Below are 60,948 nucleotides of genomic sequence, written 5' to 3' on the forward strand. Positions count from 1 at the left end.
CTTATACCATAAAATCTTCTTTCTGCAGTAGAAACTCTTAGTAATTCTTCACCTAATTTGCCCTGCGTGACTGCTGTCAGGTAGAGGCTTTAAAGGGCTGATTAACTTAGACGTTAAGTGGCTGCAGTGAGTCGTAGAAGTGTCTGCTGCAACGTCTGCACATTGTATTCACAGTCTGAAGCCGTTATCTGTCAAAGATAGTATCACACACAGTGGTGTCAGTGTCAAAGAACCACCGCAGAGGGCCGCAATCATTCGCTCCTTCCTGTTTTGTGTCTTTAGATAGCATCTGCTCTCTGGTGGTACTACATCTCCAAAGGAGTGGAGTTCCTGGACACGGTCTTTTTCATCCTGAGGAAGAAGTTCAACCAGGTCAGCTTCCTCCATGTCTACCACCACTGCACCATGTTCATCCTCTGGTGGATCGGCATCAAATGGGTCCCCGGTGGACAATGTGAGTGGAAGAGTCTTCATTTTTATGAAATCCAGCTTTCGAATTCATCAGATTCATCTCCTCTCTGTGCTTCTCACTTCTGACTCATAAAGCACTGACACGGAGTTGCATGCTAGCTATGCACACATAAGACGCCACTGTCACATCTGATACAAATTAAAGCCTTTTATCTTTCCGCAGCATTTTTTGGTGCAACCATCAACTCTTCCATCCACGTGCTCATGTATGGTTACTACGGTCTGGCAGCCTTGGGACCTCAGATGCAGAAGTACCTCTGGTGGAAGAAATACCTCACCATTATTCAGATGGTGGGTATTACTTGAGGGTTGTATTTCTGTGTGTGTTCTGTGGGTGTTGTAAAAAAAAAAATTGCTGACATGTGCATTGGCTGCCATGCCATACTTTTGGTGAAATGTCCTTAAAATAACACAATTTTATTACCACTGATTAAACTGTTATACTTGTTAAGTCATAACATTGCAGTTGGGTCAGTGTAACAGTTAGAAACGCTCGAAAAAGAGAAATGTGATACACTTATGTCACAGCTAAAATCTGTTGTTTTATTTGGATTTGAGCAAAATGTTTAATGTAGAAGCAGTAAAGACAGTTATCAGGTTTTCTGTCTGTTTCAGCAGTACTCCCTCTATAAAAAAGATATTTTATATAACAGATTCTGTAAGTTTATTGCTGTTTTTACAGTGTCTGTCTTTTTTTGCTTAATTATTCTATTATGTGCACACATTTCCAGATCCAGTTCCACGTGACCATCGGCCACGCCGGCCACTCCCTCTACACAGGCTGCCCATTCCCCGCCTGGATGCAGTGGGCTCTGATTGGCTATGCTGTCACCTTCATCATCCTCTTCGCCAACTTCTACTACCACGCTTACCGACGCAAACCTTCCTCCACGCAGAAGGGAGGCAAGCCCGTCGCCAACGGCACCTCGGCGGTAACTAACGGTCACAGCAAAGCGGAGGAAGTGGAGGAAAACGGGAAGAGGCAAAAGAAAGGAAGAGCGAAAAGGGAGTAAAGGAGGAAGAGGGCTTTCTTGGCGATTAACAGAGAGAGGACAGTTGTTTTAAGGGCCAGAGAAGGAGGGAGGGGAGGGAAGGGATAAAAAGAAAAGTGCAAACAAGACCGGCTTCATTATCCTTGCAAATAATATAGAAGGATGCGATACGTGACCAACTTGGAAAGGTGAAAGAGTAGCAGTGTGTGTTTGTGGATGTTTCTGTAAGAGTTTCTGGATTTGAGAGAACGAGAGGGGTGTTGGTTGTCTCCATAACAGGTTTATTTTGTTTTTGTTTTGTTTTTTTATCAAGAAAAGCAAAATGCTGATCACGTACGCTCTGCGTTCTTCTGTCCAACTGTGTTTTGGACCGTAATAGGACCAAAATATTCAAGGACCTACAAACTGCTCAGCATCCACTAACTTACCAACCAAAATTCACCTCCAACTTTTGTACTCTGGGTTCCAGTATTGTTTTAACTCAAAGCTTAAATAGTCTTTAATATGCTACTTTATTTTCTAGTGCTCTAAAAGAGTTTTAATGAATTTAACTATTACCGACAAAAGAAGTTTATACCAAAGGTTTTTTTTTCTTGGTTTGGGGGGGTGGGGGATTTTTGTTTACGAATACTTAGAGCTGTGCAAAGTTAACAAACAAAAATGACAAAACGACGTTCTCACGACTGCCATTTACTGTATTTAACTACTTTTATCTATACCATCTACCAATCCAACATGTCATGGACTTTACTGCTGTCTCAAACTGATTTAACTGTGCTGCATTTACAGAATGACTTTGTGTTAATTGTGAATTAAAGAACTGGTTTAAAACACATTGGGAGGGGAGTGTAGTTTCTTTTAGTATTTATGCAAATTTGTGGGTATCTTTGTCATAATATTTTTTTGTGGGTCCTCATGATTTATTTCTTTTTGCTGTGTGATGTAGCTGAGGTGCGAGAATAAGAGTGAAGTTCAGCTCAGTTTTGTCTCACTGCCATGTAGGACTGAAGGGAAACTCATCCTGAAAAGAGCTTTTTTTTAAAGAAAACAAATGGTTATTTCATTGTCTTATTGAAAATGAAAGCGACACAGCTTCTGTCTGCACATATAACTGAAATAAAGACAATGTCAGCACCCCTTAGTTCATGTTTGTGTGTTTTTGTGTTAGTTTCAGTGCGAGCGTGTGTGCACAAGTCATGCAAATCAACAGTAAATCAGCTACTTAAAGCATGTTCTACTCAACATGTTGGACCGAGTTGTCGCCCATTAGGAGCTGAATCTGGAGCCGAAGCCTTCCCAGCCTCCTCTCCTCCTTCTTTATCTCCTCCTTCCATTCCAGGATCTGCAGGATGGAAAGAGTTCTTTTAGGAGTGTGAGAGAGCGGAGGAAGGCTGTGTCTTTGGCCTGCCCAGACAGATCTGCCCTAATCTTTGGGGTTAAATTGGCTTTAGCTCCAAAAGAGCTTATTTCCACGTCACTCCATGAGTTACCCAGGAAAGCAGGTCACTGGAAGAGAAGCCTTTACTAATCTGCCATCAGGTCTCCACTGTAACTCTCAAACTGTTCATTAGTTAACATTTGGCTTTGATATACTCGTTTATTGTACAAATGGCTATACAAGATGTGCTCTCATGGGATCAAAAGGCCAAAAAGACCCTGTGTTCTGGCCCTAAATATCAATATCCTGTTTCATTTCAGGACTTCAACCCTCCGTCTCATCTATTCACAACACTCGCCATCCATTTCTTCATTAGCCTGTGACAAACACGCTTCATCCCTTTGCTCTTTCACCACAAGAGAAGGATTCACGAATGGAATCTATTAAATTATTCATCTGCTATCTTTTTTTCTGTTCTCCAAAGTCCTCCAGTCACAACATTCTGCCGTTTCTAACGCTTCGTTTTTCGGCCACTTTTTCCACATCCTCGTCCCACAATCCTGTGCATGCACTACTTTCTGCTCTTCCATCTTATCCTGGTGCACCACCACCTGTTTCCTTGCACCCGTGGTGTCAGGGTGAAGGTGGGAGGATGTAGATGTGAATGATAGACTGGGGCAAATGAGTAAGAGGAGGTGTACTTGTCCTCCATGGGGACACAGAGGGATCTAAGCCAGGGACTAAGAGGATTGCAGAAGGGCCAAGGCTTTTCTATCAAAGGCATTTAGCACAGGTCACTATAACCAGCATCCCTGCTGCTGCAGGAATGTGCATTCATATACCTGTATGCACACACATACTATGGACCCTGGGCAGAGATTTGTGCACCAGATTAACTAATACAGGCCTACTGCAAGTGCACTTTGATGTAGAGGCTGCTACATACCTCTGGAGCTCTCTCATAAAACTTGTATAAAAGTCCAGGTGGCGTTGTAAAGCACCTAGAGATATTGTATATAACAAATAACTGACTCCCAAACACTTACACTTACTCTTTCTTTGATAAAGTGCAAGCCTGTCATTTCATTAGCCGACTGACAGGCGACCCACCCACCCAGTCTCCTTAGAGGGCCAGTCTGTTGGAGGGTGAAGGGTCAGTTTGCAGGGGTTAAATCTCTGCAAACCCGACCTGTCACTCACTCATCTCATTAGCAATTATATGACTAAGGAGCTCATTCGAGGCTAACAGAGTGGAAACAGTCAGCGTTTTACTGGCTCTCCTTCCGTGTGGGCCAGATTGCTTTCAGAGCTTGTGCTGAGCTCCCTCTGCTGGGCCTGATTGTGGTTACATTACATTTGTGGATCAGAGGAGATGAAGGGGGCACATGGTGTGATTCCTGGCAGAAATTATCCATACATGAGATGATTGATTCGATTACTTAATTTTGAGATAGAAATGCACTAAGATGAAGTCCAGATTTAAGGCCAGTATAGCCAATAATATCCACCAATTTAGCATTGCTCTTTCAATCAGAGGCTGATCTATCCCTGACTTTGAATCCGTCCTATGGGTCAAGCTCCAAAAACACTGGATCCTACAATACCCATAATGCATCACACGCATCTTTTGTTAGACCCTCTGCCTGATAAATATCCACATCTTTCAAACTCAGTGTACCTACTTCACAACACAGCTATCTGTTAAAAAATAACTCAGTCTCAAGACCAATCTGAGAAGTGATCAGGGGTAGCTCCTGTATCTAAGCAAGTTTATAATATTCAGCTCATTATTCTAAATGTTTCCACTTAGATACTTAATGCTGCACTTAGTCATGGCCATGCCAATTGAGTTTATTTGAATGTGTGGGAGATAAGGGGGAGGAGGTTTGGGGGTAGGGGGGTGGCTACTCGCTTCCTGGTTTGACGTACACCCTCACGTCATATGGTCAGTGCCCCTGCAGTGCCTGGTGGTTCCCTGTGTCGCCTCTGCACAGTGTTCTGCGGTAAGACTTCCCCCATCCCGTGGGGCACTCTGTGAAGATGCATTAGTTTGGACTGTTTGCAAAAGTTTGTCGCTGAGCTGTCTGTGTGTCCAGGAGGCTGCAGCCCATGTTTGTGTGATCCTGGACAAAACAAGCAGGCCTGCACCTCCTCGGTAAAGTTCGGCTGTGGGTCAGGAGGACGCGGGGAGAGAAGCGGCATCTAGCGGCTCAGCGGAGGCATCTTAAAACTTTCAAGTTGTTTGAATGTTAAAAGTTAGTTATAAGCGATCTGAGCGTTGTAATTAAATACACGTGGGCCTCCTTTAAAGTTTTTCACGCTTACTCGTGATAAATAACTGTAAATTATACCCTGTGTTTGGAGTTTATTATCAGAAAATGAAGCCTGCCGCCAGCGGCGCTGCAGGTCCTCCATCATCATCAACATCAACATCATCAGGAGACAATGGTGCAGGGAGGAGGAAGAGGAGGCAGCATCGGGCTCCCTCACCGGCCAGAGCCCAGGAAGGGGCAACCAAGCGAGCTGCGAGACACCCAGACAGGCCCAGGTCTCCTCCACACGCAGGAAGGAGCAGAAACATCGCAGTGAAGAGTTTGAGGTCCGCTGACGGAAGGGAGAGGGAGCCCGAGAGCCGCGGCGGAGCAGCTGTTCACCCGGATGGTGCTGAAGCTGATCTAGTCAGAGCAAACAGGGCGGATGCTGCCGGGGAAGATCCGACAGATCCATCCGCACCGGCCCGTCGCTCCGCTTTACGCCTGCCCTGCCTCAAAGGTGACGCCTCGCAGCGTGTGTTGCCCGGCGGAGCCTCGTCTTCCTTTCCCGCGGAGGAGAGAGGGAAGAGACCCGCGGAGGAAGGCGGCCGCAGGGAGAGGAGCGGCGCGTCGGTGGGCTGCGGCGCGGGCCTCGGTTTGGGTTTGTGGAGAGGAGGATGCTTGCAGGCTGAACTGATCCAGTTCCATCTGCAGAAGAGACTGAAAAGAAGCGGTGCGAAGATGCAAACCAAGACCGACAACGTGGGCGCAGAGGAGGCCGCTCCGGGGGAGCCGGAGCCGGCTGCAGAAGCGACAGAGGCGGGGTCCGTGACACAGCAGGACCAGGCCTTCGAAGACGAGATGGAGAGACTGCTGGAGGAAAATGAAGATCTGAAGGTTTGATGCATTGTAGTTTTTAATGTCGGCTGGTGTTCTGTCAGCATCATCTATTTGAGATATAAAATACAATGTGTAGTGTAGGCCACATTTGTTTTCCATATTAGGTCTGCAGAAAATTTGTGTTTGTATTTAAACCCTGTGAGCCACGTTGCTCTGGACTGCAACTTGTATTTGCAGTGTCATTTACTGACTGGAAGATAGATAAATAAACATGAATTGATCTGTCTGTTGAACATCCTCCATGTCTTCACATAACATAAGGCTAAGGCCTCAAACTGAAAATATACTGGCCACAGATGAGTAATTGGTTATTGATCACTCTGGTATGGATCTGCTAGGATCAATTATATCTTGCATTAAAGTGAGGGACAACAAGGGGAGTCAGCAGCTGGACATATGTGTATGAACCATGCTGGCAGTTGCAGGAAATATCTACAACACAGAAGACAAAGTGATAAAAAATTAAATCTGCATCCAGTCACTGCACAGAAAATTCATTTGAATTTCTGTGGGGGGTTTTTTTATCATGTGCACTTGTCTGAGGTTGACCATATTTGGCTCAAGTCCAAAACATCCATTACTCCGTCGGTGGACTCAAAAGTCCCATTCTAAAGCCATAAACAGCAGAGATTAGCCACAGCAGCTCTAAATCTTAACCATCTCATAACTGTGACACATAACCTTCGCTGTACACCCTCCAGTGTGAAATTGAGGAGATGAGGACCGAGATGGACGAGATGCGGGACACGTTCTACGAAGAAGACACCTGCCAGCTGCAGGAGATGAGGCGTGAGCTCGAGAGGGCCAATAAGAACTGCCGGATCCTGCAGTATCGCTTGAGGAAGGCGGAGAGGAAGAGGCTGCGCTACGCCCAGACGGGAGAGATCGATGAGGAGCTGCTCAGGAGTCTGGAGCAGGACCTGAAGGTATAGAGGGGAAGGGAGGGGAGGGTGTTCTTTGTGGGTGCACTTTTCTGGACATTTGGGATTGCCTCTGTCTCAAGGATGTGTGTTTTCATGAATGTGTATGCCCACAGGTGAAAACACTGCATTTCCAAAGCGCTGCACGGTTGTAGCTTTGACTCCTGTCCATTTCACTGGGTTTTACCGAGTTTGTATTGAGCTATTTGGCTTTGAAAGGGTACGAAATGTCTAAAGGTAGTAAGACATTGTTAAAAGTCGACATAACTTGTGAAAATCACTATAGTTGGAGGTCAGATATTTAAAAAATTACATCCCCACATGAACTAACAATTCTTTTATAAGTTCAGTTTTAAACAAGGTCATATTACGATCACTGCAGGTAGCGAAGGATGTGTCTGTGAGGCTGCACCATGAGCTGGAAAAGGTGGAGGAGAAACGCACAAAGACAGAGGAGGAGAATGAAAAACTGAGACAGAAACTCATAGAGGTGGAGGTGACCAAACAAGCCCTGCAGAATGAACTAGACAAATCCAAAGAGGTAGGAAGAAATATCCATCTGCATCACACCTGTTGTTTAAGCCATCATATAGCTTATGGTCTTATTGTTAATGAGTAGTAATAATAACATAATATAAACTGTAAATGCTGTGGTTCATATCACAACAGAGAAGCTTGAATGTAATAAAACACAGATGTCTATTAAAAATGTTAAATTACAGCCAAATCCTAACCCAAAAAAGCTGTAAACCATCACAGGTTGGAGTGGAATGGGATAAATACATGTGCACACATACATACTCACACGTATGAGGACAAAAAGAAAAAGTTAGAAATTTTCTAATTTACTGTCCTCCAACAGTCTCAAAAGAGAAGAGGAAGCAAGGACATCCAGAAGACAGACAGGAAATCAGCACAGACTCCTACAGAGGTGAGATGATTTTATAATGGAGAGAATCATCAGGAAGTCTCTCTGCTGTCCTGTGCCACTCTCCACAGCGTGTGATCTCGAATATGTGAGAATTCCAGACATCAATGAGACTTGAGCTCCTGCAGGTTTAGCTCGCATCCTCATCCTCTGAAGTCAAACGTGTTGCTCTTCACCTCGGGCTCCAGCAGGCCAAAGCAGGTGCTCAAACCATTTGAAAGAAATGTAAATTTAAATGAAAGCTAAGAGTTTGCAGAGCTCCAGCAATTGCTTTAGACTTAGCGGATGCCAAACATCCTCTTGGTCCAATGATAGAAAAGCGTTTTGGCTTAGAAAGACTGCCGTACAAAATCTTCTCTTTAGTCTTTCCATCTTTGTGTCTTATTGCAGGGACCGGCCGTGTGAACTTCAGGATTAGGTTTTAACCCCTTCTACTTAAATGCACTGCAGCACTGATTTACTGGAAGTATGGTCTGTATTGTTTCTGTGCTTTAGGAGGACAATGAGGACCTTAAGTGCCAGCTAGCTTTCATCAAAGAGGAAGCAGTGCTCATGAGGAAGAAGACAGCCAAGATTGACAAAGAGAAGGACTGTCTGGAGCAGGAGCTGCAGAAGTACCGCTCCTTCTACGGTGAACTGGACAGCACCCATCCTAAAGGAGAGGCTGGGGGTCCGCCCACCACCCGCGAGTCAGAGCTGAAGCTGCGGCTTCGCCTGGTGGAGGAGGAGGCCAACATCCTGGGGAGGAAAATAGTTGAGTTGGAGGTAAGTGCTGACAATGCTACATGGGTCTATCAAGGGATCAGTACCACAGTTGGATTGAGCTTTTCTGCCCCACAGGTTGAGAACCGCGGCCTGAGGGCCGAGCTTGATGACCTCCGCGGTGAAGGAGAGGGCGCTGGAAGCTCCGGCTGCGGAGCGATGGGCGGGCCAGGCACAGGGCGAGGCCTCGGTGATGATCTGACGGAGCTCCGACAGCAGCTGCAGTTGGTGGAGGACGAGGCAGAGTTGCTGAGGAGGAACTTGGCTGACGCTGAAGACCAAAACAAGAGAGTGACTGGCGAGCTGAACAAGTTACGGTTCAAAGCCGGCACCCACGAGGGAGGCGCCAGGCATGGCGGAGGAGCAGGAGGTGCAGGGATCGATGGAGCAAAGGCAGAAGCCCTGCAGGAGGAGCTGAAGGCAGCAAGGCTACAGATTAATGACCTAAGTGGCAAGGTACTACAAGTTGATTGATAATATTGTCATCAATCTGATAATATGCTTTGGATTATAAACAAGACATAAAATATACTGAAATTCTAATTCTAAAAATATCATGTTAAACCTCATGAAAATCTTTATCTAATTATGACTCAATTTAGACTGCAGTAATGCTAGTCTGCAAGGCTGTAGTTGGGTACAGCAGAGCTTTAAGAAAATGCTAATACTTGCATGGCAGCATGCTAACACTGGCAACGCTAAAATGCTAATTAGCACAAATAAAAAAAATACAGTTGAGGCTGAATCTGTTTACTTAACATTGAGTAGGTTTTAGCTGAAAGAATACAGTAGCCAGTTCTGTGAGGCTGTACTGAGGCACAGCAGAGTTTGAGCTAAATGCTAATGTCAGCATGCTAATATTCTCACAGTGACAATATTAAATGTAAAATGATAACAAAATGTCATCGTGTTACATCTGTCTGTCTTTCTTCAGGTAATGCAGCTGCAGTACGAGAACCGTGTGCTCCTCTCTAACATGCAGCGCTATGACCTGGCCTCCCACCTCTCCCTGCGGCCCAGCCCACGGGACAGCGACGCAGAGAGCGATGCCGGCGGTGCGACAAGTGGTCGTCGTGAGAGCGACGAGGACTCCACCTCCTCCCGCCTCCTCCCACCGCACCGCAAGCGGGAGGGCCCTGTGGGTGGGGAAAGCGACTCAGACGAGGTCAGAAACAATAACGGCAGCAGCCGTTGCCTGACGCCCACGCGGGGCCTCTACACACCCACGGGGCCCGAGGGCGCCGCCTCCTCTGCCTTGGCCCGCTTCCTGCCTGGTGGCCGGTGCAACCTGCGTGACAGGCAGCAAATGATTGACATCCGCGTGGAGGCGGAGAGGCTTGTTCGGACCATCGACCGGCTCATCGCAGACACGGCCACCGTCATCTCAGAGGCGAGGGTCTACGTTTCAAACGGCGACCTGATGTTCGGGAGAGGAGGGGAGGAGGGTGGAGAGGATGACGGGAGCAGGATCAGGGAACACGAGCTGCTGTATCGCATTAACGCTCAGATGAAGGCCTTCCGAAAAGAACTGCAGGCCTTCATAGACAGACTGGAAGTGCCGAGGCTGGAGGACAGGGAGGCAGAGGAGCCGCTGTCGGTGAGACAAAGATTAAAAATGGATTTAAGTTTCATGGCGCCATGTGAAACTTCTCAAAAACGTTAATGCTGATTCTGTTTCCTCCTTTTTCTCACTGAATCCAACCTTTTGTTTCTCATCTGTTATGGTTTGTCACTCCACTCTTCCTCCGCCCAGATGTTCCAGCCTATCATTCTGCTCATCCTCATTCTTGTGTTATTCTCATCCCTCTCCTACGCCACCATCTTTAAACTAGTCTTTCTTTTCACTCTTTTCTTTGTCCTGTGATGTACGCCTCCCCTAATTCACATCATCCCTTTGTTTTTTGCTCTTTTGATTTTTTTTCCTCCCCGCATCCTCTTTTGCCAAGGTAACCAAAAGCACAGGAAAAGCTCAGCACTTACAAAGGCTGCAGTCACATTCAACAAAGTGTGGCTGGATTCACCACTGGAGTCTACACTTTCCATTACACATCGCTGACCACATTGTTCCCCCAAGAAGGTGAGTTACTTTAAGCAATAGAAACAGGCTTGTTAACACTGTAGCTGATATTAGCCCGGTTCTGTAAAAAGCGACTATTATCTTATCAATGTGTCACAGATCTGCAGCAGAGTGAACATGTAAATAATGAATATAAAAAAAGAAACCAATGGAATCTAATGCTTGCATTTCACATTGAACCACATTCACTCTTTGTGGGAGAGGTCACTTTCATCATTTATCTGTGCCCCTTTGACCAGGAAAATATGAAACACAACTCAAGCAGTCACTGTTATGAACAGTTTTCTGTTTGAAATGTAAATAGTATTTGGGTTGTCTACTAAAGTACAACAATCTTGTGTAGTTTCAGGATATATGTCTGTTTGACCCAAGAATAGATAGTTTTGGTTATAGGACTTCGTTCTAAGTGCGGCAGGAAATGTCAACTATAGGGTCCTTGGAGCAAGACCTGTTGGCTTCAGACGGATGAGATGTCTGGAAAGAGTTTTTGCTGCTGAGAGTTACATGGCAGGATTGATGCCACTCTTATATCTGCACGCTAATATGAGCCAGACCTAGCAGCTGATTAGCTTAGTTTAGCATAAAGACTGGAAGCAGTGGAAAACAGCTAGCCTGGCTTTTGTTTTTGCAAACAAGATGAAAAATGTTACTTAGTGAGCTTTAGAGTTGCTGCTAGGTGCATTTTTTTTTTACTTTTGGACATAGCCTGGTTAGCTTTTTCCAGTATTTATGCTAAGCTAACTAGCTAGCTAAACGCTGCTGGCTCTTGCTTCATATTTAGTAAATATGAGAATGGTATTAATCTTCTCGTCTACGTCTTGGCAAGAAAGTGAATAAACTTGTTTTTTGAACTATCAAACTACTTCTTTAAGGCAATAGGAAACCAGCTCCTATCATTGATGGGATGTGGCTGAAAGTCCTAAAAATCTAGTAAGTCGACCTTTGAGTTGAGATTATGTGGTTACATACATAGAAACACTGTAGATAGAATAGGTTTCAGAGATATAGGTCATATTGGGTTTAGCATTGTTTAACATTGAGCTTTAAGGTCACAAGACTGTAAGGTGGGGGTGGGGGGGGCGAATCATCTTTCCATGTTGCTAATGTCCTGGTTTAACCTTGTTACTAAATCCGTATTTTCTCTCGTAACAGGTTATGACAGCAGTCATCTCGTCTTTGTTTTCCACGACCGCACTTGCTGTACAGTCCAGCTGTTGTTGCCCCAAGGTAAAGTGAGGATGAAGTTTGTTTTCATCCCTCTCCTTAACTCCTGAAGGATATGTCATTCATTAGGGAACACAACAGGTGGAGGAATAATGGTGATGATCCTGGGGCTTCAAACTGGAAGGAATTCCGATGATCATGTCGAGTGCCAAATGTCCCCACCCCCGACCCCCAATTCTCAACAAGACCCCTGCTTCGAGGCAGGCATTAATAGTGCGCCAGATGAACAGTAGCAAGTGTGTTCAGACGTCACAGCAGCAGGATGAGTCAAGAACACGGTTACACCAGGACATTGTATGAGATTTCACACACTTTGCATTTTTGCACAACTTGAAACCTACAGTATCTGAAGCCTGTTGTGTTAGTATGGGAAAGCTTTTTACCAAATGTGGCAAATAAGATTAAACATTAAAAATGCTGAGCCCACGTTAAGTTTGATGACATCGAAAGTCTCTGCCAAAATAAAAAAACAAACAAACAAACATGATTTTGCCGAACATGCCAGGCATTCACCTTGCAGTTTCCTTTCCGTGACTACCTTCAATAAAGATATTATTGACGGTGACACATTATTACTCACTGTGTCACCCACGCCCATTTGGCATCCCTTGGAAAAAAATGATTTGTAGTAGCGCATGGTCACAAGGCAAAATCTGCCCGAGCATCCTAAAGCAGAGTAGCAACAGAGAAGCCTATTGGCCGAGACACGGCAGCAGCTGAAATAGCTATGTAAACACTTTCCCTCTCTCCTCGAGCCCCGGTAATTATAGCCAGGATGCTGGTGACGACAGTTGTCCCATCGAGACTTCAAATGCTGGAATAAATTTGACATTATGATATTTGATCCCGGCTCCAATGGCGCGCTCACGCAAACACCGGGGAGCGGTATAAAGGCCGGCTACCCCGGCTGGAACACAAGTTGTTTACCCTTTAGCCCAACGCTCCGGGCTTAACCCCGACACCGAGGCGTGACGAGGGGAAGGGGGCCCTTTAAATCCAGTCCGCCGGCTTTTACGTAACACAGAAGAGGAAAAGCAAGGGGGACGCACAGGAGAGAGGGGACTTGACAATTGGAGAGGGCAGAGCGCGCAGAGCGCAGGCTGAGGATTGTTACTGGAGGGCACTGAGACGTTTATGTTGAGCAAGGTAAGAGCTGTTTTATTATTGAGGGCGCAAATGGCAGCTGTTATTACGGGTTAGTGCCAAATGGGGCGATGTAATTTGAAATTAATTGCACACAGGTTTAAAATATTTAAATTTAGGCAGCGTGAATGGTAAAACCTGAAGTCGCCAGAGTCCATTGTCCTCATGTTTAGCTTTGTGAGGTTTTTATTTATTAAATTTGAAAATTAATTATTTTACTTTTACTCTTTTTTTTTTTTTTTTTTTTTTTTTTTGGGCAGGGTGTAGCTTTTTACATCTTCTTTGTGTGCGACACACTGTGCGGTCCCTCTCCCGTGCGCACAGGCCATGCAGCCAGTTTACTATGCATAGTTACAGGATTATTAATATCTCTGCTCTTACATCACAGTTGGGAGGGAAGCGGCTGGTACATTCGGGCACTTTCGACCAGGATACTTGTCATATTCAATGATGGCAACAACAACAGCAAACCCTGGTGGATTTTGGTTCATTAGAATAGAGTTGCAACAATATTAAGGCCATTCGTACTCCCACTGGCACACAACTTCAGCACGCCAGTGATGAATGTAGGCCAGACACATTCATTCACATCTGAGATACGATACAGCAAACTTTTGAAGAAGACATGTTGATGTTGACTCTGTATTTGAAATACTGAGGTTAAGTTTGAGGCGTACAGAGGCAGCCTGGAGGTCAAAGTGACAAAGAGTCTAAACACTTGTGTGCACACGTGCTGCAGAGGTAGGCCCACATGCCTGTGGCTTTTGGACAAGAATGTGAAAGGAGAGGGCCGTGAATACCTGACCTCTGTGAGGGCAGAAAGTGCCCAACATAAGTCATTAAAGCAATAGATCCAAGTCCTAAAAACTCAATTGGGATAAAAAAAAAAAATGTTTCACATCAATCAGGTGACACTAGTGAAGTCATATGTTTTATTCTGAAATAAGATAACATTGGAAAACAAGTGTAAAAACTGCCAACCCTCTTTTCTCACATTTTTGTCTTTCTAGTGTTTCCAGGCCATCGATCCTTCCGTCCCTCGGTGACCTCTGACAGCAGAGTGAAACAGGAAAAGGGGGAAATTGCCATTTAAAAAGGCCTTTGGGGATTGAGCCGCCTGCGTCATGGCAGCCATTGATCTGGAGCGTGGGCTGGAACACGGTGGCCGGGGCTGGGGGAAAGAGAGGCCAGAGCTGATGGACAACTTCGACTCAGAGATGCAGGAGTGGGAGGACCAGCTGCAGGACATCCAGAGAAAAATCGAAGAGGTAAGACTAGACGATAGAGAGAGACTGGACAAGTAATCTCTGACGTCTGTGGAAATGCAGTGTAGGAATGATGACACATTAAAGCAGCAGCTGGGTCCACGCAGTTCGACGAATAATGTGTGAAAATGGGATTTGAGGAGCGATCCAAAAAGCGTGACTCTTATCCACCAGCATCAGTGTCATAGATCAACATTTCTCCATTCTCCTCTTACTGATTTCTACTGTGCAACACTACACCAACTTTTGTAAAAATATAGAGGTTAAATTAAAGTAGCTGATGTTCATGGTTAATTCTGTTCTTCATCTTTAACTGTAGAATGGAGTTATGCACATCTTTACAATAAAGATGAAGAAATTCAGCTGCATAGAATCACTAAGATTTGTTAAAGAGTTTGGTTTAACAATGATTCAAATGTGGTTGCAATAGACAGTTTCAAATCACATTTGATACTGGAGTGTGTGAACATGTTAATGGTTTTGCTATGAAGTGCTCCTATGATCCCTAAAGTGTGTGTTAATTAGTGTAATGTGTGTGTCTGTGCGTGTGTGTGTGTGTGTCTGTGCTTCTGCACCATAATAAACTGCTGGCAGTGTACTGACTGACTCAACCTCATGGCCTTGTTGGAGCAATGATAGACAAATGTTAACAAGCTAATTAAACTATGATGTACTGACAGACAAGCTGAACTCTCTCTCTCTTTCTCTCTCTATCTCTCTCACTCTCTCTCACACACACACAGACACACACAGTATGAAAGTGGATACTAAAGGATATATTAATGGTTGCAATGGGAAACAGATGCTTGTTGGAATAACATGTGCTGATCATAAATATAGGTTGGGTTGTGCAATGGTTTTGTGATAATTTTAAGACTTGTTTGTTGTGTAAACACAGCTCCTGTTGTTGAGCTGTGTTTTGCATGTGCTTGTGTACAGTCTGTGCCTGCAGAAGTGCATCTAATTGGTTTCAAATATTTGAAGAATACACCAAATTAACAGGAGATTAGCATTAATGTTTCCTTCTGTTTTCATTTTTCAGTTGTACAATGAAGTTCAGGCCCGCAGAGGAGCGAACGATATCACCACTGACAACCAGAAACATGGAAGCAAGTTGGAGTGTGGCCTCGGGCACCATGGCAATGGTCTTTGTGTGCCCGGCCATCACAGCAAGACTCACTCTGGAGCTATAACTGTGCCACATCACTATAGTAACGGCTGTAACTATAGCCCCGATGGGTACAGCTACCCAGCGAGTCATCAGAATGGCTACGGTTACTGCCACACCAATGGAGTTTCAGAGATCGGAGACTTATTGCAGGATTATTTGGGGCAGGGGAAGCAAATGAGCCGGAAGAACAATGGAGCTCGCCACGTGGTAAGTGAAGGCGATTCTTTTAATTCCCCGCCTCATGCCTCACTCTGTTGGCATCTGCACATCTGAGGAAAGCAGATAGGTGGACGTGATATGAGTCAAAGCTGTGGTTCAGTCAGGAACATATTGATTACAGTTATGTGGTTCCTTCAAGTCTGCTTACACATACAGGTCACCAGATAGGAGTTAGCTTCACATTCTTTCACTGTGGCCTTTCCCAACTCTTGCACTTTCATATCTCCTGACAAAGCAGCCAAGAAGAAAGCCAAGACCAAACTGTACCTTGGTCCAAACACATGCATGCCCAACATTGAAGTACAGTAGATCAGAATAATTTTAGCAATGCTATATTGAGTGATGATCAAGGGTCAACTGATGTTCACTTTTGGTAAGCAGAAGCAACAGTCCTGAAGAAGCAAGCTCTGATTTAAAGCTTTTCTTTGGAGGTTGATATGGATGTTTTGTAAATATATTATTCCTATCTCGCAGCACTTCAGTGACACAATAAAGGTGAGCCCGGACGTCCCTGCGTACCAGAATGAGATCAGAAGAAGTTCTGGAAATGAAAGGTAAGTGAGTTTGCACTGGATTCATGAACCTTTTGAAGAATGATCTGAGGATACACCTGCAAATCTTATTTTTGTTTGTTTGTGTTCGGTTCAGGCTTGGTCAAGAGCAATTTTTGGGCAGTTTTGAGGAGACTGAAAACAGGAAGAATCAAGTGTCTCACATGAAGGGGTCAACTCGCAGAGAGAGTTCCCCCAACAAAGAAAACACAGATGCCAAGCCCCCTCTTGGACAAAGGGATGCTCCAGCTGTACAGCTACGTTCACAGCTCCCAATCACAACAGCTGAATCGCCTGCTCTGGACAGGAAGTCCTTCAGCCCTGGTATCCTGGGAGATAGGAAGTGCAGCAGTCCCTCTGTTCTCAGGAAGTTTGGAGCCATGCTTCAGGAAAATGAGGGCAAAATGCTCACAGAATCAGGGGTGGTGACCAATCAGGGACTGGCCCCGGAGCCAAAGTGCCCCACCCCTGGCTGTCAGCGCAGAGCACTGGGAGCCACTGCAGTCGGCGGCAGGGCGCCCATGCGCGTGTCTGCCCAGAAATGCCAAGCAGATTCCAACATGCTGACAGCAGAGATAGAGCCCAGCCAAGAATGGGGGTTAGTGTCAGACTCTGGTAGACAGAATCACAAGGATCACAGAGGAGGATACAGCAGTTCTAAAGGGTGCCAGCAGAGTCCTCAGCAGTCCCATAGGAGATCACAGGTGGTGGGGAACCCAAAGATCAGACCCAGGGCTAACAGTGGGGCAGACAGAGACAGAGGACCGGCTCAAGGGGAGAGAGCAAGGAAGCCTGCACCCCAACATGTGGAGCCCAAAATGGACTACAGGGTCTCAAGTGCTTCTTCTGGAGCTCAGAAGATCCAGAGGGGAGGCTTAGCGGGACAAGAGTTGCCAGGTTGTGGCCGAGTGAGGGATGAAGGACTTATTGAGCTGCTGGACATGCTGGAGATCCAACATGAGTACAGCTCCAGTCCCAGAACAGGACACACAGCTTACAGACAGGAGCAACAGCAGGTAGGTTGTGTCTTCCGCTTCTTTATTTGTTCAACATCAGCATCGGTTCAACAAACACAATCAGTAAAACTCATGCTGACTCTACAAGCTGACATGTCTTCTATTATGTGTCCTCTCAGGTAAACCCAGCCGAGTTGGCGCCAGCCAAACTTAACAAGAGCTTCTCTCGTCCTGCACGGCCAGCCAACCAGCGACCTCCTTCCAGATGGGCCGGCCGCACCCCTACTGCCAGGATCACCGCCCCATCAGGCCCAATGTACCGTCCACCAAGTCCCCTTACCCGTACCCCTAGCCCCATGACCAGAACCCCAAGTCCCGCCCTGAAACACCGGCCTCTCATTTCCTATTCTCTTCAGACTGAGACTGTCATTATGTGATAGCTTTCCATCTCAATAAAGCTTGATCTCATCCTTGAGGGAAACCCATCCCACTGTAAATAGTAAGGACTTTTCTCTTTAAGAAAGTGCTTTGAGAGAGTTGCAAAGAAACGCTTAGTTTCATCTCGACGCCATGTTCAAGATCCAAGACACATCCAAAACATTCTCCAGTGTTGCTGTGGCTTTTTGCTTCTTCTGTGCCGTACCTTTGCCGACACACATCAACGTATTGCTTTGTTGCAGTTCCCCCTTATCCACTCTCCTCTTTTTTGTATTGAGTTTCCGGTGTTTTCTGTATAATGAGATTTTGCATGCAGCCCTAGTTTGAGGGTGCATGCTCATGTGTTTAATCCTCATGGTGGCCATGTTGAACCAAATCCAACCTGGCCACCAGTCGGAGTAGATTAAGCTGCAACTGTGCTCCCAGCAGCAATCTGCTGTCAACAACAGTGTGTTTTACTGTATCAAAATGTCAAAGTAATATATTTAAGATGTTCAAATAACAACTGTGACAAATGACTATGATATGCCTTTAATGTATTTTTTTTTTCTTGGTAATAAATATGACAGTGCTTTGACATAAAGACTCTGTCTCTCTCTGTTGCAGCATTGCATAATATTGTTCCATTAATGGGGGCTCATATTGCAGGGTGTTGATGATTTACTGCATGTCAAGCCTATGGACATCTGATACCAGCAGCTCCCTGCATGCCAGTGCCATGGCAGCTCGAGAAGTGTCAGTTGCTGTTGCAAATGAGTTAACTGTCCACCAACTTCAACACATCAACTGGTTCAAACTAACAGTACCTGAAGAACTGCATGATAGAATATGTTTGTCCTCCAAACACAGGGATTTTTGAGGCTCATAGGTGACACTTGGATTGTAGGTATTTAATTACATTTTTTTCAAAGCATTTGTCACACTGAATATGCTGTGAATAACATGAATGCTGCACGCGAGCAGTTACCCATCGTTACCAGGATATCCAGTGTGCAGCACAGACACAGTGGTTCTGCAGCATTAGGGATCACCTTTCATATTGTGTGTTTGTCGCCTCATAAGACGCCATCAACAACCTCTGGCTTCCCTGACACCTCCGGCTCTGTGGAAGGTGACGGAACACTCTTAAGTTTCACACATGCGCACACACACACACAAAGCAAAATTTCAGCTATACAGGCACACATATCGTGCACCTTTCTCACCAAGTAAACATTTTCTGTACACATAAGCACATGTTCTGCTACACATACATGCTTCGGGCAGGGGCGGCCAATGTGTGAAATGTCATGTAAAGGCTGGGTGGGTGTGCGGAAGTCCTTTGGCCCCACGATGCCTCAGCCCTGTCACCCAACCTCTTGGTGCTATGTGGCACCTCAGACAGAAATAGCAAGCGTGACGTGTGTTTTGGTGCCAGAAATCTTAGCCTGCTGTCTTAGGGGGTATAAATAAAGAGTGGGAGGGGGGCACTGGTTCCTCTCTCTGTCTCCTGAGCTCTCTTTCTTTCATCTTGCCCACCGCTATTTATGCCTCCCAATGAAGCATCTGACATGCAATATTGAACAAATATTGGCAAATTGGGGACTTAGTTTGCTCCCTTGAGTTTAGAGCTTTTTCCTCCTATCAGCTCTATCCATAAATCAATTTCTTATACTTTATTCAATCGAATAAGATTTTTATCTTTATATTCCTACCCTCATTGGCTTCAAGACAGTACTGGTCCCCTATAAGCTTCTCTGCAACAGCCTCTTGTTCTATTCTCTCTCCTCTGCCTGTTTCTACTCTCAGTTTGTCTGTGTGTAAATGCGATCTTACAGGTTGACACCTACTCGGGATGCATGAGGGTATTTTAACAAGGCATCACTCCTCTGTCCTCATCAGGCCCACTGCTAACTCTTGGCAAGCTGCTGCCTGCGTGAACTAAATGTTCAACAAGGGAACCACAATTTAAAGTCTACGGATGATACATTCTTTGGTGAGGTCTTTTTCCCTGCCTCCCTGACTGACGACAGTCTTTGCAGACAGACGCAGCGTGGCAGAGCTTGGCACAGCGTGTTCTCTACTGGACAGGCTATTCATGAGAGCAGAGACAGGCGGATGACAGAGAGAGGAGGGGAAAAAAAGGAAACAAAAGAGGAGACAGCTGAACTGTAGCCATGGTTCCCCTGACGTCAGCAGACAACGTTACCACACCCACTCCGACCCCTGGAGGAGGTAACACCCATCAAAAAATAGTTTTACATCACAGCACGGAAGACTTCTAGGAGTATCTCTACCGGGTTACGCAACTTTTATAATACGCTTTCGTGTGCTCCTGATGTCGAGTAATCCTGCACAAACACAGAAAGACGTTCAGGAAGATGTACCACCATCTGTACAAACCGCTATAGAGCCTTATTTATGACATCTGGGTACGAGCAGCATCTGTTGTCATGGCTTTGATCATGGTAAGGGTGCTGATCTGCCCTTTTAGATGACTTACTATAGCGTGTTTGCGTGTACATAAGAGGAAACCCACATGTGTTTAAATCTAACCTCACCTCTCTTAAAACAATAATAGCTTATCAAGCTTAATTTTACAGAAACAGAATTGCAATGCACAGTTAAAGAAATAGGTAACAAATAATCAAATAATTTGCTTCTGTTGTTAATGTTATTAAGTGGTCACCACCAAGGGAGAACAGGCGCACACACATGGTCAGAATGTTCTTCTCTGGTATTTGACATATTGTTGATGGAGACTTTATTGCCACCTTCTGACGCCGTGTGACTGTTGGAGCGTTTTAAATAGTTTTTGCATCCCCGTGTGCACGGAGGTATTTTGTAAATTGAAGCGTGTGTGGACAGACAGAGGGGGAAATACCTATTTCCAAAATTGCTGTATACGTGTAAACAAGACCTTGGTTGTCAAGTTTGTTTCCCACAAGATAACAAGTAGGAAACCACTCTTTTATCCTGAGACGCTCCACTAAACGTGGTCTCAAGAGAACGTAAAAATTAATTCTTGCAAATACGGCTATTCTCAGCTTCCATAGCTGTGTGTGTTTTTATGGCAATTCTTAAAAAAAATTAAAGATGTTGTATCAAAGTAAACAGTTACCTTTACTTTTGATACAACATCAAACAGGCCTTGAGGTAGTTATTGTGATGAAATGGCATAGAAGACTAGCTAAAAACTTTAGTTTTAGTACAGTATGCTATTCATATTATTCTTTTATAATATACAAGTATCTAACAAAGAAGAATCTCAGTTATCTACATTTTTTTAATATATGATATTGGATGTGAAACATAAAGGACATAGATGGATTTATCTAGTGCTGACAATTCAAAGTTCACTGATGGAGACAGGCTGTCTACGCTAGTTGCTAGGCAGACTTAAAAGCTTATATCCATGTAGACAAGCTCACTTTATCTTCTATACATGCGTGATTATGAGTGTTACATCTGTCTGAATAAGTCCCTGGCGGCTGACATAATGTCTTCTTCCTTGTCTGAGGCACGTGTGACTCTCACGTTCCTTCCTGCCTCTTCTCGCCCACATCCACCTGTCCCCTGTCCTGTGACCTCTGCCCCCGCGCTGCAACTCTCCCCTGACAAGCCTCTCATTCACCGGGTGTCTACACCGGAATCCTCCGCATGTGTCAGTTGCTACTGCGACAGCCTCAAAATAGATGCCACCACCAAACTGCCACTCTTATGCGTGCGTGTCTCGCAAAAATGCGAGCAGAAGAGTGACAGGACCACCCTGCTCCAGAGGTGAATCATAAAGGGGAGCAGACAGCCCGAAACAGAGCTGTTTTACAGGCTTCTCCGGTCCTTCTCTCTGCATTATATAGAACGCTTCCTCTTGTTAAAAATTAACAGTCCGGAGATATTTGCATGTCTCAAACAGCATGCATTTTAGTGTACTTTTAAGTTCTACAGTGTTTGCATTTTTCTCCTACTCTAAAGTGATGTTCCCTCACTGGCATCCACCTGCACCGGACATGTGAGCTCATGGTTTCATAAACAAGCTGGGGAGATGGACACCTGTTTCACAGCCTTGTCATGATCTTTTGATGCTGAATGTTCTTCCAGAGGACAAAACTGACAGCAAAGAACAATTCAGTGTACCTCAGACACAAGGAGCGCTCTCTATTAAATAATGCCTACGGTTTTGAAGATAATAAATAATAATTACATAGCTGCAATAGTTTCTGAGCCTCTTCCTCTTGAACACCTGAATCAATAACATGCACAACATGGATTTCTAAGCTGTTGTTCATCTTCTGGGAGTGCTGATGGCTTAAATTATGAATTGAGGGGTCAACCCTGTTAGACCGTAGGTGTACTTTTGAATCCCACCACTCCACACTTCCATTTTCACCCACTTTATCGACAAAGTACAAAACGTCCCATCTGTTGGACGGTAGCTGGTGTCACGGTCCTGCTCGCTCTATCTTCGTCCACATGTCTGAACTGTCAATGTGTCTGCGTCCCTCCATTGAAACGGCCATCTCGGATGCCGGCCGATGAGTGCGGCAGTACAAGAGGTGGGACCATCAAGGACAGCCGGGAGGACCCTAAAGGGTACATGAGAATTTCAGACCTCTCCATTAAAATAGAATGGGGCCCAAATATCTCCACTTTGAAAGACAACCCATGAGGCTCGCCTTTCAAAACAAGAGCGGGGTGCTCTCGTGGGATTAGCTGGTGTTGCCCGGCAGAGGTGACTATGGTGGTCTATTTATCGTGTGACGAATGACCAATTTTAATTCGGTTTCAGTGGAGCGGTCAGCTGGGAACGACTACATGGCCCGCTGTCTGGCCTCTGGCCCATGCAGACATGTTCACCTCACACTTTGACGCACACGTTTAGCACAGAGGAATAAAGTGTGCTGAACAACAAGGGCCTACAGCCATGGGAGAAGCTCTGTGAGCCTCCGCTAACGTTATCAAAATTCTAATGTCAGTACGCTAATGTGACAGTGTTAACATGCTGTAGTTTAGCAGGTGCAGGCCTAATGTTTGCCATCTTAATTTAGCTTGTTAGCGTGCTAACATTTGCTAATCAGCCCTAAACATAAAGTAGAGCTGCTGATGATGGGAATGTCCTTAGTTTGACAGGCATTTGATCATAACCCAAACTGGAATTTTGGGCTAATTATAGCACCAGATGGAAAGTCAGAGGATCACTACTACAAATCCGGATAGGAACATGCGCGTTAATTTATCCGTATTTTATGCCATTTCACTGGCTGGACAAGAGTGAAGCAGAACAGATAAGAAAAAAACAAAAGTTCAATAGAAGCTGGAGTTTCTTTCACCATGCCAGGCTGAGGGAACAACAGACACAGATGTGTCAGGAGCGTCTTTGCCCCCGTCTTTGGGACTGCCAGGCTGAGACCCAGAGCTAATGGACAAGGTGCACGTTTCCCCTCTAATATGTAGAAACTCCAGTGGAGCATGTGGAAATGGTTGGCAGATGTTCTCACATATTTGGTGCAGAAGTGACTTAGCTATTATTAATTTCACTGTGAAGATTCAAGGTGACAATGAGCATGATTATCAGCCCTTGAAGTGGTCAAAGGACGATTCTCAGATTTGTGCAGCTTTTTACTTATAAAAAATGGAGCAGCAGTATAGAGACTGATATATATTGTTTGTTGGCATTAGAAAGAGAAAGTGTTTGAGGCATACTGAAAAGGGAAAGATGAGACCACTGCAGGGGTCCTGGCAACAAAATAACTTTCAAAAATAAGTCTCAGTCTCATTGCAAATATTTGTTGTTCCACTACCCATAGACCTACCATTCTGTTGCTTTAGACGAGACAATTAATACCACTCTTATGTATGTGAATTATGAGGCTAGAGCCAGCAGGCAATTAGTTTAGCTTATTTTATCATTAATACTGATAATGGAGGGGGGGTCTAATGGCACGTCTACATTTTATAGTCTCGTCATGAGACACTCCAGGGAGTCACTGCGCCGTAATAAGAAATAGTTGTAGCAAGTAACTCCCTCTATACACTTTCTTATTCTTTAGAGTGAAAGACAAATTAAACAAGTAAGACAAGAAGTTTTAATTACCAAAACAGAGGTGCTGGGGGGGACAGACAAGCGCTTCCCCCTGCTTCCAGTCATTATGCTGATCTAAGATAAGCTGCCCAGTCTAGCTTGGTATTTCCCATATAGGCATGAGAAGAAAGAGATGATGTATTAAACACATTTTCTGAAGATGGTCCAAATAAAATGACGATTGACTTTAGTTAAGTCCCCGAACCTCTACAGAGGACACTTAACGACAAATCTGTAGGAAAATCATGTTCAGAGCATGAATGTGCCACTTGTGAGGACCTATTAATGGGCTGAGATTCCTGCAGAACATTTCTGTCCATGCATAAAAGAATCATTTCAACTTCTAACTGCAGTGTATGTGGAAAAAGTGCTCACTTACTCCTCATTATCAATTGTTACATCTCACCTGTTGCAGGCTTGCTTAGATATGTAGCAGAAACAGTTGCATACAAACCAAGCAGCAATACGGTGCTGTATTTAGAAATGGACAATACCCATAATACTGTCCAAACTTTATGATTTTACGAGCCATCATAGTAATGACGTGACGCGTCGCTGTTATAAATGGTTCAGTAGCGCCGGGCTTAGCGAGGCATGTCACCTGATAGGCTCTAATGGTGTTAGGTCGATGATGGTTACAGTAGGAGTGAGGTCATTCCTGGCTCCTGCAGGAGTGAGATACCCCGTCTGTGAATCTCAGCATTATGGTTAGAAATCCTGATGGCATACTGTGCATCAATGAGTAGACACAACATGCTAGGCTGCAGGACAGAACGCAAACACTACAACAGTTCTTGTAATAACACGGTACCTGCACCATTACACTAACACAGTATGTACTTATTTTTTTGTAAGATCACATACACTTCATGGACACGGCCAGTCGACCTTGCTCAACAAAAACAAGGTCATAAATAGTCCACAGAACAACAATGCTGGACTGTGGGCCTCGGGGTGGCAAAAGATGTGGGTATGACGGGACTATTTGTGGAGGGATTGGAGACAGTGCGTGTATTTTCTGTAGTGTGAAGAGGAAGGCTACAGGAGGCATTCGACCAGGATATGATAGCATGTATGAAGAGAGTTAAAGGGCAGCTGTGTGCCTGAAAACATATAGTAGCGTTGTCTCCTGTCTGCCTGTCTGTCTGCGTGCTCGGCTGGGTTACTATGACCGGCCCTAACGTATAGTGCATGCCCAGACCGGCCCTGGCTTCTGAACACGCATGCTGAGACAGCTTCTTTTAACTCAGACACAATGTAATTGTTTGTGAACACCATCTATCTGCTTTCCCTCCGTTGTTGTCCTTCACACTGGCACCACATGTTCAATCTAAATACAGTCTCTATTTCCATGACATATAAATCTGTCTGTCAGTGTCTCCATGCATATTAAGGTGATGCCCCACATAATGTATGTCATACTTTTAATGTATCTGCTTACAGCATGTGAGTCCTGCTGCACTGGAAAAATATCACACTACAGTCATTTTATATATGATGTTGAACTCTTGCAAACACTGCTGCAATGGTCGGTCATGTCAGTTTGACTGCCAGTCAAGTAAAGTTGACTGGGAGTTCATTTGAATTCAATTTTAGCCGATTTTTAGTCAGCTGTGGCATTTCTCCGGGGACAATCCGTCAGTCAGTCCAACACTTTGGTCCAGACTGAAATACATCAACAGCTACCAGATGAATCGCCATGAAAATCTGTTCAGACACTCGTGGTCCCCAGAGGAGGAAGTCCACCGGATGCCCTGTAGTGTAGTGTAGATGTGTGATGGACTGCTTTTATAATAAGTGAACACAAGTTAATACCTATATTATCATCATGCTCATTGTCACCTTGAATCACTACATTAAGCACAACAAAGGCCCTTGGTCGGACACATCACCACCAACTATTTCAGAACATTTGTCAGCCGCTTCCACGTATTGGGTGGGGTGGGGGGTTGACAGTTGCACCTTCTCCATTAGCGCTGGGTCTCATTCCAGCCTGTCAGTCCCTCCTGCAGAACGAAGACACATCTGCCTGTTGTTCCTCCAGCACGTCACGGAGCAAGCAACCCGCCGACTCCAGCTTCTATTCAACTTCTGCCACAGTCTTGTTCAGCCAATGAAAGAACATAAAATACAGCAGGATGTGTGTCTTGTCTCTTTGATATATAAAAATATGCACGTGTGTGTTTATGAATAGAGTATGTGACTACTTTAAAGTATAGCCTTTTAGCCACAGTAGAACGCAATTGGCTCACGAGACAGTAATGTTGGACAGTCATTCGGCCCACATCTTCGTTACAGACCGACTTTCTAACGCAGGAAGCTATGAAAAATCTCTTGTCAATGTGAGTATCAGATACAGCAGGTTAGTGTTGGGCTGATACACACTATGGTAAAATTAGGACAACTAAGAGAGGGCCGTACAAATTTGTCCATAGCCTCCTTGCTCATCATATGTTCCGTGCGTGTCTGCCTACGTGGTGGCTACAAGCAACAGCTGCTCCCTAAGCAAAATGATTGTTGGTTACCATATGGGTTAAACTTAGGTTGCCATATAGGCTGCGGTGCAAATTTAAATAATAAATCATCCGTGGGCTCCTTTTTAGAAATCAATCCCAGTAATTTATTGCCCATCAAAACCCACGTGTGGCCCACATAACGGCGTAACTGGGTCAAGTGAAGTGAATTAAATCCACCCTCTGTCATGTCTAACTCTTGTCTGCAACGAGAAAGTGAAGCCTAACGGTGAACTGACATATTTGTCACTTCAGTAAAGGGAAAGCAAAGAGAAATAAAAACACACTGATCACTGAAATGTCTCAATTCTCAAAAAGTGAAAAACATTACCTCATTCATTTGTATTGCATGGATACTGTCACCCTGGCTGTGCTGACCTAGCCCTGCCATGTGGACAAGGCAGTGAATTAAACATAACGATGGCTGAAAGGGGGTAAAGCATATTTTAGTTTGCAGACATAATTATACCCAAAGTATCCAAAAGTAGCTGGTCAACATTTTACCACCCATATCATAGAAGTTACAGAGCACACAGTTATACAGAAGCTCTGAACAGACACTTTGCCAAAGTTTGGCTCATTAAGCCGTGTTTCTAATTCAAGTCACACTCCCACTGCACACACTGAGCCTGTGGTTTTCTTCAGTTAGCAAATGCTGCAGCTCAGCTGCATATGTGGCAGTTGTCTTGGTTTTGGTTAAGTCTCATCTTTCCTCAAACCTGAAACAAACCTGTACATCTAGAGGCCCAGACTTCAGTCGGCAGCAGCAACAGTGAAGCAGGTAATCGTGGTCCCACGGCCCCTCTTGGCAGTATAACATAAGACCAAAACCACAAGGCTGTAAAAATAACCACCAATAACCATTTACTGGATAATAAATGAGACACTGGCCCCGAGCTTTAGTTTCTGCCTTTTTATATACCAGCCCAAACAGGCTCTGCTCCTGTCACAAAAGGATGAACTTGAACAACAAAGCTAATATTATAAGATATTTTGCAAGAATGTGGTCACTTTGTTTTACAAGTAAAGTTCAAAATGAGAAAGTCTGGGTCATAGATGAGTAGCAAATTATTGTATAGCTCAGACTTTGAACTTTCAACTACTTCCTACCAATTCTAAAAATCATAAATATCCCTTTTGACTTTCATTGCTGTTGCCCAAAGGCCACAAATTCAGTACTCTGGTCACATTTCTTTCTACTGGGCATCTAAAAATGCAGATAAGTATTGAGAAGTCGTTTGACATTTTGTTAAAAAGGCGTATGTGCTTTCTCGCTGCTCTTTGCATATAACTTCAGCAATAAAGAGAATGAGTGCATTTCTGAAAAACTATTCCTTTAAATAATGCAGAAATAAAGCAACAAGAACAGCGTATGCCTCAGCCTTAAATGCAGCTGAAAGACTTGCTGTTATGCATCCTGTACAGTATAGCCTGTTGAGTTCTCAGGGTAAAAGGACAACTTAATTTATGCAACACTGCCATCCTGTGGACTCCTGGTAAACTGCATTTAGACCAAAATCAGGACACACATTGCAAACAGGCCTGTGAGTCAGTGCCACTTCTGTTTCCAGTTTTCCCATCTTTCTGTAACGTATTCAACTATTCCTCCACAAAAAATATAAATCAGCCTATGATTTCAAATCATAGATAAACACCTTTAATAACTTGACAAAACACCACAGCTACAGCACACAGACAGACATTTGTTTTAGGTGATTCAGATAGTAAGACACAAACAGTGAAAAGTTGACAGTTAAAATAATAATAGCAGCTGGAGCAAAAAGGAAAGAAAAAGACTATATGAGGACAGAGAGAGTTTGTCCAAGTACATGTCAATGCCAGTGCTCTGATAGTAGTCCTATCAAGAGTACTATGACAAGAAATAGAAATCCAAATTTGTCTCGACATACATAGCCTAATACTTTCCAGTGGTTCTGCCAATAGCTTTTCAGCACCCAACACCGCTCAAAACAACACAAACACGCAGCATTATTAAAAGACTTTTACACTAAAATAGAGGGAATACAGCCCGCCTCCCCCTCAAACGCTGAAACATTCGGTATGCACAGACGCTCACGCACGCACGCACACAAACCTACACACACAAACTCCAGTTTAAATAGTTATTAATTAGGTCCTGATTACAACTTCTTAACTTCAAAAAACCTCATCAGCAAAGCCGGAAGCAAGCAAGTTTAACCCTCTGTAACTGGTACATAGGGTGCTACATTTCAGCTTGAATTTTACACCATCACTCCTAGAGAGAGAGAGAGAAAGAAACATACAAAAATATCAGCCACGTTAACCATGAGCTCAAAAGATCAGGACAAAGAGGTGTAGTTTCATTTCAAAGAGGTTGTATTGCTATGTCACTGGCTGATGTAGAGGGCAGTGACAGATGGTAGTTTTGTTGCCAGACTTCTTATACTTCACATAACCTGTCGCTGAGAGCAATGCATAACTACCATTACAGTATATTGCTGGGTGAAACTAACTTTTCTTCAACAAAAGGCTTCATTCACGCATTAAAGGTCCCTTGAAATGGCTTGTCACTTTTTCAGTGGTTTTAGGCATTTCTGCATGAAACCCAATACGGGGTGGAGATCAACACAGATGTGAGACATGACTTTATCCCAGTGGTAAGAAAATATACGTTAGCAGTGGAGACAGCTGTCAATGATGTTTTTGCAGGCCAACATCCAAGTACACAGCTGTGACTCATGTCATTGCTGCCACTGCTTTAGTTACCTTTGCAGACCTGCAGGTTTGGACCAAAGGGATGACCGGATCCCACGCAAAATTAAGACTGGATTCAACTGGTTGGAGATCTTTGAATAGTCCAAGAATATTCTGATATAAACGCAGGTCAACTGCATTTTAGGATCATATTTGGCACATGATGAGTGGGGGAAAAACACACCTAGTGACACAAGTGACAACAAAACAAAGGCATTTTTCATTTCATGGGACCTTTAAAGATGCATACAGGGTTTTATACTTTTTTGCCGAACTGATAAAGATTTAAGAACTGTTGTCTGTAGAACAGATACCACAGTCCAGTTGTAGTCACACTTCTGTCACAGTGCACTGTCCATCAGGACTACGTGAGCGGAGACTGAGTGCAGAGCTGGAGGCCCCCCCCCTTGGAGGCATTCTGGCTGGCTGCCTCTCTCTTAGCGTTCTTTGCCTATGTCTTCTCCGTGGCATCGATTCCTCTCCCTCGCACTCCCTTTCCTCCTCGCTCTCACTGCTGCCGGATGCATACTCATACGTCTGTGGCTCATCGTCTCCTTCAACCTCTTCACCCTCTGGCTGGCTGATTAGGAGCTGGGAGAAAGACTCTTCCAGGGTTGAGGGTGAAGGAGAAAGGGGACTGGTAAGATGGCGGCCCAGGAGTGTTGGAGGTCTAACGGGGGGAAGAGACACCATAATCCCAAAGGAAGAAGACTGTGATTGGCCTGCAGTGTCTGATCCATCAGCTGAGCTGATGCGTTCTGTTGCAACTGGGGTGACGACTGGTAATGCAGGAATTGGGACAGGTTCAGGATCTAACCTCAGTCCCGCGACTCCCTTCTTGGGGATATCTACAACATCGCGTTTTATCTTGCGTCTGCGGCCATGCTCATTCCGGCGATACTGCACCATGTTCTCAAGGTCAGCCACATAAAGGAACCCTGCAATCAGCATCTCCGTGCTCTTACTGCCCTTAGAGAAGGCCTCCTCCAACTCACGGCTGGTCCTCTCATCATACTGCCACCAGCCGTTGCGGCCCTCATAGTACCATACAAAGTCTCCACAAGAAACGGCCCCTGACCCTACACTCCGGCTCACTCCCGCAGCTGCTGCTTTCAGTTCATCAGGTGAGAGGAGAACCGGCCGCTCCAGGAAGTCCTCTGGGATTTCTTGTCGGCAGAGAGCACAGCGCTTGCTGTGCCAGGAGGCACCTTTCACACACAGGAAACAGAAGACGTGGCAACATGGGAGGCGTACGGGGTGGATGCAGCTCTGCAGGCAGATGGCACACTCTGGGGTGCTGGTGGAAGTGGAAGGGTCCGCAGCACAAGTATCACCTACGTCCTCTATCAGCTTGGAGGGGGCAAGGGCATTCACTGAGCAGTCCACTTCTCCACAGCCTGCCATACTGCAGAGAAAATCATTGCATTATCACAACAGATCTGCCTGGTGACACGTGTGTGGCAACAAATAGCTTTAGCTTGTATACTTGAATTTAACGTGAACAGACATACAGGTTAGTGCGGTTCACACTTTACATGCGCTGCTATTTTGAGTTTTGGGAACGCCCACGTACACAGAGCATACACTTACGGTTTCTGCGAAAAATACACATCAATGAAATAGTTTCCACTTCATGCTAGTTTAGGAAATTAAAGCATGTGATAGAAAGGATTGGCTGACATCCCTACAATTGCACATGAGCTCATGCCAACGATTTATATCAAAGGCCTCTTTTCTGCTGTCTGACGGAGCTAACATTACCGCTAAGCTAACGTCAGCTAACTCGCTATTTAAAAACAACACATATTCACACATCTATAAAACTGCATATTCCTAACAGTGGTGCTAGAGATTCGTCTGTTTATTGTGAAGTAACACTAGACCCAAGGTACTGTGAAGTTTTTGTCAGGCTAACAGCCAACAAGCGTTAGCTAACGTTAACTGGACAGCTGCTATAGCATACGTAGTTAGCATGTTAGCAGTCAGTGTACTTGCCGGCTATTTAACTTTTCTGTAAATAAAACGTCACTCACCTGAACACTGAGATTCTTTGGCGTCCTCAGCAGAAGCGCAGATGGATATATTTATGAAACTGCATTTACATTTGGTTATGAAGTTATACACGCCAAGTAATGACGGCGTTATAGCTGGGACATTGTTCCGGCCAAGCCCATCTCACGCCAATGCTCCTGGACCGGGCTCACGTCGTTGTCAGTACCAATCCACATGTTCTGTAGATCGAGCTCACGCGTTTATGCCTCCTGGTATGAACGTAACGAGCAGAGACAAGAGAGGCAAGTTTACTCGCTGACTACAAAGAAAACGTTTTTCAGTGAAGAGCCTCCCTTTCTCCCAGTTGAATTTTTAGAAATGAATAATTTCAATTGTTGATTTTTTTATTATATTGTTGTGTCATGTTTGCATAATGCCCAAACTATATCTACAAGTGCCTACAAGTTATAACTTCAATGCATTATAAATACATATATATGTATCTACATACATATATTTCTATACATATATACACATGTATGTGTATATATACATACATACATATGTGTATATACTGTACATATAGACACATACATACATATACATATACATGCACACATTATCTTATGTAAGGGGAGGTTTATGGTAGCTTGTATTCATTAAAGGTCTGTTTTATTTATTTTTTCATTTCATTGGTCTATTTTATTGTTTATTGTCTATATACATTTTAGTACATTTCAGCTGCTGTAAGTACATTTCACTGGCATATTTTATTGTTTATTGTTTAGTATATTTTTATTGTCTTAGTATATTTTTATTTCTGGTATATCTTTATTGCATTTAGGAATATTTTTACTGCATGTTGATTTATTTTATTCTAGTATCTTAATTTTATTTTATAATCTTTCTTATCTTTCTTATTATCTTGTTTCTAACATGGGGGTTGCAATGCAAATTTCATTGACATGTCATGCTCAATGACAATAAAGAAAATTTGAAATCTTACAGGGAGATTTTGACATTATTGCATATTAATTGAAAACTAATTTGTCAGTTTGTTCATTATGTACTTTTGCCTTATTATGCTAATTAATGTATGGGGTTTGTGGGACTGATTAACAGGCCTTTTTTTACAGCAGGCATTTGACTTGTTATGGGAGGAAAAGCAGACAGTGTTACTAATAACAATGGCTGTGTTCTATCAAGTGTCCTATGTCGTAGTAAGTCATGACAGCCTGACAGTGAGCCAGCATGCATAATACTGGGACCCTGAGACCAAAGCAGCTAAAAGGAATTCAGCCACCATTAATATTGTTATTTACAACTATGCCTGGTCTGACATGTCAGAATGTATTCTGTGAAAAGGCTTGAGTAAGTGTTGGCTGTGCACTATATAGACAGCTTTTTTGTCCAGTTTTTTACATGCAGGACTGAGAACCAAAACATTTTTATTGCAAATTTTATTGCAACTAAGAAGACAATGTGCAGGTGTCATCAGAAAAACTTACAGTAAGTCATAAACTGAACCACACTCAAGTTAGGCAATCAGTTTGTAAAATAAAACACAAGTGGCATCAATTTAGCAGATGACTGCTATTCATATGAAATGTCTCTGTTTCAGCCAAAGTCCAGATAAGGCAAAGCAATGAATTTATAGATACACAAGATTTCATGAAAGATCGTCATATCCATCCATCCCTTTTATTAATTTCTGTTGGACTGCCCAGAAAAATCTGTTTTATTTTAGATGAATGCATCTACACTTTGACATTTTTACAAGTTACAAGAGCTGTCCAAGTTTTTAAAGCACCAGCCACAGAAGAATGTGCAATAACAAGTTGAATATCTCTGCAATATCAACCAATAGTTTATAAGTGGCTCTCTTTCAACTTATTACAGCCTACTTGGATTCTTTGGTCTCTTTTTGATGACACACTTCCTGATCTCTGACACATGTGGACAGGGATCACCAGAGACACTTGGGGGTTGCAGGACTTGTCGGGTACGCGTCTCTTCTCCCCTCCTGTAGGTCCGCATGCTTCTTCTCCGAACACATGGACTCCAATCTGTCCATTCCCCGACCTCACAGTGCACTATGAGCAGAGCGATGGTGAGAAAGACACTCAAAGGTAACAAGAGGGAAAGCAGGTAGGCATACAAATGCGCACTGACGTGGTGCACTGATGTTGGTTGCATTTGACATCCCAACTATGCAACAAAAGCTGGTGAAGGAGAATTTCTCTCACCTTGGGGAAGGCATTGCATAAGCTGCACATCAGGCTCAAATCCCCTCGGGCAGGTGGGGTGGCACTGGCCGTGCAGAGAGTACAGGTCTGCTCTACACCTCACACACATGTTCCTCCTCACACACACCTCACAGCCTATGGAGCACTCTGACACAGACACAAACATCCTACATTGTTCTATAGTTCCACAGCAGATCTCATTTCAGTGTGACAGGCACAGTGTCACATGCACACTGTGCAAAAAGTCATAAGTGACAGGCATCAGTGCTGTGCAGTGTCTCACCTGTGCACTCTCGCAGTGCTGCATTCGCCATCACCCCGTTCGGACAGCTGTTTTCACATTTTCCTCGGAACAGGAAGTGACCAGGGTGACAACGTGTGCAGAAATTTTCACTAAAACAGGCAGCGCAGTCCTCCTTGCACCCTGCAGGCCAGTGACACCAAAACATATTATTTTTTAGTATTCTCTCAACACTGACTTTAAATCAGTTTCTAGTGTACACAGCAGGTAGCAGGCTCCAAAACCAGAACAGTAATTTGTTTAGCCAAACATGATAAAGCCATCTACCACTGTAAAGTCTCCTCTACAGAATCTCCACCACTCCTACATGTGTCCATTGGTACCTACTCTTACAGGTGCTGATGTGTGGAGAGCGCATGCCATAGTGACCCCGGGGACAGGAGGACAGACAGATGCCCCTCTGCCGCATCCCGTCCAGCTCTAAGTGGAAGAAGAGGCGAGGTTTACAGGACAGACAGCCATTCAGGGCCGAGCATGTCACACAACCTGTCGGACAGAGCCTGCTCACAGAGGAGCTACCTGTGGATACAAGGACATGAGATGTGTGAGTGTGTGCGGAGGCGGAGCTGAGTTTTATATTCTTACTGTGCTGTTCTGTGTTAAAGTACTCAAGTGATCTGTCGGGTTTACCATAAATAATTTTACAAGCAACTTGGTTTGAGATCAGAGCCCAATTGATAGAAGCAAGCTTTAAAATTCAGTGTGCAAGTGGGTAAAACCAGCAGAAATCTAGGACCACATTGTTCCCTGAAAGCTGAAATAACAGACTTATTGTCTCTGTGTGTAGTGTCTGCCCACTGTTTACTACCTTCAACTGGAAAATTGGGAAAGATAAGGCACATTTTCACAGAGATTTCTAACAAGAGCATTAGGTGTAGGTATGAGGACAAGTCATGCTTGAATACTTACGTCTGTATCGCAGAATCTTTGTGTTATCAAGGCCTTCTGTAAGATTCACGACGTGCAGAATCCAAATTAATGATGCTATCCGCATTTTCCTTCACCTTCAGCACGGCATTGATCCAGTCAGCAAAGACACCTTGCCATCACATCCCAAATCCCACGACACACATTTCAGAGAAAGGAGTGAACTCATTCAAATGAGCCCGTGCAGAGAGTCCGGTCTGGTGTGAGAGCACAGTCGAGTTGGGCTAAATGTTTTCTTGAAGGAAAATCCCATGTGCATTCCATGAGATCACTGAAGCCGGCAGAATGCCATGAAGAATGCTAACAGAAGAGGAACCATCATATGATAGTCGCCACGCAGATCTAATGTAAGTTTGGTTAAGCTGCTGTGGGCTTGTCTGTGTTTCCCACACACACACACACTCCCAACCTCCCCTCCCGTGTTACCCTTACTTCACGAGCCTCCTCCTGATCCGTTATCACATCGAGCAGTCTCTTCACAGAACTGGAATAATACTGTGATTTCTACACGATTATTTAATGTGTTGGAGACAGCCATCTGTCACAATCTCTGTATTTATTGGTTAACTAAAGCGTACAATTATGTGTCTTATGTGACTCAAAATTGTGTTTCACTTGTTGCGTCACTTGGATGTTTGACCTTCAGTCTGCAGAGTTTGACATTAGATGGCTGGTTTAACATTCAACTGTTAAAGGTAGTTTAAATCTGAATTTAAGACAAGTACGTACGAACAGGACGTTGGGACATCACAACTGGAAGCCAATGGTGGTCCAATAAGCAACTTACACAGGTGTGATGTGGAAACCCGAATCTCTGAATCCTACAGTAGACACAACCACTCATAATGAACTTTTTTAGTGCAGTACAAGACATCTTGTGTCCAGCAGTTACACTTCTGAAGTGAAAATCTGTGCATATTCAAAGATGGACTTTAAGTTTTTTGCCTGGTTGTGATCTTTGAATACTTTTTACTATATAGAAAGCTCAAAGAAGTACATTGACATTTTGGCCAATAAAACGTATGATCAATACAGTACTTATCATCAAATTTTCACATACATTATTAAGTCAAGCATAATTGCTTTTGAAATGCCACTTGTTTGTGCCAAAGCATCATCATGCAAGACTCAAAGAGGTGAGTGCCATCAGTCTTGCACCACAGTAGGTTGATAACGGTGCTCGTTTAGAGGCGAGTGTGGCACATCAAAAATACACACTCCGGTTTTGCTCATATCACACAGCAAACCACACACTCTGCTCAGCCTCGTGGCAAATAGAGTGACCATGACAACAAAATATCTCCTCATTTGGTTCCATTTAAAACAATAAAGCATGACTATGTTTTTTGAAGCATGTCATCACAACATCAACACCAGCTTCTCAAAGTCAGCTCACATGGACTGGATGAAGTCACAATGATGGAACAGAATAAAGAAAAACTGCAATTACCATGTTACCCACACTTTTAAGATTTAGTTCTACTTAATCCATTATAAGGGACATGATCAGGCATGTTTCTCATGAAGAGTGGATTCACGAAATAAAAACCCAAAATACAGGGTGATTTGACTACCTCGCAATGACAAAACAAAACTAGAGCTGAGGTGTCACAGATGATCTGCAATTCCCACAAAAAGGCTGGAAGGTAATGAAAGCTCTAAGTCCTCCAGAGGATTTGTTGTTTGGCATCACGGTGTGCATTATCGCCTGTTTTGGGAACTCTGTGGTTCTTCGCCGCTTCTCCAAAACAGATTTGAACTCTGTAGCATTCCCCTTCCTGGAATCCGTGTCTCTCTGCAATTCATGATTCTTTGCTTCAGTCCATATTCCTTTCAGAGCCTGTCAAACCTTGTAGCATCAAAAATTCCCAGATTTGTTAATAAGCCAAATTTAGTTTTGCTCCCTTTGCTCATTTCTAAATGTCGTACTGTTGTTAGACTAAAATAATTCTTTTCCTCCTCAGAGCAAAGACATGAACAGAGATAGTGACACTCTTGAAACCTGTCAAACCATGTGCTCCTTATTAAGAGAGGCACAGCAAGTTATCATAACAACATCCCTGCCAAAATGTACCGCCATGCTTTCCTGGCTTGTCTGGAAAAATGCCAAAAGTGGAATATGAGCTTTGCATTGGGACTTTATACTGGAGCTGATTTATTTGAGATAAATCTGAGACATTACACACAGCCAGACAGAGGAGCTGGACAGGGCGGCTTTCTTAAATTGTCAACAGGTGCTCAGGCGCGAGCATGCACTGGACAGACTCGGCTACTTCTTTATTTTGACAGAGGAAGAAGAGTGTGTTGCTCAAATCCCCCAAGAGCGAGTGCAAACCCAGAGAGGAGGACGATAAAATAACACCTCTGAGGAGTCTCTGGATGTGTGGCCAGCTGCTGCAGAGCAACATCATCCATCAATCTGCATGTGGTAGATTTATAGATTAGATGGTGCTCAAGGCAGATACTACAACAGGAGAGTGTGAAGAAGTTTAACTCCATTGTCACTCACAAACTGGAAACCTGGGAGGACACATTAGTGTGAAAACACAACATATATGCAAATGTTGTCAATGTTAGAGGACTATGATGAGAATACAAGGATCTAGAAGGGAACAGCAGGGCAGAGAGATAGGTGCCAGGGGTTCAAAGGTCAGAAGGGTGGAGCTCCACAAACTCCGTAACACCTCTGCAACCTGACTGGGAACATAAACACGACAAAGCTACACTCACTGGGGTGCCAGATCAGGTTCTCGAAGAAAATAACCGTTGGAGGCCAAGGAATGTCATAACTGCCAAAAAGAAAGACGGGGAAAATGAAAAAGATAAAGATGGAGGACACTGAGTGGAAGAGAGACAGCTGAGTGAATAATAAAGTCAGTGACAAATGTAAACCATATGGCATCATACATACCCCTACTTCCCAAAAAATTGGGATGCTGTGTAAAACATTGTGAATAAAAACATACTGCCATGATTTGCAAATAAACAGTGTTTACAGACAATGGTTTTACAAAGTGAGCCCATGTAGTAATCTCCTTTATACAGTCATATGTTTCACAAGATGGTGAACCTCGCTCCATCCTCGCTTGTGAACGACTGAGCCTTTCCAGAATTCTTCTTTCATAACCAATCATGATACTATCACCTGTTACCAATCAACCTGTTTACCTGTGGAATGTTCCAAACAGGTGTTTTTGGAGCATTCCACAACTTTCCCAGTCTTTTGTTGCTCCTGTCTTGTTTGAAATCTGCTGTTGGCATCAAGTATAGAAAAAGCATACCTATAATCATGCACCATGCACTAAAGTTGGAGCTGCCTTTATTTATTAAATCATTTGATCTCTAGTATTTATACTGGCCAAGACTCTATAAAGATCCACTGTGATACAAGCCAAAGTCAGCTTTTAGGTCACCAGCTGCTATCAGGGTTCTGCTGGAGGAGAAAATGCCTCGTCACATAACATCAGTAATAACAGTAGATACTGTACGCTCAAGCAGTTTAACAATATAACTTTGACCTTATCAACGCTTACATGCCTAAGAAGGTAAATGTCTTTCTGTGAGGAAACCCTGCAGTGACGAGGAATGAGCAGGACGGGATCTCAGCACGCAGATAATCTACGTAGCGTGAAGAAGTGAGGAATTTGGGAGGAGGCCGAGCCCGTGCTCAGTGAAGAGGCTGTGAAGCAGGCAGCTTAAAATACAGACTGTCATGAATGATAGGAGAGCAAAACAAGGGTGAAGAGATCTGGAAGTACTAACCTACTCTGAGCACCCCACAGCTCTGAGATCAAAGCTAAGTACTCTCAGGATCTCTATAAATAAGTATGCTTTATTTATTTAATATGAGAAAACCATTATGCTTGGCAAAGCAAGTTTTTTGGACTGAGAGTTATATAATGAGTCACTACGCAATTCAAAAGAATTTAATTCAATTTAAAACAACTCTTATGACAAGAAAATATGTAAGTTTCATTTCAGAAGAAAACTAAAACTATATCATAAAAAAAGCAAAAATATTGCTACTGTCATTCTTAATAATGTTCACAATAAGGTTGACGATGACACATTTCACTTCTTCATCCTCTTGCTTTCTTTAGCACTTTCTATAAAGAAAGAAAAAAATCTCCGTAAGTCTCCCTTGTTACATAAACGACAATAATTATTAGTAGGAAGCACCACTAGAGTTCATCAAGAACTGTCAACATCAAGTTTTGCCAGACAACATGTTGTTTACTGATTGAACTGATTCAAACACTTGCTGTGTTTTAAACAGTCCTACAGATTGCATTAGTTAACTCCTCTGGTGCATCTGCCTTTAAACAAACATTTATTCAGACTCCAATCAGGATTTAAGAAACTTGTAAATTACTGCAGCATTTAAGGTAGACTTTGATATTTGTTTTTAAAATTTGAAAGAAAGGATATTCACAAGAAAATTTCTTTGAGCACAGAGATAAAGATATTTGACAAGCCTGCCAGTTAAAAACCCTAAAAATCAACTGTAAAAGAAAAATGTACATGAAATGTACATACATGGTGCCTATTTATGCGGGTCAGGATGTGTTCCACAAGACAAGTCTGAGACACTTTTTACTTTCCTCACATGCAGACCATGCCAGTAATGCAAATGATTCAACAAAAAAGTTATGAAGTATTCAAAAACTTGCGACTAGTTTTGTATATTAGCTACATGTCACGTCACAGTATGTGATCGTCAGACAGACAGTCTTCTTTACTGAAACCACCACCATGAAATACATTTTCCCAGTTTTACATAGACAGAAAAACGCTTTCTCACACACCTCAGGGTTAATCAGAGGTTGAGCCAGGCCACCGGAAATTAATCAGCAGCTGTTTTGATGACTGATTAATTGCTTATGTAATTTTTTAAGCAAGATACCAAAAGTTTTATTTATTTTTGTTTGTTTCTTTGTCCTCACCAGCAAACTCTTTGGGTCTTGGCCTGTGTTTTAAGACATCACCCTGGGTTCTGGGAAATGGTGGCGAACATTGTACAGGCCAAACGATTAATCGGATAAATGATTGTTGGATTAATCGGTAATGAAGATAATACTTGCAGCTCTGACCAGAAGTTATTTAAAAGTGTGACTGCAGATTGCAGTCTGTTACGGTATGTTTGTGTATGCCCATTTGAGACAATACTGTAGCTCTGTTTAACACTAAATGATGTTTGACACGAATAGCAACGTTAACACCCGTAAGACACGGAGAGTCGTCACAAATGTAGTTTATAAACATAAAATCCGTGATTTGAGCTCTCTTCGAACTAACCTTTGAGACTGCTTTGAGGTGCTGAGCTCGAATCGTTGCAGACTTGTCTTCAAAAGCTTTGGCCCTCGCCTCCTCAGCCAGGCTGCTCAAAAACAGCAACGTTAGGAGTTCAATCTGAGAAAATGGGAGGAAAGTTAACGTTAGCATAAACCAGCCATAAACAAACGGAAAAGAGTTCGGTAAAGTCAGCACGTCATGAATCAGTACCGTCGACTAGCGTTACCTACCATTGCTTCTGACGCCGGCCTCACGTTTATGTTACTCTTCATTTTTGTTTTAACTGTAGATTTCAATCTGGGTGCCTTGTTCATCATTTTTTACAAACGTTCAGTGAAGGACGAACGTTCACAACAACAAAAAGTTTGTTTACGTCTTCCAATCTCCCGCCTTTCCAACTTCCGCTGCAGCTGCTTCTTCTTCGTGCCTTTTACATCGCCGTTTTTGCCATAGCGCCTTCTACAGTCTTTTTCTTTATTTGTACACTTTTAGCAAAACATTTACAATGTACTGCCTAAAGCGATAACAGAATGATATCACGTGGGCCAGTTTCTCGACGCACACATTAAAACACTACAATCACAATAGAGTACACTTACAAGGCAGAGGATTTAAGAGTGTAGTATCTCTTCACTTTGGCTCGCTCTGTTGTTCATGCTGCCACCTAGCGGCTGCTCTTGGTCACTACGCTAACAAACACCGTCTCTCTGTATCCGGGTCAGATGACAACAATGGCGGCCTCCATGGAGACAGCAGCCGGCATGAGCAATATGCTGCGATTTATGAAATTTATCGGACAGCTCAAAGTAAGACTTCTCCCCAACCTCAGGCTACTTCTCTCGTGATTTATTTCTTCCCCAAAAAGAAACACTAAAGCGCAATTTTCTCTGAAGCTGGATTCTGTGGATCTGGGACTGGGTGTATTCAGGCTAAATCTGTAGCTCCCTTCAGGCTATTTGTTCGTGTTTTGCTGTTGCTGGCGTCAGAAAAGTGATGCCTGAACTGAATTATTTATCATAGTCACTGGTTTCTTGCATATATTCCCCCGTTGTACTCACAGTTACATAAGATTAAATTCTGTATACCTCATTTGTGTATACTGTTTATACAGAAATACATACAACTGATAGGACCCCATATTGGCTCTGTGTACGTTACGCTGTAAATAACTTCATGAAGCTGGGAGTAAGATGTGATGACAGTGTTGATTTTCACATTTCTCCTAGCAGTGGTAGTGTTTTCCCTGTAGGGCTGCAACCAACAAATATGTACATTTTTGATTAATCTACATAGATTCATGTAATAAGTGAAAAGTAAAAAAAACAATATTACAATAATAAAATACTAAGAAATCAAAAGAATTATCACCTTCCAGAAGCTGAAGACATATTTTGGGATGGATGTTTCCTCTCCCCCCTGATGTTTTATGTGTTGTGGTTGATATTACCTGCAGAGGGTCCCGAGGACCGGCTGGGTGTACAGGAATGTGAAGAAACCAGAGAGCGTTTCAGACCACATGTACCGCATGGCCATGATGTCTCTGACCATCACTGACCCCACTGTGGACAAGGACAGGTAAGGGAGCAGCTCTTCAATGTTCAGCCCAAAATGGAAATTCAGTTATTATCTGGTATCTACTGACATTAATAATTTCGATTTTGTGGATGCAGAATTTTCCAAATAATACTAACCTAATCATGTCCGTACATTTTTTCTCTCTTTTTCTGTAGATGTATAAAGCTGGCTCTGGTTCATGACATGGCAGAGTGTATTGTGGGAGATATCGCTCCATCAGACAACATCAGTAAAGCAGAGAAACACAGGCGAGAGGAGGCAAGTGACCAGTGTCGCTCACATTACATCCAAACACACTTCCTGATTGGTTCAACTGAGCAAGTGTCTGTTCAGGCCTGCTCAGGTGTAACCAGGTGACATGATGATGGTTTATATTTGTAGTTTCTCCTCCTCACCTCTCTCTCAGGAGGCGATGAGACATCTGACAGGTCTTCTGCCGGAGGGACTCAAACAGGAGATTTATGGACTGTGGGAGGTATGACGCTGTGGTTTTACTTTTCTGTCGTTTGAAGCTTATGAAAGATAACTCGTCTAACAGCAGATGCTCACCTGTCTTACCTGCAGGAATATGAAACCCAGAGAAGTCCGGAGGCCAGGCTGGTGAAGCAGTTCGACCTGCTGGAGATGATACTGCAGGCTCATGAATACGAGGAGCTGGAGGGAACGCCGGGAAGACTGCAGGAGTTCTTTGACTCCACTGACGGTGCGTCTCCAAACTGTCTCCCCTTGTTATTCAGTCGCTCAAGTTGCTCACATTTATTTATGTATTTTTTATTCAATGTGCACATTTGCAACTTTTGAACAATGTAATCAATCAAATTTATTTTATTTATAAAACAGTCAGTAGTCTATAGTTGTGGCTCTAATTAAAAATTTAAAAGGCTTTTGACCTTCTATTACTGTTCATGTGTTTTTTGGCATGTTGTGCAGACTTTTCATAAATTGAAGAAAAAAGAAAGTTGCCTTTATTTGCTTCTTTCGCAGGTCGTTTCCACCACCCAGACGTGCTGCAGCTCATCAGCTCTTTGAATGAAGAGAGACGATGTCACGTGACCAAAACGGACGAAGCAAAGAGCTCACAGACGGCCGGCGCTGAGTCTTCACAGCCACGCACGACTTCAGACACCTCCCCCTGACTGGGACGCATACAGAGACGCTGGACCGTTACACAAAGTGCGTGTGAATGAGGGCGCGCAATCACGCCACATATCAGGCGTGTGAACGAGCGAGCGAGTGAGTGTGGAAAACAGGGTCTGCTACATCTGCTCATTCTTGAGACATTTGTACAGTAGAACTGAGGATGGTGGCACAAGGAGATCTTCCATGAACATGCAGCTTGTATGTCAGTGTATCTACAACTATCTCTATCTATGTATAATAGATACACTCTGACAAGTACTAATGCAAAACCTGCCACATAGAATACAAATGCAGTAACTGACCAAAATATTATTAAAAGTCCCTATAAATGGGTTTAGCATTTAATGAACCCTAAAGAAATTCACAGATATGTTCTTATGTCACCACACGAGTTGCAGATTTCACTAACTGTTCATTGAACTGCAAGTGTCAACCAAAACTCTTCAGCTATGCTAACTTTACATCTCAGTACATTTTCACATATTATTTTTATATATCGATGCATCTGGCCAATATTGCATAAATGGTGCTGCACCATCAGAAATGGATTTTCTTTCTGTACAATATGCAGAATATGTTGGTAATATACATTAATGTTCTGATGGTTACAGCAGCACACTCAGGAATTCACTGCTGACGAATGAGAAAACAGTATTCAGATGTTACTTTCTGTACGTTGCATAGAGGTTCACACACACATTGTTACATTTATTCGTTTGTTTGGTTGTTTTATCTCACTTTCAACAGGTTCAGTCACAGCTTTCAGTGTTTTATTGTAAAATCGTCTGTGATATTTAGTTTGGTTAATGTCGACACATCAGGAAAGAAAAGTTATTTATAATTGTGTGTAATTAGTAGTGTGAATACAGAGGAATCTGCTGTTTCATTTGAATGCCACAGTTATGTCTTTGGGCGTTATCTTCGAGAATTTTGTAAAAAAAAAAAAAAATAGAAAGAAAAACTTCTTTTAACTGGCGCAGAGTTCAATTTGATTTTAGCCCAAACCACAATATACAGATGTAAAATGTATACTGTAACTAATTTTCCAATGACAGAACATGCATTACCTCAGTTATGTGGTAATAGGTCAGAGCTGGCAACTTTTCCTTGCTACAAAAGATCTTTCATTACTTGATTTATGGCGTGATAACATGTATTTAATAAATACATTTCACGGACAGACTGAACTAAACATGAAATTATCTGGAGGCGTCGTCTCAAACCACAGCAAAGTAAATCACATGAAAAGCAAAACAGATTAGATATTGAAAACAGAACGGTGCTTTGATGGCAGTGGCCACTGAGACCACGCTTGGAAAGTTAAAAAGAAAGCATATAATCTGATTTTTAATGTTTTGTGGCACCAACCTTTTCACGGATAAGTAGTAAAAAGTCCAAACTTTCTTCAGCATTAAACAGGTTAGTTCTGCAAAAGGAAGTTAAAAATCAGATCAGTAAGCAACAGCGTGTCTTGGATTTCAGGCTCACATCACAGTCAGGGATTACAGCTGTGCTGCAGTGATGTTGCTATATTAATGTGACATATGTGTCATCAGTTACTTAGCAACAGGCATCAGATCTGTGGCCTAAATGACTCAGGTGTGATATTTTTAGGGCAGGTGATCTGCAGGTTCAGATCTGTTTACCTTCAGCTCCACTCTGAGGTGTAACAGTGCAGCTGTGGTGTTTTTAATCTCCAGCATCGGACTTAATTGTCCCAAGTGATTAATCAAATTCTGCGTGACCTCCTTTTTCTAGGCAGTCATGAGAAAAACAAAAATATACTCCATTGCTACCTTTCCACATGGAAGCTGCACTGCACATAGCAAACATACAGTGTTTCATGTCTTCTTACAGTGTGAACGTGCAGACTAAACACTGTGTGTGTGCCGTGAGTATGATCCAGCATTCAAAAAGGCCTCAACCCAAACTGTCAGCAGCAGAAAATGTGTGTCGGCTGGGACTTTTTAAAAGTTAGCCACAAAAGAGGGGCTGTAACACATTCTTCACAGCAAGGCCTCCTCTCTTAGTGTAAAATTATTGAGTTTACAGATAACAGTTTCATCCAGGACTTCTGGGTTGATCACACATGGGTTACACATTTTAAAAATGTTCCAAAAAGGTCTAGGTAGTTGTAATAATAAATGTATTTTTCAAACACCAGCCCATCAAACACTTATTTCTAAGAATCACCTAAAATGTAGTTTTGTATTTCTTGGTATGAAAGTCGTAGTGATGAAGAGTTTTGATTCTGTATCAACGCGGCTGTTTCCACTTAGGACGAATTTACACAGCAAAGAAAGGAATTTTCTTGTGTGTGAGGAGCTACAGCTGGGATTTCACGGCTGAGTTTTTCCACTTTGGGCGACAAAGTAGCTAAATGAGCCAAACCATGAGATGCTTAACATAAGAAGAACTACAGGCCATAAACGCAGGGCTTTGGCTCTGAGAATCTGCTCATCCTCCTTTTATTTTATTATTTTTTAACTAAGCCGTAGCTGCCTCTCCCCTTCAACCCCGTCTGATCCAACATCTGTGCTTTAACGATGTTTGGAGGCCAATGGAGGGCAGGCTGGTTGAATCCAGCTCTTGTCAATGAAAAGATCAACCATGCCCACTTACATGTGTTACACAACCAAAGGTGGGTGTGCTTCTGACTTAAGCTGCCTTGATCTTTCAAAATAAATGTTGAAAACTGCTGCTTTAGAATATTTAAGGTAACTTTGGTCCCAACAAGAAACGGTGCCAATTTTCTAACAAGTCTAAGCACTTAGTGTCGCAGGAAATTTCAGTATCAGGACCCAATCACATCGTTTGCATCTTACAGGTGCGATCAAATAAAAGCATTCTGTAATATTTTAGTCAGAGCCTCGGGTTGATATGTGCTGCAGTGATAAGAGTTCCTGCCTCGCAGCGTGGACGCGGCTCTAACACGGCCTCTCGGAGCTGTCCGTCAAGACGTTAGTGGGCGTGTCCTGAGAGCTGGCGTTGGCTGCGGAGGAGAGGACTTCCTCAAAGCTGCCTCTGCTCTCTGAAGCACCAACCTTTGTCTGTAAGAAAGGCAGAAAGGATGCATCAATATAAAACGTGCTGTCACCACTTCGCATGGCTGCTGCACTGCTGTTGTGCTGCAGAATAAGCTCAGGGTGGCAGACTTGCACTTCCACAGTCAGACACAGGCAGCGTGCACAATAATCCAAAATGTAAACTTTGCAGGCACTCAGTTTAAACAGCTTTTTTCTAAAATTTCCCATACTGAGCTTGTGTTTTTGAGAGGGTTTGTTTTGCTGTAGAGGACCCTGTTATCCTTGAAATGAGATTGAAACTGAAAGTCAGAAAAAAAGAGATAATCAGCAGCAGTTTAGTATTTTTTCCAACCTCTCTGCACACACTGTCGCCCCATGAATCAGACGGTGGCCTACACAGTATAGACAAAGGATGGAGGTCTGCTGCTGCCAAGACTGTATCAGGATCAGTGTGAATATAAATAACCAACAGGCTGTAAGAGTCAGAGTGTAAGACAGCAATTACGCTCAAATTATAGTGTTCTGCTGTCTCTGCTTCACTGACACTAACATTGAGAGGCAGAAACCTGACCAGTTCCTCTGTGTGGCTTTCACAGCTTACTACTAAACAAAGCACAGTTTACATGTTAGTAATCAGCTGCTGTCTTTGATACCAGATGCTTTCAAATTACACTCTATATGACTTTTTAACCCTTGAAATAAATGAGACTTTATAGAAGCTAAAACTGCATTTTGCTCTCACACACTCAAGCAGGAGCTGTTTACCTTGATAGTGGACACTGTATTCTCAACTTTCTCCTCGAAAGACTTGAAGCTGGGAGAGTTTCTGTAAAGAAAGAGAGAAATTCAGTTTTACTATTTTAGAGCTGCACAAAATGTTGTTGTTTTCTTAAACAAAATTCACTAATGTCCTGTCAGCTAAAATGATGGCACTTACATGCGTTGCATTGCAAACAATAACACTGGAGCTCAACCTGACTCCCACTAGGGGTCGCCAAAGCTTCACAGGATGTCTGAGTCTTGGTTGAGTTTAAACATACAGTAGGCCTATAGCTCAGCATTTCATTCACCTTTGTTAGGCAGCTACATGTTATTTTTCAGATCACTATTCAAGATATAAACTTAGGATAAGGATGAGCACAAAACATTTTTCTAGGTTTCATAGTTGCAGAGTGAACTTATCACCACTCAACCATTAACTAATTACATGTCAATGGTGGGAACATTAAACAATTAGCTTTTGCACTGTGCCTGGTGTTTGGGCAATGTTTTATTCATTTATTTAAATGAGAGCATGGTTGAATTTTGTGTCTAAAAATACCAAAAGAAGAAGTCATACAAAGATAGGAAATAAAACATATGAACACACTCCTTAACACACAAAAGCAAGCGAGCACAGTGTGGTTACCTCATGGTGGGCATGCTCATAGAGTGTCTGATAGAGTAGCTGTCCCCAGAGAGCGTGGTGAGAGAGGAGTTAATGGTTAGCACAGGTTTTACACACACACACACTGGCCCAAAGAGTCCTAGAGTCTATTAGAGGGTGAAATGGGCAGAAAATGGAAGGATATTAAATCTACGGTGTCTGCGGTCATTCATCTATCTTCAATCATCTGTTCAATCAAATCAATAGTTGCTCAAAAGTGAAAAAGCCTGCAAGGTCTGAAACCACTCTCAGAATGTATTAGCTTAGCTTTAGCACTTTCCTGCTATCAGAAAGGCCAGGTCATGACAACTTGTTCACATGAAATCAATTAGATCTGATTCTGAGCTGAGACAGAAACCGCCTGAGTCCTGCAGTCCTGCAGTCCAGCAGCGTTTACTCAGACGACCGTACCAACCTGTCAGCGGCATCAGCTGATCTGACTGAGATCCACTGAGCTAAGACTCGCTGTCTAAGACTCCTTAGGCAGGAATAACTAATGTGACATAATCAGCTGTGTGATTCTTACCCTATAGAGTTGGACCTTGGGGAGCATGGAGGAAGAGGGAAAACAGTTTCAGATGCTTTGACAGGCCTTTACAGTCACACTCTTCCACTTTGGTAGAACACTTGTAGGTTATTAATACAAACCATTTCACAATTACAATTAATGCTGTTTTCAACTTTCGTTCTAGCTAGACTCATATCTGTTCAGGGAAGTAAACTGGAGGCAAGAGAGCGACATTACTGCGGGAACCAGATTGGGCTGAACTTTATCGCACTTGTACACGGACCTGCTAACAAAATGAAAATGTTCTACTAAAGTTGAACACAGCAGAGCCACAAAAACACAATCTGATCCACAGTCACACTTCAAGGAAGCCGTTAGTCAGTTTACAGAGACAGTTACAGATTAGCAAACAGTTTGCACACAAACCATATATCTATGTGAGCATGCACACACACACACACACACAGCAGATTTAAGAGTAAAGAGTTAGTTGTTGAAAGAGAAATGCGACAGAATTAATAAATAAACATTATGCAAAGATGGAAAACCTTGTCATTGTATCAGATTGATAGCTGCCTCCTTCCTGTTTAAACTAATATTCTCCTTTGCCTGTATTTTGGGGAACATAACACATTTCTAAGAGTTTTTGCTGTTTCTGCTCACATAAGCAGAGTTATTATAGTGAATTACTGATCAGTGTAACAGGACACAATGTCAGCAAAATCTTTACAATTAGATGACAAGATAGTGGGACAGACAGGAAGCGAGAAGAAGAGAAAATCAATGTGAAAATGGTTCAATATTTCAGGCTAATAGGACAAAATGACACATAAGAACACGCAAACCAAACACATCCACAGCAAAAACTACAAACATGCATACGCAAGTCAGCATACCTTCGAGGGAACAGTAACTCTAGACCAACCATGCTGGAATAATCAAAGATAATGCATTGTTTCCTTTCTGCACTCTATTTTCCAAAAAGTATAACAAGCTGCAGTGTAGCCAGAAGCACCGATACCCCGTTCGTCTTTACAATACAGCCACTGGTTTTGTTATGAATGGACAGATTTTGTTAAAATTATGCATTAAAGTCGCAATACATTTTCCAGCTGTCTCCGAGTGTTTCGTATACGCATACACACAATGGCAGGTGTCTTTACTTCTGCAGTTACCTCCAGCTGACGCCAACCAGCTTTGTTCCTGACCTCAGGGAGCTTTTCTCGTGTTTTCTCCTGCTCATACATGAAGTCACACAGGCCCACATTCTCTCGCTCTCTCTTGTGGTCATGCACACAAACGCTCTGTTTATTTACATGCAGAACAATGCAGGCTCGCGCACTCTGTGCTGACTTTCAGCATCTCGAGCGGAGCGATGCAGAGTGACGGGGAGGGAAGAAGACGGAACAAGAGAAAGAAAGCGACCGACTTTGCCTCTGGGCCCTTCAGCTCCCGACAGAAAGCAGCTTAATGTGGTCTTACATAATCTCAACTCAACCCCCCCTCCGAGGTGGCTGGAGCAAGAGTCAAAACTGGACGGCGCAAATAGAAGCTGGGTGTGTGGACTGGATAAAAGTGGAAATGCATCAGTGGGGAATGAGTAGGCTGGGTTATGATACGCAAATGTGTTGACAATGGACATTTATGATGGGCAAAAGGCAACCATGGCTGCCACAGTATAAGTTCACCACACTATTTGCATTATACATTATCAGCTGACACAGGCAGACTGCTGACGCTGGTCACAGCAGGCAGGTGACGAGCAAAAGTTTGAACACTGTGTTGATGTTAGCTACGCTAAATAATAAGACGCGACATCATGGTGTACCTCATGTCCTCGAACTTCCTGGTGATGGCGCTGCCCAGTGTGGTGAAGGCTGCTGAGGTTTTCTGTCCTGCTGTGGACAGCGTCTCTGATGTCTTCTTATAGCTGAGACATACAGGAGGTGCATTAAAAATATGTCACTACACGCACGGGCATCTCATGTTTCAATTAATACAGTATCCACACGTGCGTAAGAAGATGCATCTGAAGAGGACAGAGACATAAACATAAACACAGTAAAAACCCACAGAGCTTGTTTCAAAATGCTTCGTCATCATCTCAGTCATCACACACTGTATTAAACAGCCTGGTCTTTTAAGCCTTTTCCTTACAGGATAGACTGCGTCACTCTGACAGTAGACTGCTGTATAACACAGACATGGAGCTGCCCAACAGAGCCACAGCCCTTCACTGTTAGTCACAAGATCTGTGCAGAGTACTGCTCAACATCACCCGATCGTTCCTTACTGCATTACTCTGATACTACTATTATTATATTACTATATACTGTTACCACTATATATCTGTATTATTATATTATTATTGTTAAATGTTATTATTGTTGGTTTATTTTTTATTATAGTATTAGTATTAGCAGTAGTAGTATTCTAGGATTCTAGTATTCTTGTCACTTAATGTTGAATGCTGCACTACACAGACAGTTGCTAGTTACTGTAACATAATACACGCAGTTTACATATTTACATATTCCATATTGTTTATTATTTATGGTTGATTTATATTGTAGTATAATATATATATTTCTCGTTTTTTACATTTCCCTGAGATATTTCTTATTTCTGAATTCTATTTACTTTGTTCTGCAATGGGAGCAACTGCAATTGATCCATTTTCCCCCTCACAGATCAGTAAAGTAGTCTGATTCTAATTCTGATCACCTTTTAAAATTAGTGTTGTTTTTTTTAAATTTGAGCTGTATTTATATTTTAACTCACTTCCACACATTTGCGTTTACCCACTCTCTCTATGATCTTACACTCCCTGTGGTCACACTGGTTCATTATACATGAGGACAGCCACTGTGTGTGTAAAGTGAGCTTCAGGTTGAAGTGTAACTGGATAAGAAGGGAGGCCGCTAGAGGCTATCCTCTTGCTCTTCTCTGTCTCTTGGTGTCTGAATAAGAGCCCACAGCTGATGGCCTGATGAGGAAATGAGGTTATTTCTCTGCACACTAAAAGATGAAAAAAGCGCCAAAAATCCTATCCTGATTCGGAGGAACCTGACAGACGTGTTTCCCTCTTGATAACATAAAATCAAGTCAATTCATCTGAATAATCAGATGGCCATCACGGCCCTGGGAGGGAAGGTTGAATTTAACTGGCATATACGATAACACACAAGATAAAACGTTCTAATCATTTTGTGACTGGACAGGTCATGTTCAGCTAATTGTGCGTTGACGATAGCCTTTAGCAGCATGTAGCCATGTGATGTGTTTTTAATCAGGTTTACGATGTCTGTTACACGGAGCATGACAAAGATAACAAACACACACATGCCGTGCAGCCAGGAGCGGAAGATTATGTCTTTTTGATCGGGTTGCTTATATGTGTGTTTGCAACAGACACTCAGATTGGAGCATGGTGCAATACTGGCTGTTAAAAAAGTGTGTGTGTGTGTGTGTGTGTGTGAGAGAGAGAGAGAGAGTCGTGTAAAGAGCATCTATGTTGACAGCAAACAGGAAAGCTACTCTGTCATGTGCTGCAGACACAAAGACACACACTTTCAGCCCTTCACTATAACTCAGTTACACCTGCAGACTTACGCTGTGGAGGTCTGCATGTCGTGCCAGCCTCTGCTGAAGTTGTTTCTGAGCTCGCTCAGAGGGGTGATGCCCAGTTTCTGTTTGAGGTCTGCGTGCTGCTTCTCTTTGGACGACAAAACCTGCTTCAGTGTGCTGATCTCCTCCTCCAACTGGACATGCACAAAAAAGAGACAAAGAGCTGGTTACAGCAACAAGTACTCGGGCCTTTGCCATCTTTGGAATATCATCGCTTCTTGTCCTCTCTAAGATTGAGAGAATGTGTGAGCATACTTTATCTAACTCCTGCTGAATCTCCTCTCTCTCCTCCTCTGTCATGATGGGGTTGTTTAGGTTGACATCTGACACAAAATCTTCATCAGCCTCCCTCAGTGGCTCAGAGTCCAGAAAGCCTGAATGACACACACACAAACATACGCAGGGTGAAATGTTAATTAAAACCTCTGTGCGACCTGTAAAACAGTGAAGGAGACGCACAAAGGAAGGAGAAAGAAACATCTGTGATGTGATTCAGCCTGTTGGTCTCTCAACATATGTACATAATTCCGTAATTTAGAGCAAAGGTGCAATAAAAACACTGAAAAACTGCAGCTGCTCATGTCATCCGGCTCCGACCTTCTCCATCTTGGCAGTGTCTGACTCCACCAAACTCCTGGTTTATCCAAAAATGACCAAAGAGGCTAGCCATAATTACACAAAAAAATCTAAATTAATATAATTCAAATGAGTGAGTTATGTAAAAATTCACGTTGTCATGAACAGGGAAATTAGCTTTAGAGACCAAAACAGGCTGTAAATATGTTTATTTGTGCAGTAAAGTTGGGCATTTTAAATATTGGGGTGTATGGGGATTGACTCATGATTGAAACAAGCCTCAAGTGGCCATTCGAGTAACTGCAGCTTTTGGCGCTTCCATGTTGACTTCACTTTTCTGCCAAAGAGGTTGATACTTCAATGTCAATGTAGAATTTAATTATCTTCTACTTTAAATGATTAAGAAGGATTTAGAGGCCTCTAGTGACGAGGCTGCAAATTGAAATCAACTAAATACCTCTTGCCTCACCCTCCCCTTCCAAGCATGTAGCAGAACCTACAGTGGCCGCAAAACCGGCTAAAACGCGAAAGGTTCCTTCTAGAGCAGGCGTGTCAAACTGATTCCATAAAGGGCCAGGTGGCTGCAGGTTTTCGTTCCAACCAAGGAGGAGCACACCAGGCCAACCAGTCAACATCATGGGATCACTTAGTTATCAGCTGAAGACTGAGATCAGCTGATTAATTGAGTCCAGCCTGGTGTGCTCCTCCTTGGTTGGAACGAAAACCTGCAGCCACGCGGCCCTTTATGGAATCAGTTTGACATGCCTGTTCTAGAGCGTTTGGTTTGTCCGTTCTGGGCTACTGTAGTAACATGGCAGTACAACATGGCGGACTCCATGGAAGAGGACCCGCTCCCCCTGTAGATATGAAGAGCTCATTCTAAGATAATGAAAACACGACAACTCTTGTGATGATTATACACTAACGAAAACATAATTATGAATATTAACTTCTGCTAATAGATCCCCCTGAATCCCACACATTGGACCATTAAATGCAACATCAAAGACCTTCTGAGGAATTCTGGAGGAAATCCTTCTAACTTTTACTGTTTTGTTTCTCCTACTAAAGATCTCTGTATTTCTGAAATGTAGCTCAGTCCTCTTGCCTGATTTGTTTTGTCTGTGTGCTACAAACTGTCTGGCAGCCTCTATGTCTGAGTCCACATACTGTATCCATCTGTCTGTCTCTGTCTGTCTGACAGTTATGTAACATGTGGCTGCAGCCTGTAATCTGGATTAACTGATGTGATTATCTTGCTTTAACTCTGTTGATGGACACTACAGACTGTCACACACAAACAAACACACACACACTCTAACAAGATGCTGTTTCTGCGGACAGACTGAGTTTCAAATTGCAATATTGGACATCAGTTGTTACCAGTTTGAGTAAATCAGGAGATATTTTACTGACTAAATTGAACCAAAATTAAACAAATTCTGTTTTTCCATGGCACCTACACCCAATTAAGAAAAGGGTATGACAGTTTATGAAATCATAGGCATTTCATATACATATTCAAACAGAAGAAAAAGACAAGAAAGAAGGATTATTTCAGGGCTTCAGAAACTCTGTAAAAACAGTCTTGAGAAGATATTGTCTCTTTCTGCCTCAAACCACCTCATTATACTACTTGCACACTGTACTTACCTCTGGAAACAGCACTGTGTGCCATACACACAATTACACTGCCACACACACACACACACAGCCAGACACCACTACATGCACTTCAAGTGAAAAAATGAGAATTTCATCTGTCTCTAGAAATGAACCCTTTCATTCAGGCACAGCAATAAAGCTGATCCACACAGTCATCTGACCAGCATCAGCTGACTCTTATATATGATGCAGCAGAAATGCACTGAAGCCACCACTAAGTTTCAGAATACTGATATTTTTTTCTGTAACTTGAAATATTTTGCATATCTGACCAAATCAAGTCAAGAGCCAATAATGACGGGATTAACATACAACATTTTAATGTGTTTCCAGCTAATTGGCCTTGTATTGTTGAAGCATTTCCCAAATTTGCGGAGGGCAAATCAGGACAGACAAGTACCACACTGCACCAGGTAACTGCAGGATGAGTGTATGCACACAACTCAAGAAGGGTAAATATGTGTATTTAATTGTGCCACTATATCTGCACCACACCTACTAAAGTTTTACATGTAAAATATCTAAAAAACACAATTTTGACAGAGTGAAAATGAAAAGGATTACTGTACCTGCTGTGAGGTGTCCTCTCTCTTAATGTGGCAGCATATAAAACAGGTGAGGACAGAGTAAGTTTAGTAAAGGCTGACAAAAAATTGGTCCACTGACTAATGTAGTTACTGCAATAAAATACTGCTCCCAGTTCAGTGCTTTAAAATCTAAGGTTAAAAGGGACTCAGTACCACATGCAGCAAACACACACGCACACACACACTTCACAAAAGTGTATCTTACAGCACTAAACTCAAGCACAGCATGCACCAGTACAAGGCAGGCCTTTCTATAGTAGGGAGCTATATCTGCGTACGTCACACAACAGAAGGACAATGAGATTTTTGAAGCCCCCGAGGCTTAGATGAAAGCTTTTCATGTCCGTCTACGTGAAAGGAGAACTTTGAGTCATTTCTCATGTTCACTAAATCATGAGAACCCCTTAAAAATGTCTGGGAGCACACAATTTAAATGAGTAGTACAAAATCAAATCATAATAATAATAATAATACAAAATTAATAAACCAGCGTGAGTTCAGTATTAATTGGAGGAAGACAATTGCAACATTAACTGTTTCATTAATTGACTTAAACGTAAAGCATTAAAATGCACACGAGAGATAGATGCAACATGCTAAGAAGTCACACACTCGCACCACAACAATGTCTCGACACACTGTTTGGTCTGTGAGGATTCTCATTCACAGACCTAATGCTGCTAAAGCTTTCATTTGATTAAAGGTAATGATGATCATATTGGTGCTAAATTTAACAAACACGCAATCAAGATAAGTGGGATATTAATGGTGTTTTTTTAGATTATGCAGGTTTCCTTTTAGCTAATGCTGATTTCTTTTTAGCTAAGGCAGGTTTACTTTGAGCTAACACATGCTTCTTTTTAGCAAAGGCCGGTTTCTTTTTTTTAGCTAAGGCCGGTTTTCTTTGAGCTAACACAGGTTTCTTTTTAGCTAATGCTTCCTTTACTTTAAGGAAAATTAAAAAAAAAAAAAAAAAGCTGCAGAGGAGTCCACATGACATTAAGGCATGTTTTGCCAGTTACAGTTCACAACAGACCGTCTCTGTGTTGTTAAGTTTCTATAAGTGTTGTCTGTAAGAATTGTTTGTAAAGTCACATGTTTTACAGTTTGTCATTACAGAAACAAAAAGCACACTGTGTTATATTACCAACACCAATGGTTTGGTATGGTGCTTTTTCTACGAAACATGGAGAACAAACACACGTAGAGAAACTTTTGGTCCAATTTAAAAGACAATTACACAGTTTAATGTTGGTTTTGAAAGACAGTCCCTGTATTTGTACTGTGATACACCGCTGAGCATTTCCAATTCTCTGGAATGTGAGGAACGCTCAAACTTGAGGTCGATGATCTCAGTCATGGTTCACTGCATGAAATGGGTTAGATAAAGTGAGATCAGGCCCTCAGGTCTCCACTGAACTACGAGGTGGTCAGTGAGAATTTTCAGGTTATGGTACTCAGGCAACATTTTAAAGCAAAGCTTTGCCAAACCCTGCTAATTGATTGCCTCGCAGCAAGTGCACTTACTATTCTTCACAGAATTTTCCGTCTACAAGCTTCAAAATGTGCTCATGTGTATCACCAGTGTGCACTTTTTGTCGTAGCCAATCACGTTCTGGGGCAGTGGGGGTCAGAACTACATTCTAAGGCAACGTTTCACTTTGGCTGATAATGATTTAATGGCACAGTCACTGAACACGGGTGTTTCTGACCCAGAATCTGTAACCACCATGAACGATAACAGTTTCTGTTTGTTTGGGGGGGTTTGTTGTTGTTGTTGTTGTTTCCTCTCCTCTCTTTTCTCAACATCTAATAATGGACTAATTCAATGTACTTAATTTAGTTGGTTTCGGATGTTTACAGTTTTCACAGCCAACTTTTATGTTTTTAGTTGACTATTTAATTATTATTATCTTTATTTCATTTAGGCCCAACATGGTTTCCATGTCGTCTTGAAGCCCAATCTGCCACGACTAAAATCCCAGTGGGGAAATACTGAATCCTTTTTTCCTCTTTTACTGCTTGGCCAAAAAGTAGGCAAAATTAAAACTATCATGTCAAACAGTACATTAATCAGTCTATTGTACCCCCAATGTCTTTGTTGTTTTTTTTTTAATTGTAACTTTTAATTCCTCCTCTTAATTCCAATAAGCCTCTATAACCCCCCAAATTACCAGATAAAACACGTAGGTCTTGACCTCACCATCCTCAGTGGCAGCTACAGCCCCAGCATGGTGATTGCTTCCCACGGAGAACTGCATGTTCAGCCAGAGTGAAAGATTGTCTATTCTACAGACTCTACATCCCTTTTCACCTGTGCTGTCCAGTTGCATGTCCCAAGTGGTGGACATGACCCAGTTGTCAGAGTGGGATATTGATGTCTGACCCCACTCAGTGTCCCCTGATGGTGAAGTTTTATCACATTCTGTGACGCTTCGCCCATTTTGGACCACCGGAGCCATGTCTTCACCATTTGAGCTCCTTTTAACCGATTCCTCACCAGAGGGGTAAAACATACCCTGATTCAAACCTGAGCAAAGCAACAGTTGAACATGTTTCAGTGTCTTAGACAGCAGGCGGTGACTCATTCATCCTATTTCTTTAGTGCTGAGTCCACTTTTAATGATGCTTTAGTTTAGCCAGTTTTGATGATATTTTATCTTAACGGGCAAAGAAAACTGTGTGATTAGGAGCCAGCATGTGAAACAAGCTGTTAACAGATCAGAGTACCACCTTGTTCTTGAGCTTTAAAAGCGAGAGGTCTGAGCTCCAGGAAGAGAAATCAGTGAATCATTTGATACTAAGAAAAAAAACCTCCCACAGCTACAATATGCTCATTCTAGTCTATGTGGCACTAAAATTCTTGTGCCGTTGCCACTAAAGTACATTATCATCTACGGTTAGTTCTGCATTATTAGGTCATTTTGTGGCCTCTGGTAGAGAGAACCTGTATCAAGATCTAATTTTAAGAGCATCAGACACTTTTATATTGAGCTCATATTCTGGGAAATGATGAGGTTTGGTTAAATCAAAGGGCCAAAACTGACGCAAATGAAGCATTATTCTATTATAAAGGTACAGGTTGGACTGCACGTAATAGAAACATGAAGGCTTCAGAGTACAGACTCAACAGTAACTTTTTGCATCTAATGACAAAGCTAGCTTGGCCACATTTATACTGTTCGTCCTCTGACAATGTAAGCAAACTGTATTTGCATATTCAGACATTTGACCTAATGCATCCTACACTTAATGCCTAAACAGTTTTATATAAAGTGCCATTAATAGAATATTAAATATCGAGCTGTGTTTAGATTTACTGTGCTCTGTTAAAGGCTTCAGGGAGTAAAGCTGAAGTGATTAGCTGATCAACTAACTTTTGATGTGTGAATACGTTTCTCTTCGCTGTTCTGTTTTGGTAATTTTCTTAATTTTCTTAATAGGGAAAATTAACAAGCAGATTAATCTTAATCAAAGAAAGCATTTATCTTAACTTCACAAGTGGAACGGCGCTTTCTATTTTATTCAAACGTGATTTGATCCCAGACTCTTTCAACGTTCACATTGAGGCTGAACGACGTGCAAAAAAACCCCAAAAAAGACATTGTGATTTAAATATGAGTCATGATTTTAGCGAGAACAACCATTTTTGAGTTTAATTATCACTGAAAAAAATACATAAACGATGATGATGTGATTTTTGCTGAGGACTGTACCAAACAAGCGTGTTCCCTTATGTCTGGAAAGTACTTTCTAGGTTGGGGCATCTCTGTAGCACCACAGTGCTTCATTTATGATTGCATGTTGTTACATATTTTTCCTTTATAAAAAATCTACCCACTCAGAAAAAAATTAAAAAATTAAAAAATTACCCACTCATCCACTCTGCTGACGATTTCAAGTTAAATCAACACGGAATCACATACTATAAGTAAGAAAACTGCTGCTGCATTAATCTCAATATAAAAAACGGTCAAACATGCAGCACTTCACCTGGCACCGCGGTCAGTGACGTCACTTCAGGTGTTCTGCATGTCACAGGCAAAACAGCGGCATGTGCAGCGCGTCTGTGATTCAGTGTGGATTTACATTTTCCTCTCTCTGAGAGAGTCGAGTCTTACCCTGCTCTCCCTCGTGTGGGGCTGAGTTAACCCATTCCTCTCCAGGACCCATGCTGCCCCAGTCCACCACTGCTTCACTCAGAACGCTAGAGTACAACTCTGCAGCAGAGCAAGGCAGCAGGGCGAGAGGAGACAAGAAAACGGGTTATATACACATGCACAAACACACACACACACACACGCACGCACAAACACACACACACACACACACACACAGCACGCCTCTTGGGAGATTTGGTCAGTAACTTGATAACAGCGAGGTCTGTTTCGTTACAGGAGTTGGTGCAGTCATCTTATCTGAGTCTGCATTTGCACAGGAACAGGAAATCTGACTTTCCCCCCTTTGTGACACAGACCTGAACCTCTCTGACTTGTTTAAACAGGATATTCCTGATTCTTGCTTCTCAGAAAGTCTGACAGGGAGCAAGTCAGCACCACACAGAGTTAGCAATGAGATCTTTTGTAACTTTTAAAACAATTAAGCAAGAACATCGAAGGCTATTGAGCAATCAGAGTTGCTCACGAAATCTCATTACACCATCGTCCAGCACGACAGGAAGAAGGTGACCAACATAAGCCCGGCGTCGTTTCACGAACAGTGATTTCCTTCTGGTTTGACTTGTGGTCAGACTGGCTGGTAAACCGCTTGTTTTTCAGGGAAGAAGAGGTCACATATTTCAGTGGAAAACACACACATGAAGGGTGGAACAGTCAGTGACAGTATCTGTCCAGTATCAAGCAAGGAACCTTCAGATCTTGAAGGTTTATTTCAGTGGGCGTGTACCCAAAAATTTCTGCTAATTGATAATATCCATTTTAACACCCCCTTACTTTACTCTCCTTTCGCTGTTTCTCTCCCCCCTGTCCATTTTCCTGGGGTGGAATACCTTCGGTCACAAGACTCCCATTTGGCCCACTGGTCATGTGGCTACGCTAAATCAGAGGCCTGGGGATGGTCATATGGCTGCAAAATCAATTGAAGCTAAACCGGAGGCCAAGTTGCCTGCAGCATGGCTGAACAGCAACAAAACCTGTCTGAGTCCATTTTCTGCACCTTGTAATCTAAATACTCCTTTAAAACACCAAATTATAAACCTTTTTAGATGTTTTGGGGAGACCATGTTTCCATTATAAATGTGTTAATCAAGTTTCATGGAAAACTGAAAGCATTTCGCCCTGCTGATCACAGGTACACGTCCAGACCTTGAATGCAAGGAAATGTAATTATAAACAAGTGCTAACCTTCATCCCACTGACTGCAGCGATGTGGGGACATCACACTCTCCATTAATGACAGGGTTACATGTCCTTCAAAGACTCCTTCTTATTCATACAAACACCATTCACACTGTAGATTTAACAGAATATTTTAGAAATTAATTAAAATAATGGCCTTTTAAAGTTTTAAGGCAGTCTGGTAACACTTTATATGAAGGTGCACATATTCACCGTTAACTAGTTGCTTATTAGCATGCATATTAGTAGCATATTGGCTCTTAAATAGTCATTACAAAGCACTTATTAATGCTTTACTCTGAATAACCATATTCTACAACTACGAGAGGAGTTTTCCCTCAAACAACCTCCTAATTACTGCTTGTTGGTTGTAAGTAAGGAAGCTGTTGTACATGAATTACAAACTTACAAACCCCCAGAAAAGGCATCAATAAGGGCTTGAAATGACTAATAAAGACCGAACATGCAGGTTAATAAGCAACCAGTTAATGATGAGTATGTGAACCTTAATATAAAGTGTGGCCATCAGTGTGGTAGGACTTCTGCAGCAGTGATTTTACTGAGCACTGCAGTGAGGATACACTTGCCTGTCTCAGACGGATTTCAGAGATCACAGTAAACAGGAGCTTTGCTGATCCAAACGCGTCAGATCACCACACAGCCTCCGAGGCAGGGAACTGTACCCAGCTCTAAGACCCGGTCTGGTCCGGAGTTTCCATGATGTCGTGAATAAACAGTAACACAAACCTGCAGCACACTGGCCAACTGTATATCTGTGCGTGCCTGAAGCCTCGTGTCTGGATATTTGTTTACTTGCTTCTTGAGCCAGCACCAATGGCAACAGAAGCCTCTTCAGAGAGAGCTGGCCAAGTAAAGAGTTTGGAAATGACATTATTTCAGAAACACTGCTCTGCACGAGGCACACGGCAGTTTAAACAGTCGGCTATAATTAAGAAAACAAGTTGCAGCAACTCAAGAATTAGTCTGCAGACCGTCAGCACAGATTGTTTGACTTTCCCAGCATTTTCTGATTTACTCTCTTCATTCCTTCGGCTTGTAAACAGTGACGTGTGCCGCCTGCATTCAAGTTCAGCTCATTATCAGATCAGCAGCGAGCAGCCGACGAACAGCGCGACTCCTTCCAGCTCTCGCCTGAACAACAAAGTTGTTTTCAACAGAAAACAACACGGACTCACCTTGTTGTCTGGTCTCCATCAGCGACACACAGCCGAGCTACCCGAACAGCCACCTGAGACGGTCGAGGCACGTCAGCACGCGCAGCACCGGCCGTCAGGTCACTCGGGTTTCCTCGGCTGTCACGCGCCGGCCCAGCTCTCGCGGGCGGAGCCACGAGCACGAGCCAATGGGCTCGCGCTGCTGTAATTTGCTTAATTCGCTTGCCGGACATATTTTCTTACGGGCAGCTTCGCTCGCAGGACACAACAGCGCGACTGTGTTTTAATGACGTCCAGTAAATAAATAAGTACACGAATATGTGTTTGTCAGCGGTGGAGGAAGCATCCAGGTCCTTTACCTGAGTAAAAGCAGAAACACATAAATATAAAAACACTCAATTACAAGTAAAGGTCCTGAATTCAAAACTTTACTGGTATAAAAGTATTTAAATGTTTTTATCAACATAGACTTGAAATGGAGAGATTTAATCTATCTCTGAAATGTAGCTGAGCTGGGGTATAAAGTAAAGGAAAAGGTAGCATACACTACTAGTATCAATGTATATTTATG

At 42.9% G+C, this 60,948-nt stretch overlaps 7 protein-coding genes across 12 annotated transcripts in view; 4 read left to right on the plus strand and 3 right to left on the minus strand.

The window, feature by feature from the left end:
• LOC121622485 (elongation of very long chain fatty acids protein 4-like) overlaps positions 1 to 2,596 on the plus strand; it is an 8,020-nt gene extending 5,424 nt beyond the window's left edge. The window contains exons 5-7 of the mRNA XM_041959462.1: positions 283 to 454; positions 635 to 762; positions 1,203 to 2,596. Coding sequence (XP_041815396.1) covers positions 283 to 454; positions 635 to 762; positions 1,203 to 1,484 — 582 coding nt within the window. The 3' untranslated portion in view covers positions 1,485 to 2,596. The remainder of the gene's footprint in view (positions 1 to 282; positions 455 to 634; positions 763 to 1,202) is intronic.
• Positions 2,597 to 5,219: 2,623 nt separating this feature from the next.
• Positions 5,220 to 10,467, plus strand: LOC121622291 (protein SOGA3-like). Its single transcript, XM_041959219.1, has 8 exons — positions 5,220 to 5,990; positions 6,695 to 6,919; positions 7,296 to 7,454; positions 7,776 to 7,844; positions 8,337 to 8,606; positions 8,682 to 9,059; positions 9,538 to 10,200; positions 10,357 to 10,467. Exons 1-8 carry the CDS (start codon positions 5,220 to 5,222, stop codon positions 10,465 to 10,467), a joined length of 2,646 nt encoding a protein of 881 aa, XP_041815153.1.
• A 1,363-nt stretch (positions 10,468 to 11,830) lies between these two features.
• Positions 11,831 to 18,189, plus strand: LOC121622220 (uncharacterized protein KIAA0408-like). 2 transcript variants are annotated; one of them, XM_041959123.1, is made up of 6 exons: positions 11,831 to 11,907; positions 14,058 to 14,315; positions 15,355 to 15,690; positions 16,177 to 16,256; positions 16,351 to 17,269; positions 17,389 to 18,189. In XM_041959123.1, the coding sequence occupies exons 2-6, from the start codon at positions 14,172 to 14,174 to the stop codon at positions 17,644 to 17,646; spliced, it is 1,737 nt and encodes a 578-aa protein (XP_041815057.1). In that variant the 5' UTR covers positions 11,831 to 11,907; positions 14,058 to 14,171; the 3' UTR covers positions 17,647 to 18,189. The 2 variants fall into 2 exon arrangements, with proteins under 2 accessions (XP_041815057.1, XP_041815056.1); XM_041959122.1 differs by lacking the exon at positions 11,831 to 11,907 and adding an exon at positions 12,839 to 13,050.
• A 9,672-nt stretch (positions 18,190 to 27,861) lies between these two features.
• LOC121622019 (E3 ubiquitin-protein ligase rnf146-like) lies at positions 27,862 to 31,179 on the minus strand. The gene is made up of 2 exons (XM_041958795.1): positions 30,991 to 31,179; positions 27,862 to 30,362 (listed from the first exon to the last, which is right to left on the minus strand). The coding sequence occupies exon 2, from the start codon at positions 30,359 to 30,361 to the stop codon at positions 29,288 to 29,290; it is 1,074 nt and encodes a 357-aa protein (XP_041814729.1). The 5' UTR covers position 30,362; positions 30,991 to 31,179; the 3' UTR covers positions 27,862 to 29,287.
• Positions 31,180 to 32,439: 1,260 nt separating this feature from the next.
• LOC121622256 (R-spondin-3-like) lies at positions 32,440 to 34,824 on the minus strand. The gene is made up of 5 exons (XM_041959170.1): positions 34,406 to 34,824; positions 33,824 to 34,015; positions 33,479 to 33,619; positions 33,196 to 33,342; positions 32,440 to 33,042 (listed from the first exon to the last, which is right to left on the minus strand). Exons 1-5 carry the CDS (start codon positions 34,488 to 34,490, stop codon positions 32,843 to 32,845), a joined length of 765 nt encoding a protein of 254 aa, XP_041815104.1. The 5' UTR covers positions 34,491 to 34,824; the 3' UTR covers positions 32,440 to 32,842.
• A 5,622-nt stretch (positions 34,825 to 40,446) lies between these two features.
• On the plus strand, positions 40,447 to 43,906 carry hddc2 (HD domain containing 2). Its single transcript, XM_041958334.1, has 6 exons — positions 40,447 to 40,521; positions 41,169 to 41,290; positions 41,446 to 41,548; positions 41,697 to 41,765; positions 41,855 to 41,993; positions 42,275 to 43,906. The coding sequence occupies exons 1-6, from the start codon at positions 40,447 to 40,449 to the stop codon at positions 42,424 to 42,426; spliced, it is 660 nt and encodes a 219-aa protein (XP_041814268.1). The 3' UTR covers positions 42,427 to 43,906.
• tpd52l1 (tpd52 like 1) lies at positions 42,856 to 60,521 on the minus strand. 5 transcript variants are annotated; one of them, XM_041958329.1, is made up of 11 exons: positions 60,399 to 60,417; positions 57,969 to 58,065; positions 56,160 to 56,335; positions 53,828 to 53,848; positions 51,273 to 51,391; positions 51,003 to 51,151; positions 49,219 to 49,320; positions 47,409 to 47,423; positions 46,865 to 46,903; positions 46,222 to 46,282; positions 42,856 to 45,480 (listed from the first exon to the last, which is right to left on the minus strand). In XM_041958329.1, exons 1-11 carry the CDS (start codon positions 60,415 to 60,417, stop codon positions 45,358 to 45,360), a joined length of 921 nt encoding a protein of 306 aa, XP_041814263.1. In that variant the 3' UTR covers positions 42,856 to 45,357. The 5 variants fall into 5 exon arrangements, with proteins under 5 accessions (XP_041814263.1, XP_041814264.1, XP_041814266.1 ...); XM_041958330.1 differs by lacking the exons at positions 56,160 to 56,335; positions 60,399 to 60,417 and having other exon boundaries at positions 42,859 to 45,480; positions 57,967 to 58,056; XM_041958332.1 differs by lacking the exons at positions 53,828 to 53,848; positions 56,160 to 56,335; positions 57,969 to 58,065 and having other exon boundaries at positions 42,860 to 45,480; positions 60,399 to 60,521.
• Between the last annotated feature and the right edge of the window lie 427 nt (positions 60,522 to 60,948).

The sequence above is a fragment of the Chelmon rostratus genome, chromosome 18, assembly GCF_017976325.1.
Source record: "Chelmon rostratus isolate fCheRos1 chromosome 18, fCheRos1.pri, whole genome shotgun sequence".
Taxonomy (NCBI): domain Eukaryota; kingdom Metazoa; phylum Chordata; class Actinopteri; order Chaetodontiformes; family Chaetodontidae; genus Chelmon; species Chelmon rostratus.

Bases quoted from the DNA above. Each gene is read 5' to 3' on its own strand.
- hddc2 (XM_041958334.1), top strand. From the start codon at position 40,447: ATGGCGGCCTCCATGGAGACAGCAGCCGGCATGAGCAATATGCTGCGA. The intron at 41,291-41,445 runs GTAAGGGAGCAG...CTTTTTCTGTAG, and splicing joins CCCACTGTGGACAAGGACAG to ATGTATAAAGCTGGCTCTGG. The intron at 41,766-41,854 runs GTATGACGCTGT...TCTTACCTGCAG, and splicing joins AGATTTATGGACTGTGGGAG to GAATATGAAACCCAGAGAAG.
- LOC121622256 (XM_041959170.1), bottom strand. From the start codon at position 34,490: ATGCGGATAGCATCATTAATTTGGATTCTGCACGTCGTGAATCTTACA. The intron at 33,620-33,823 runs GTAGGTACCAAT...ACTGGCCTGCAG, and splicing joins ACACATCAGCACCTGTAAGA to GGTGCAAGGAGGACTGCGCT. The intron at 33,043-33,195 runs GTGAGAGAAATT...CTCTGCTCATAG, and splicing joins TATGCAATGCCTTCCCCAAG to TGCACTGTGAGGTCGGGGAA.
- LOC121622291 (XM_041959219.1), top strand. From the start codon at position 5,220: ATGAAGCCTGCCGCCAGCGGCGCTGCAGGTCCTCCATCATCATCAACA. The intron at 6,920-7,295 runs GTATAGAGGGGA...CGATCACTGCAG, and splicing joins GTCTGGAGCAGGACCTGAAG to GTAGCGAAGGATGTGTCTGT. The intron at 10,201-10,356 runs GTGAGACAAAGA...TCCTCCGCCCAG, and splicing joins AGGCAGAGGAGCCGCTGTCG to ATGTTCCAGCCTATCATTCT.
- tpd52l1 (XM_041958329.1), bottom strand. The intron at 53,849-56,159 runs GTGAAAAGGGAT...TGCCACATTAAG, and splicing joins CATGCAACTGGACAGCACAG to AGAGAGGACACCTCACAGCA. The intron at 49,321-51,002 runs GTAAGTCTGCAG...TGTATGTCTCAG, and splicing joins GACATGCAGACCTCCACAGC to CTATAAGAAGACATCAGAGA.
- LOC121622019 (XM_041958795.1), bottom strand. From the start codon at position 30,361: ATGGCAGGCTGTGGAGAAGTGGACTGCTCAGTGAATGCCCTTGCCCCC.
- LOC121622220 (XM_041959123.1), top strand. From the start codon at position 14,172: ATGGCAGCCATTGATCTGGAGCGTGGGCTGGAACACGGTGGCCGGGGC. The intron at 14,316-15,354 runs GTAAGACTAGAC...TTCATTTTTCAG, and splicing joins TCCAGAGAAAAATCGAAGAG to TTGTACAATGAAGTTCAGGC. The intron at 17,270-17,388 runs GTAGGTTGTGTC...GTGTCCTCTCAG, and splicing joins ACAGACAGGAGCAACAGCAG to GTAAACCCAGCCGAGTTGGC.